This window comes from Myotis nattereri (assembly GCF_964212035.1).
Source record: "Myotis nattereri genome assembly, chromosome: 11".
NCBI lineage: Eukaryota > Metazoa > Chordata > Mammalia > Chiroptera > Vespertilionidae > Myotis > Myotis nattereri.
The window spans coordinates 25,853,140-25,925,228 of NC_138086.1; the positions used below are offsets into that span (position 1 = coordinate 25,853,140).

General features: G+C 41.2%; 1 protein-coding gene and 1 long non-coding RNA gene across 3 annotated transcripts; one reads left to right on the top strand and one right to left on the bottom strand.

Annotated features, from left to right (window-relative positions):
* Positions 1–984: 984 nt before the first annotated feature.
* On the bottom strand, positions 985–10,256 carry LOC308526884. The gene is made up of 3 exons (XR_013996582.1): positions 10,078–10,256; positions 8,972–9,251; positions 985–1,662 (listed from the first exon to the last, which is right to left on the bottom strand). It is a non-coding gene; the product is annotated as an uncharacterized lncRNA (long non-coding RNA).
* Positions 10,257–10,388: 132 nt separating this feature from the next.
* BPGM (bisphosphoglycerate mutase) lies at positions 10,389–39,634 on the top strand. 2 transcript variants are annotated; one of them, XM_081102137.1, is made up of 3 exons: positions 10,389–10,565; positions 21,963–22,624; positions 38,191–39,634. In XM_081102137.1, the coding sequence occupies exons 2-3, from the start codon at positions 22,024–22,026 to the stop codon at positions 38,367–38,369; spliced, it is 780 nt and encodes a 259-aa protein (XP_080958263.1). In that variant the 5' UTR covers positions 10,389–10,565; positions 21,963–22,023; the 3' UTR covers positions 38,370–39,634. The 2 variants fall into 2 exon arrangements, with proteins under 2 accessions (XP_080958263.1, XP_080958264.1); XM_081102138.1 differs by lacking the exon at positions 10,389–10,565 and having other exon boundaries at positions 22,009–22,356; positions 38,191–39,628.
* The last annotated feature ends 32,455 nt before the right edge of the window (positions 39,635–72,089 follow it).

Genomic DNA, 72,089 nt, shown 5'->3' on the forward strand with positions numbered 1-72,089 from the left:
TTTTTGTTTGTTTGCTTGGTATGGGAAGATTTTATACTATGGATTCCATTTGTTTGTTGATTGTAGAACTATCCAGATCTTCTATCCCTTCTTAAGTCAATTTTAGTAAGTTATGTAGTTTTTATTAACTTTTTCATGTCATCAATATTTTCAAACATACTGTCAGAGAAGACAACTTCCACTGCCCTCTCTCCAGAAGCGAAAGTGGCCTTCTGGGTTCTGGGCACTTTCTTCTCTTTTGCCACATCCTACAAAGGCTATTCAAGTTCCCACCTGGATGACAAGCTGTGGCTTAACCTCACAGGCAAGGAGAAAGCCTCTACTGAGAGAAAGGATTGCAGAAGTGAGCGCCCAACCTCTGGAGACTCTCCTCAAAGACTCGTGATGCATATTCCGATAAACATACACCGGTAGAGAATGAAGACCACCACCTCAGCTTCCACTTCATACGGGGAAAGAGGAAGAGAAAATGGACTAGAAGGAGGAGGAGATGCAATAGCAGCAGCAGTCTAAATGAAAGCACCAGCCAAAAGGAAGGTTCAAGAAAAGAAGAAGGTAACAAAAAGCCCAAATGACAATGGCATGGATTGAAGGAATAAGAGGAAAAAAGTCTAAGAAGAGTTGGAAAGGAGACGGTGACTCAATCTCTAAAGATTTCCAATAATAAATAGTCTCTGGAGAATTCCTGAAAGGATCAGTCAGAGATTGAAAACCCTTCAGAACCATGTTCTGTTACCTGACCAGGTTGCAGCTGTGGCTAAATATGCAAACACTGGGAAACTGATCTCACAAAGATAAATTTTAAAAAATACACAATTTAAATGGTCAGGTTATAAAATGGGTTCTGTGGCTGAAGGGAGGCCATGTGATTGTGAAAAGCAAACCAGATGCGTAGGGCTGAAGCAGAGAGCCCTGTATCCTTTAAACAAGAAGATAGACTAAAGAGAAGGAACACTGATTAAAGAGAAGGATGACAAGGATTTTCTGATTGTTCAATAGATAGTTTACTTTAACAACAACAAAAAACGGGACACACACACAATCTGAAAAAGCCTTCTAGTACTTCGGTGACTTTTATATAATTCTGCCAGTTATTCCAGAAAATGTTACTAATTGACATAACTTTAGCAGTCCCCTTGGATAATTTTAGATGGACTGAAGAAAATTTGTGTTTCAAAACTGAAATCATCAGTGAAAGGGGAGGTGACATAAAGTATCAATAAGATAAGAAATTTAAATCTCATGCCATGCGATGGTGCTATTAGTCCTACATATGCCCCCACTCCTACCCTTCAATGAACTTGTGGAAAATTATCACTCCTTTATTGAATGTGTTATAAATAGAAGTGACAAAAACATATGGGAGATCTTGCTAAACAAAAATGAAGTTTTTGCTGAACAAAGTTAAGCTAAAACTTAAAAACTGATTTATATAATTCAGAAATTAATATAATTTGATTCTAGTCTCGATTCCACCACAACTCATCTCAAAATAAACAAGAGGAAAAAGTCAACTAATCCAAAGACTTGTTTCCGTGAAAAGTTCTGAAGTAAATATGGCAGAATGTGAAGATGTGATAAAGCTGGGAATGGATACACAGTGTTTATACATCATTCTTCATTCTTCCCAGTATGTAGGGAATATTATCCAATTTTAAAATCCTAAAAAAAAAATGAAAAAATGATTAAGGATTAGTTAAGTGAAAAAGGATAAGAAATATAATGCAGATAGAAATAACAGCATGGGCAAAGGCACAGAGAAATACCATTGGAAGTATAGGTAAGATGCTTGATGAAGGTGCTTAGCAAGGATATAAGAGAAATGGGAAAGTGATCAGTCAAGTCCTAGTGAAAGGAAGTCAGAAGACACAGCGACCAGAGGTGTCTAGTGGACAGCAGGAACAATTAAACACTCATTACACATTCCAGGGACAAGAAAGCGAACCATCATAAGCTGAGCATGATAATGTAGCAGGCACTTTAAATACACTGTCCCATTTAATCTTCCCAACAGTACCACGATAGATATCATTATTTCTATTTTACATACGAGGACCCTGAAGATCAGAGAGGTTAACTAACTTGACCAAGATCACACAACTATTAACGAGGATTCTGTCCACATGTATGTTTCTAAAGCCAGTATTCTCTTTTTTAAAAATCAGGTCTTTTTTAAAGTTATAAATTCTATACCATAAAGTGCACCCATTTTAGCAAACAATTTAATGAGTGTGAGTTTAATATAATTGTGCACCCATTACCACAATCCAATGTTCAATTGACTGAAATTCTATTCATTCTGACCGTTGCTCAGACTTTCTATCTTCCATTATGTATCTAAACTTCTCACATCCCTGCCAACTTCTCACCTTCAGCCCCTCCCTCCGCATAATTAAGTACTCCCCTCCCACCAAAACACCTTGTGAGTCTTAATTAATTGCACCTGCACTTATACTTGTTGGACTGTAATTAATAATTCATGAGTTGGTCTCTCTCCTACTAGGCCATGCTCCTTGGCGATAAGGGCAATGTTTCATTTATCTTTATCTCTTGCTCTTGGCACAGTTCATGGTAGGTACTAAAAGTATTGTTAATTCACTTAATTCAAAATTCCCAACGCAAGTTCTTAAGCGTCAGGAGACATTCAATGAGTAATTTGCTACTTTTTGGTTTAATTTGCTGGTTGAGACCAGATCTCAGGCGTTTCTCAAGGTTTTAATTGTTTTCTCATTTTCCCTTTTCCTTTTTGGCTCTTCTCTACCTCCTATCCTCAACACACACACACTTTTTTGAGAAGTTAGAGATGCAACAAAGCATAAGGAAATATATAAGTTTAGGCAAAGAGGAGTACTTATAACATAATAAATTTTACTAAATTTACTCTTTTGGGGAGCTAAAAAATGTAACATTTTCCATAATATGTCGCTAAAGTTGGTCTGTTTTTAATATTTTGTCTAATACAGTTGTTTTTGGAGCTGAGGACACAGGTTCTTTCCTATTGGTCTTAAAAATAATTTCTAACAGAAGGGGAGTTTTGGCAAGCTATAGCTGCCTGGCCTTTATATCCTTGCTTATGTTCCAAGGGTGAAGAAATGTAGGTCATTTGGCACTGCGGTTCTGTGCTCCAGCTGTCATTGAGACCAGGGATTGCAGCAACCTGAGTTTCAGCAAGTCATCTCACCAGGAATCACCAAGCATCAGAGCCTTTGCCATTACCCACCTTATAAATCCTAAGTAGTCGACAGAATACGTATGGGCTAACCTTACTTGCTAATTTTTACAACTTGTGGTTGCCAACAGGTGTTTCACCTATTTCTCTTATCTGACACCTCACAGAGAGATGATGTCAGAGACTAGTTCATATCCCTTCTTCCTCCCTCAACTGGCATAAAAAGACCAACATTCAGTTGTTGGTAATGACTGATGGTTTTTGTCATTATTCTTTACTTGAAAACTCACTAATAAATGAGGCCAGTGAAGCTATTTTCTTAATTTATTTAATTGAGATTCTGTGAGGAGTCAACTGAGAAACATAAAAAGCTTTGCCTCACTGATGTTGGAGTCACAGATCTATAGGTAAAGTAGCTTCTCTCTGGACACAGCACAGCACTTACAAGTAGCTATAGAAATGACAGCTCTCAAAGCCAAGGTCTGGGATCTCAGGTAGCCTAGAAAATGTTTACCATACAAGGAAAAGATGTTTTATAGAACAAGCCTTCGTTTAGAAGCTTAAGATGATTTCATTTAGAAATAGAATGTCTTTTGTCTACTGTTGTGATTTTTTATACCATTTTAGATTTCTTTAAATTTTCCCCCCTTTGTGTATTTTTTTTACATCCCTTAGGCTTCATGTTATCTCAGCTCACTAGCATCTGTGGCCTGGCACTTGTTTTGGCTACGTAATCACATGTCTTTCCCTACATAGTGCAGCCTCTGAAACCTTATCTGCTAGGACCAGCCTTCCCTGCCCTTAGGAGGGCCTCCTAGTTATTTGCTGGACCTATTTTTCTTCAGAAGAGAAAAAGAGAAAATCAACAAGGTTGATTTTGTTCCACACCTAAAAAATATATATTTTTAAAGTTAAAATGTATTGAGCTCTTTCTATGTGTCAACTTGTTTAAATAATGTAACTTCATAAGGTAGGTATCATTACTGTGCTCATGATACAACAGAAGAAATGAGGCAAGGATGTTAAGCAAGTTGCCCACGATCATATGATCAGTACAGAACAGACTCAGAGGCGGACTGGCTCCAAAGCCCACACTCTTGCCCATTATTGTACTTCTTTTGAACCTCTGAATCACATTTCCCTGTTGGATAATTAGTCCCCAGTAGTACCCTTGCATTACAGACTCAGCCTGAGAGTTAGGAAACTTGAATTCTTGTTCTGTGTTTTAACTTGGGAGGAAAGAGCATTGTAGGTAGGGAAAATGCATGTACAAAGGTCTAATGGCCAAAGGGAGGACGAAGAAAGCCAATATTAGGAGCAAAGGGAAACCACTGCAGTGTTTTAAGCCGTGGGAAGTGGGGGGTTAGCTGTAATCTGATCACAAATATATTCTTTCTTTAAAAAATTACATTACATTTGGATTCTTTTAAATAAATTTATCTTAGAGAGAGGAAGAAAGGGAGGGAGGAAAACATTGATGTGAAAGAGACACATCGATTGGCTGCCTCCCATATGCACCCCGAACCAGCAACCTGCGTATGTGCCCTGACTGGGAATCGAATCCATCACAGGACAACACTCCAAGGAACTGAGCCACACCAGCCAGGATGACCACAAAGATATTCTACCAATATCACCCTGGCTGCTTAAAAGAGAGCAAAAGTAGATTTAGGAAGATTTGTTAGGAGTCTATTGAGAAAATCCAGGCAAGAGGTGATGGTGGCTTGGGCTAGGCACAGCGGTTCTTAGCCTGTGGGTCGCGACCCCTTTGGCGGTCGAATGACCCTTTCACAGGGGTCGCCTAAGACCATCCTGCATAGCAGATATTTACATTACGATTCATAAGAGTAGCACCATTACAGTTATGAAGTAGCAACGAAAATAATTTTATGGTTGGGTCACAACATGAAGAACTGTAATTAAAGGGCCAGAAGGTTGAGAACCACTGGGCTAGGGTATTGGTAGTGTGTGTGTGTGTGTGTACACACATACACAGGTGTACAAGAGTGGAGTGGGGTGAGGGGATGGGAAAATATTTTTTAAAACATGTACCATGGATTAAAACTGCTTTTGATTAGATTATGTAAAAATTTTAGCCTTTAACAAAACATTCCAGAAGCTACATTTCCAATAAGTGTTACTGCCTTCAAAGTCTCATGGTGAGAGGTTCATATACCCATTTCAGTGATGCTTCATGGCTCTAAACAATTTTGGAAAGCCTCTTCTAGAATTTCCTTCTAGATATAAGGAAATGAGCTAAACTAGAAAAATAGGCTTACTGATATATATATATATATATATATATATATATATATATATATATATATATCATCATCATCATCAGTTCAGCTCATAAACTTGTTTTGACTACGTAATCACACGTCTTTCCCTACATTGTGCAGCCTCTGAAACCTTATCTGCTAGGACTAGCCTTCCCTGCCCTTAGGAGGGCCTCCTAGTTATTTGCTGTACCTATTTTTCTTCAGAAGAAAACAAGAGAAAATCAACAAGGAGCTAAACTAGAAAAAATAGGCTTACTGCTATATATATATCACTATCATACTTCAGAAATCCCAGAAGCTAAGGGAACTATGTGTAGTGCTGTTAAATTGCTGCAGGGTTCATAAGAACTTCTTTTTATGACTTTGACCTTCCAATGTATACAGTGAGGTCAAATAAGAAAATACCTCATCAAAAAATGAGGATATATTCTTTTGACTAAGAGTAAGCCAACTCAGGCGACTCAAGGCAGAAGAAATTCTTGGATAGTCAAGATTTTTATTTTTTTAGGGAACAGATAATACATATATTCCAGAAGATTGACAGCAAATTTCCCTTGAGGGGAGCAGGGGAGAATGGTGTTATATCCATCAGTTTTAAGGAACAGTGGGAAGCATGGTGGACACAGTTCAAATTTCAGACCCAAGCTGCGCCTAGCTGTGCAGGCTTGGACCAATTCTCTCTTCGAGCCTTACTTTCCTCATCTGTAAAATGGAGCTACATATACCAGGAGTTTTGTGAGGTTTTACTAATGGAGCTCTGACTTCCAACCCGTCCCCCAATTTTCTCTCATTTAACCACCTTTTCTTCAGGTTAAAGAACAGGAAACCCTGAGAAAAGTAAGGATTAAAAGACAACCCTCCAGGTGTTTTCAGGCTTTAACTGGATTTACCTTTCTTAGCTCTGCAATACCAGGGCCCAGAAAAAAGAATTCCTAGTGCTTTATCACCTTCAGCAAAGCAAGGCTGCGGCTCCCCCGGTAGTAGTGCTGTGGTTCAACAGATATTCCCAGAGCACCCTGTCATTCAAGGAAACAAGTAGCCCGTTTAAATACCTGAGTCTTTTTAAGAAAATGAAACAAACTCAATGCTCAAGAGTAGGAGATTGGTTGAACTGTGAGATATAATATCCAAAGGCACACTCACGCAGTGGAATTATATATATTGAAGAATATTAAATGGCATGGGGAGATGTTCATGATACATTAAGTAAATACTGCTGTAAAACAATATATATACTATGGATTCCAGTCTTTTGTTTTTAAAATATATTTCATTGATTTTAGAGAGGAAGGGAGAGGGGGAGAGAGAGAGAAACATCAATGATGAGAATCATTGATTGGTTGCCTCCTTTACTCCCCACACTGTGGATCGAGCCCACAACCCAGACATGTGACCTGACCAAGAATTGAACCATGACCTCCTGATTCATAGGTTGATGCTCAACCACTGAACCATGCCGGCTGGGCTGAATTCCAGTCTTTTAAAAAATAATGTATTTACAGGGACAAAATAGAAAAAAAATAAAAATTGTTAATAAATTTTGAGTGGTAAGATTATGGGTGTTTTAAATTCTTTTCTAAACCTAATACAATAAATGTAATATTTGTTAATAAAAAGTTATAATACATATGATACAGCATTTGAAAACTCCACAGGGCAGAAATTGTGACTACTTTGTTTACTGCCACAGAAAAAAACAGCATTTAAAGAAATTAGTGTTTTTCCTAGGCAGAATGTGTAAAAGGGGAAAGTGCCTCTTTTGATTTTCTACAAGTTTCCTCCTTTTTCAGGCAGTTATTTTTCCCCCAGAATTAAGAGTGGAAAAAAGAAAATCAGCCTGCCTCTTTTTCTGCCCCAGGATGCTCACTGCTGAGATTTAGAGTAGGGAAATTTCACATAATACAGACGTCCCAATACCGGAGGCTCCTGGATCTGCCACTGGTTTGTACCCTCTTGGCCATTCACTTCCTGACAGGCGCCTCTGTGGGTAGCAGTGAGGTAACTGGGGAAATTCCTGTCTTATAACCTCTACAGATATCCTGCAAAGGGGAGGAAAGCCCAAGGCCCAGAGTTTCTTGAGTTTTTAAAATAAGGGTACTTGTAAGTAGCTAAAACACTCTACTGTAATTGTTAAGAATCAATACCATTTACTGAATGCTTTCCAAAAGCCAGACATACACTGCATTATCTCATTTAATTTTCACACTGGTCACTTAGGTATTATCCCTATTTCACAAAGACAAGCTGAGGTCAAGCAATGTACCTTCAGAGACTGCAAAATTATTTCAAAATTGCCTCCATTATTCTCCTCTGTGAGATGAGGATTCTCCGTTTTAACACCTGAAAGAAAGGGACAGGTGGCTTTCAAATCCCTGGTGGGGTCTCTATGGCTGATCCCTTGGAGCAATTCCAGTTTTTTTGGTTTCAATAGATGAGTCCTGCCCTAACCAGTTTGGCTCAGTGGATAGAGCGTCGGCCTGCGGACTCAAGGGTCCCAGGTTCGATTCTGGTCAAGGGCATGTACCTCGGTTGCGGGCACATACCCAGTGGGGAGTGTGCAGGAGGCAGCTGATTGATGTTTCTCTCCCATCGATGTTTCTGACTCTCTCTATCCCTCTCCCTTCCTCTCTGTAAAAAAAATCAATAAAATATATTTAAAAAAAAAATAGATGAGTCCTGTACTTAGTAGGGCAATGGAAGCCAAACATGGGCCTATTACACTAGATTATGAGTGGCAGGTTTTAATCCGACACCGAAGGAGTTAGGGTGTGGTAGGAGACTAGATACTACTGCAAACAACCAGATCAGGATGTGTCTTGACAACTCTCAAGACAAGGAGATAGTCCTGTACATGGGATATAGGACCAACGAATTCTGGAGTTTACTGGAGGGAGGAAGGGAGGGAAGGAGCCCATGGCTCTGCCAGGGGAGAACGAGGCAGAATAGCTCAGGTGAGTGGATGGTGTTCTGATGTTGGTGGACTAGCTCAACCCTACCTACAAAGGAATCCTGTGTAAATTTTGGCCAGGTATGTATGCTATCATAAAATAGTATTTTATTGAACAAGACAATCTGCTACCCAATCCTTAAAGTACAATACTTGTTAATATTGATTTTCTGATATACACACATAATAGAAAGAAAGACAAAGAGACAACATGGCTATAATAAATTATGGTGTTTTCATTTCTTGTTTGGATGAAACTGGAACTTTTCCAAGAGTTGTTTGAAGTAAAATAGGGACTTGAGACACTGAGTTATTTTCATAGCATCGACACTGCTTGCTATATCAAAATCAAATTCCTCAAGGTTGGTCTTAATGCAAGTTAATTTTAAAATCTGTAATCTTGATTTTAAAGAATTTATTGTCTTTTTTTGGGGGGGAGGGGAGAGAAGCTGCAGAAAAGGAAGCATTTTCCTAGAATTATGAGTTAGCAACCTTGCAAGGGTCCTTGTCCAAGTTCTGGCCCCAACCAGCTAAATAATTCTGAACAAATCTCTTAAACTTCAGAGTCCTCACCTGCACAACGAGATTCTAAAAGGCAGATGCGATGGCTGACATTGCTGATGTTCTAATAGAATCTAGGTGACAAGCTAGCACTCCATGGGTATCCACAACGACAGTAAAACTAAATCCCATGAGCAGGTGCCCTGAAGTGCAGCGTTGCGTATTCCCGCGTGTCAAATGCTCACAGACACCGGTGAACGGCCGTCTTTGTCCTCCAGAGTATGGATGGTGGGCATTCTGAGTTAGAGAGCTTTCTGGGAAAACTTCCCCTTCCCTTGGTCCCCCGTGCATCCTGGAGGAAAGGAAGAGCAAGCGGGGTAAGAATATACGATCTGGAAGTTGTATTCCTGGGAGTCGGGTCTGGAAGGTGCCTCCTGCCACTTGCAAGCTGAACCCTGATCTCTGAGGTCCGGGGCGGAAATGTTCTGCTCTAACAAGGGCCCGTGAGATAGGGAACCAACTACAGACACTTAGGTCTCCGTGAATCCAACACATAGCCTGTCGTGGAGTTCAACAACGTGGGAAGATTACTTTTTCGAATTTTTGTTTAATTATTCCGAGGACCTGCTTGGCAGGCACCAAGCTACGGGGCTTGTGATGAGGATGAATCAGGAAGTCCTCCAAAGAGGACGCTGACACCAGGCAGGGCAGCTTCTTAGAAATGGAGAAGGGGGGATTCCCATGCGGCCAGGCACGCGTACTATTCCTTATCGTTCCCACCTACTCAAAAGGTCTGACTGTGTGCTTCAAAGCCTGGTGTGGTGGTTCTAGCGGCGCTTCGGGTATTTTCTTTTTTATGGGTTTCTCTTGTTCAGTAACTGTGGCCTCCAAATTTATAATTCTCCTCTTTCCACTCCATCCTCCCTTCATCTGTGGTAGAAGCTTTCGTGCCTTGCATTTATCACTGTTCTCTCCCAACCAAAACAGTGCCAGGGAACAGCCTATGGGGCATCCCTACGAAAGCACTGAGAGAAAGCGCGGCTCAGATGCTGCCCAGACAGCCGGCACTTTTAAAGGCTTTTGTTTCCATCACGATTTAAGACTTAAAACCAACGAGGAAAGCGGGAGCTTTGCCCCGCAAGAACTACCCACTTTCATCCCGGGTTGAAGTCTCCCACCTTAAAAAAGGCATCGCCTCATCGCCTCCAGGATCCCGCCGACACTTCCGTACACGGGCAAGTACTTGATTTCTTTACGACGCGAAACTCCCTCTAGCACCTCAGCCCGTCAAGACCGCCCCAGGCCTGAGGCTTTTCTATCGCGGGTTCGACTTCTCTATTTTTCCAGACCCAAGCCCGCCCACCGGCGTCGAGGTCAGCTCTTTATTGGTCCAGACGTGTGCTCGTCTCCGCAGTGAGCCAATCAGAACTTCGCTTTCTACCCCAGGGATTTGGGAAACGGAAAAGACCTCGACCTGTTCCTGGGGAGTAAGGCGGGGCCGTACATGAGTGACATTTCAACCCCCCAATGGGCAGAGCGCTAGGACCTGCCCCTCTGGCGCCCGGGCTAGAAAAGAGCGTTGATGCCGGCCACAGGGATGAGTCCTAGGTGGCACTGCCGGCCCGGCGGCTCTGAGGAGCGGGTGCTGCTGGTGGCCTCTTTGCAGGTGAGTGGTTTTGTCTTAGCATGTTTGCTGTTGAGAACGTTCCCGTTTTTAAAGAAGGTGGCGTTTTACCCCGGAGTGCGGGAGGCCAGTTCCTTGACGCTGCCGGTTCTGCCTTTGAATCTGGCGCTCGCTCGTCTGCCCCTCAAGGGCCAGCCCTCACGCGTGCCCCGGGTTCCTCTCTGCTGTCCCTTTCTCTGAATGAGCCTGTCTGGGAGGCACAGGTCCGCCAGCTGGAGGGAGGACTCGCCTTGGGAGTGGTGTCTCGACGGCAGGAATAAACAGGAATTGAAGGGAGGGAGGATCACCTCCCCTGGGCGCCTGGCAGAGCCCCGTCAATGGTGGGCTGCAGGAAGGAGGCTCGGTGCCCTCGGGGCCATGCCACTGTATTTAGGGCGATGGCAGACCTGCCCCTGAAAGTCGAAGCAGACAGAAAAAAACCTGAATGCCGGAAAGGAGGAGGAGGTGAATGTCTGAAATGGTTTTCACGGAGCGCTCAAATCTGGAGCCAAATCACAGGTTCTTAAAAAAAAAAAAGTTAAGTGTGTTTCCTCTCCTTTCAAAGGCGTAGGGGGCTGCAATGCTGGAGAAGGGCAAGAGAAATGCATAAGGGAAGTGAAGTGCACGGTTAAGTTTTGAAGGGTAATGGGTGGTTAGAGAACTTATTATAACTCCCATTCGCCAACCGTCTAGCTCTCTTCCAAATTGTGGAGCGTTGAGAGCTTGTGCGTGGGACCAGAAAGTTAACTGACGGAATGCAGGATTCGGTGGTGGAGGGGTGGGAATCAAACAGTATCGTTCAGCAGAAGCTGCTAAGATTTTCCGTTTTGAAAGCAGAACACATGTTTCAATTTGCCTTTTATTTTAAAACGGACTCCCCTGAGTCCAGGGACCAGGTTTTATCCATCTCTGTCTTCTTGACAGAGCACCGTAGATGCTCTTCCGTTAGTGTGGACTTTGGAGAAGCATCATTCAAAACAAATGGTGTAGTGAGAGGAGCTCTGAGTTGCAGAGTCAAGACACCTGGGTTTTAGTCTTGAAGCTGTTGCTATTTGTGTGATCGTAAACAAATCCTTTCAACTCTCTGACTCTTCATTTTTGCATCTTTCAAGAGCAGATGCTGCCTTGGATTATTTCTGAGGTCCATGCCTGTGTTAAAGGTCTGTTTTAAAGTGAAAATGATTAGACATTTTCCACCACAAGTATATAAACATAATCTCGTTGCAGTAAATCCCGTACCAGTCTGTTAGCAAATAAAAGTTCCCAGCTGTGAGGGTAGTGTTTGTTCTTTTGTGTCTACATTTAAACCAAATGGATCCTAGGAGAAACTTTGGACATTTACAGACGGACCATTTTACAGAGGTATAAACGTACTAGTAGAAAATGTCATTTTTTTATTCCATCATCCAGCGGCAACTCACTGTTAATGTTTGGGTAGATCTTTTGGTGTCTCTTCCCCTTTTGCTTCCTACAGTTGGTTGAAATTCAGTGGCACGTTCCGTTTTAAGTAATGACTGATACATCTACATTCAGCCCTGCTTTCATCTTTGTGTGTCTGATGCCCACACATGTTTGAATTGATAGGTCTTTTGAATATTCTTGAAATGAAATCTGGTGTGAGGGAATGTTTATATGGGGAAATAGGACTAAAAGAATTACCTAACAAAAAAATCTTTCACTGAAACTTGGCCACAAATACGGAAAAAACATCCTTTATAAAAATGTAAATTAAATGTTAGCCACCTCATTAAAGCATTTGGACTGTAGTATTTGGTATACTTCTAAGACTGTATCTTACCATCAACTTTACCACCCCCTCCAACATACACGCACACACAATTTGATTTCATTCCTCCTTCCTCTACCTAATTGAACTTTCTTTACCCAGCCTCATTTTATTTCCAGCTTTTGCTTCTGCTCATGCCATCAGCAAGGTAGGATCATCTTCAAGGGCCTGAGGTCTGTGCCAGTCTTCATATGTTAGCTAGAGTCTGCTCCATTCAACCCAGAATACCTCTCACTTTTTGGTAGTGTGCTTCACCATCATCTCATTTAGTCTTCCTAATAGCCCCCTGAGAACAGTAATTTCATTATCCTCTTTTTGGATAAAGAACCTGAACAGGCTGAAGTTCAGGAAATTTAAATAACTTGGTCAAGGTCACACTGTCAGTAAGTAGCAAAGCTGGGACTGATATCCAGGTTTCTTGACTTAAACTTTTGGGGTTTGGTGGAATAGTTTATGTTGACAACAGCTACTACTCTGGGGAAATAAGTAACCAGAGATAGGAAGGAGGTGTCATGAGTGAGTGCTGTGTATATTGGTGATGCCTTGCAGGCTGAAACTAGCAACATGAAGACCAACATACATCTCATCACAAAAATAGATCTCTTAGCTGTGAATAGGGGTTCACCTGCTATGGTTTGTTTCCCTTGTAGCAAGTGATCAGTCACAGCTGTTTGTTAGTAGATGTAAAGCTGGAGAATGACAGGGTAATATTAGTGCCTAGAAAATACCTGTGAGTGATAGCATTTACTCCTGGTAAAGAGGTGCTCTTCTAATGCAACTACAAATGGAAAAGTTACTATAAAGCTATAGGAAAAGGAATAGATGGTGGAACACTCGGTACTTTTAAGTACAGTCATGTCTGGACTTTTAACATTGAGCTTGATTTTGGGGAAGGCATATTATGTTAAGACTCCAAAGAACTGAGCTCCAGATTTCATTTCCCTTAAGAACTGTTCCTTTTTCCTTTATCAGAAACATGGTTAACCTCTGTTTTTTTCTATATCCTCAAGTATATAGCCAGCCTATCTTCTCTAGAGTTAGGTTCCTAATGCAATGGGAGTTGACTTTCACATTGAAGATTTGGACCAGGGAAAACATCTGAGTGGTCTATGGTGGCATTTGAATAGTTAATATTTAAGGATAAGCTTTGGATCATAGCAACTCTTGCTCTGTATCCCTTATTTTCCATACTTCAATATTATATCATTGATCATATTTCTTACTCAGTTTTTGGAAACAAAAAAACAGAAAGCAAACTTAAGTTTTTGGGCTGGTCTTTATCTTGTAATTTTATCTACCTGTTTATGAATTGTCATACTGGGATATTAGACATTATTACTTTTCGAATACCTGAGGAAGGGAAGAAGCAATGTTCTAGGAACATTACTTTCGAAGACAGGACAAGCCTCATTTATGGTGAAGATGGGGGAGGTATGTGAAATTACCTGGTTTAATTATCAGGAGTAGGAGGTAGCAGCAGGGTTTTTATGCTGCATTTGTTGAAACTACCTAGAGATTCTGGAGATAGTGTAGAACAGTGATGGCGAACCTTTTGAGCTCGGCGTGTCAGCATTTTGAAAAACCCTAACTTAACTCTGGTACCGTGTCACATATAGAAATTTTTTGATATTTGCAACCATAGTAAAACAAAGATTTATATTTTTGATATTTATTTTATATATTTAAATGCCATTTAACAAAGAAAAATCAACCAAAAAAATGAGTTCGCGTGTCACCTCTGACACGCGTGTCATAGGTTCGCCATCACTGGTGTAGAAGTAACCTCAGTAAATACAATGCCTTGTGTGTGCACCAGTCACATATATAAATAAATTCGTGCACTGTGGGGGGGGGGGGGGGTTGTCCCTCAGCCCGGCCTGCCCCCTCTCACAGTCTGGGAGCCCTCAGGGGATGTCCTACTGATGGTTTAGGCCCGCTCCCCACGGGAGGCCACCGGGCTGATCAGGGGAAGGCACTGCCCCTATCACCCCACTGCTGCTGCCACTGCTGGCCGTGCTGGCTGCCTGAGCCCTGGGCCTTACAACCGCTGGGACTAATGGCTGCCGAGTCCATGGCAGCCTGAGGCTGCGGCTGCAGTGAGCCCACAGCTGCTGTGAGCCCTGGGCCTTGCAGCCGCCTGGGCTCAAGGCTGCCTGAGCTTGAGGCTGCCGTGAGCCCCGGGCCTTGCAGCCGCTATGGTTTTGTCCGGATGGACATTCAGATGGATGTCCAGAAGATGTCTGCTCTAATTATTATATTACCCTTTTATTAGTATAGATATACCCTCTTCATCCTTGCCTTATCTAAAGGATACTAATCTTGAAACATAATTTCAATTTTATAGTAGCATTTATGGAAAGAATATTTTTTACTCTATAACAAATATATATATGGGGAAGGGTATTTGAAAATATAAGTCACTTGCAGAGTGTGTTTCCTTTGAATCACCTATTTGTTTCTTTATTGCCAAGGCAATTGCATAGCACCTATTCTTGAGCAAGTATACATTCATTTGAAGTTTGAGTCATTGTGGCAATTTATGAAGATGTCTAATAGAAGTAAAGTATGTCAAAATGACAGATTGTTTTTTGAAGTTGGCTAACGTGAATAATTTTTCCTTCTAGTGTTTTCTTTAACCCATTATTAAATAATTAAATTAAGGAAAAGTAAACTACTCAGACTGATTTAAGTGTTCTCAGTATTGTATTCTGTGAAAAATAAATACAATTATGAATGGGATTCCATTACTCAAGGTACTTGATGTTCTGGCCAAGAATAAAATCAGGTAATATAATAATGTTGGGATTATTCTGTGACCAGATGCTTAAAGTTTCAAAACAGTGATGCAATTAGGAGATGAGAGAATGGTATCCTTCCAGGCCAGGTATTGGCAAATTAAGGCCTTCTGGCCCACTACCTGCTTTAGTACAGCCCACAAGCAATGAGTGGTTTTTACATTTTTTTAACGGTTGAAATAAATCAAAGAATAACAAGTTCATGTGCAAGAAAATTACATGAAATTCTAATTTCAGTGTTTATACATAAAGTTTTATTGGAACACAGCCTCATTTATTCATCTGTGTATTGTCTACGGCTGCTTTCAGCTACAATGGCAGATTGTAATACCATATAGCACAACAAACCTAAAAAAATTACTATTTGTTCTTTTACAGAAAGAGTTGCCAACACCTGAGCTAAGCTATAGTGTCTTTCACGTTCATCTTCTTCACATTTCAACAGTCATTTTCTTAGTGCAGGTCTTCATTGTATGTTACCAGAAATTATTGCAAAATCCTCAAAAGTATTCATATCTTTGGTTTTTCTTATCTCAATTTGTAAATGCTGCCTGATTCTCCTAAAATACACATTATTAAACCTTTAATGATGTCCCAGTATTTATACAAGAACCTACATTCTTTGGCACAAGTACCTGCAGGTACTATTCAGACTTATCTTTCTAGGCTAGTCTCCTCCTATTTCCTCATTGTACCCTATACTTAGGGTGATCATATAATTTTCCAAATGGGACATTCAAGTATGAGAATGTTTCTATGATAATTATGTTGGGAAATAGGCCTAAAGCAAGATTGCTCTAGGTAAACCAGGACATATAGTCATCCTACCTATTTCCAGTAATTTTGAATGAGTCACCATTTTCCATACGTATCTGTTCCCTATTACTGACTATCCCCTCAGACTAGAATGCCTTTTCCTTTTTCTATAAATCTAAATCTTGAACATCATTCCCAAACCAGTTTAAAGAGTGCCATGTCCATGAAGCCTTGCTCAGAAATAATCTTTTTTACCTCTCTTACGAATGGAGTGTTTCTCATGATGCGAATAACTTTCTGCTTTAGCAGTATGTACACACGCACACATGTCACCCTTCCCTAACCAGTTCCTTGAAGACATATCCTTGTTGGTTTCTATAGTCCTCACAGGCTCAAATGGGATTTGCAACACATGTTTGAAAATGAATTAACCAGATTTGGGAGACTGAGTATTTGTGGCTGTCAATTTATAAATCACCAATTTTAATGATATTAAGTAGTGAGGAAAGTAGGGTTTCCAAGGACTGAGGACAGAGTCTTGGGTGCCAGTGTGGCAGAGTGCTTCCAGGCATAAATGTAGGCTTGATCTGTGTCACCTTGGGCAAGTAAACGTCTCCTCAAAGTTTCTGCATCTGTAAAACGGGACTAATCACAGTACCTCTCCATAGAACAGTGGCTGAAGATTCAAATAGTCTACGTACATGGTGAGCACTCCTTGAATGTTAGCTGCTATGACATCATATGATATCTTCAGCATCATAATACTATTCTGGTGGGTAGGAAAATACAGAGACCTAAGACCAGGGCATAACAGTAGAAGAGCCTGGGAAGTCCAGCATTGAAATCCTAAAGAATTTTTTTCCTTGGTGGAAGTAGTCAGCTGCAGAGTGTGAGTTCCAAGAGAAGATGTTCTCCACTTACTAAGAAATAGCTAATCTGCAGTTTTTTGAGAGACCATGTCAGTAGAGTGGGCGAGGCACAAGTTAGGTGTCAAGAGACTAAAAAAATAATGGCTAGAAGAAAGGAAAAATAGCAAAGAAGAAGAGGCAGGAAGATGAGACACAGTCATATAAAAGTACATTTTTTTTTTTGAGCCATACCATACTTTAAAAAGAAAGGAGGCTTGGGGTATGAATTCACTGACCTGTATTGCCCTTTTTTGGTATAAAGTAAATCATCAACTAAAATTAGTGCTTAATTCAAGTGTCAAGGGATAAGTGAGGAACCCTAAGAACCAACTCCAAGGTGGTGAGCTTTACCAAAAATAAAACTTGATTTTGAAAAAGAAGCTTTTAAATTTGAGGGTGGAGAGTATATATTGAGGAGTATATATTCTTAGTATGATATCTATAAGTTGGGGCGACTATTGCCCAGTTTGACTTAGTGCAATGAGTTTTTTCTCAAGAACAGCCATAAGCTGAGCCCTCCTTTATTCCTTTCATAAAATGCTGCCTGGGTTTGGAAAGACAAGTCGTGACTGGATATGTTCCTGGGAAATGAAGCCAAATGAGCCCAGATCCTCAAACCAAGACTCTAACATCTTCAGTGGTGAGATAGGGAAAGCTCAGGGATCAGGGGGAGAAGACCTAAAATTTGCCAGTTAGTACTGTATGTTTTTGAACAAGTTAATTGGAGTCTCTCTCTGTGTGGAGATTATGGCCATTCATGAACATACTAAATTGTAAAGGCTACAAAAATATAATGGATGGTTTTTCTTGGCACTGGCTTTGCCACTAAATACACTGGGATTCTTGAGTTAAAGCTTTCTAACATCTCAGGCCTGCCAACTGACTGTTTTTACTTTGGCAGTTAACCACCAAAACTGTCAAGCCTCAGCCTCATTAGCACAACATAATCATTTTTGTCTAACTTTTGAGTCATTCAACACACCTCAGGACATATACCTAGGTTGCAGGTTTGATTCCTGGTCAGGACGTATATGGGAGACAACTGATCAATGTTTCTCTCACATCGATGTTTCTCTCTTTCTCTCAAATCAATAAAAAACATATTCTCGGGTGAGGATTTAAAAAAGAAGTTTATCAAGCTTATATGATGGAATGATAATATTTTGATCCTATAGGGTTAAATAAAATGTACTATTAAAATTAATTTTACCTATTTTTAACTTTTAATATGGTTTTAGAACATATATGGCTTGCATTATATTTTGACTGGACACAGCTGATCTAAAGGATGACTAGACGTTACTGAAAGCAGCGTGGGACTGAAGTGAAGTGAAAGTGGAGGGGAGGCCGTGATGGGCTGGGAGAGGGTCTGTATAGTATGTGTAGAGGTCCTGAGGCAAGAAAGAACATGGCATGCTCAAGGAAATAAAAGAAAACCAAAGCCTTGGGGGTCACAGCAAGGACTTTGAACTTTATCCTCAGATCAATAGGAAGTAATTGAGGGTTTTAAATGGGGTACTTAGTTTTCAGGAAGTTTGCAGTTAATAAATGAGAGCAAGAGAGCTACAGCTGAATATAGCAAGATTCTCATAATCATCCCCCCCCCCCCCCGAAAAAAGGGAAGAAAAATGGGGTGGAGGTATTTGGTTGGGAAATACCATTGAGAGGGAGCAGGACCCTGCCCACCCATCACTGCCCCTGTTTCCGCTCCAGGCTATGAGGCACAAACACCCCCAACTAAAGAGAGAAGCAGACAACGGAGATAGTTTGCATTCAGTTCACTTTCAGCTTGGTTACAGCTCCGAGCCGGAGGAAGCATTCCAGGAAGAGTACAAGGTTGAGTGGGAGTTTGATTACAGAGTTGGGACTCTGCAGGCTGGTGGCAAAGGGTTTGGTGAAGGAAGGACAGGAACAAGGAAGCCCAGTACATAGGGGATTAGAGGGTCTGTTTCTTGAAAGAGTGTGTGGGACAATAACAGGGAAAAGCTTGGATTGGAGCCTGGAGGCTTGGGGTCTGCCCATCTCCTGGGCTATGATGGCCTCCCCACTCATCTGCCAGGAGGACATTTCCCTTTAAGTCACAGGTCATACACTAGCAGACCCAATCCAGCATGCAGACATGTTTTGTTTAACTCACATTTAAAAACTATCCAAATGAGTCGCCAGTATTTGTATCAGGTATCACATGAAAATGCGCATTTCCAGGGTTTTTGACAATTGGAAGATCTAGGAACCCCAGTTCTTCAGCCTCACAGGGAAGTGGGCTGGAGCTAAGTAGTAGCTACTCCTTTTTTTTTTTTTTTCCTATAATGTAAACGTTTAGGAACTGAAATTATTATTTTTCTTTTTTTAAAAAGACACTTATGCTAAAAATAAAATGGAATCCGTAGGCTCTCTGTGGTCTGAGTCTTGCACTCTCTCCAGTCTTTGGTTTCAGCAGTCCCATTCTCTTTCAGTTCTTCAGAAAAGTTCTAAGGGTAGTAAGTACCCTTAGGTCAGGGAGACCAGGATATACGAAAGCTTCGTCCATTTACACAGAGTGGCGTCCATCAGAGAAGCATGTGTCTTCCCTGCAGCTCACCACTGTTCCCACCACCCCTGTAGCCCAGCATCACTGCTTTTACACATCTGTCTGTCTGTCTGGCCACTGGGACATGTGAGTTTGCAGGCCATGCCTTAAACTTTATTCAAACTGACGACGAGTGTTGATGAACGCTTGGTATACCATGAGGATTAAAATCTTAAAGATTGCTAACTTTAAACCTCAACAGCGCCTTTGTAAATATTTAGGAGTTAATTAAATGGGAAAAGTCAGTTGATAGCATCAAGGAGGAGAAAGGGAAGTGACTTTTAGTTTGCCTGAGATAGATGCACTAGCTTGGGACCTTACTCTATATTCACTTCCTGTACATGAGTGAGGGAAGGGTATGTATTTGTATAGTCTTTGTGGCTGTAGGACTGTTTCTCTGCCCCAGTGTATATATTTTAAGGGGGGGAGGCAGAGAAAGTGGTTTATTCCTTAAACAAAGTAAGCAAATGCAGCAGATTAAAATACTGCAAAGCTTGGTGGTAGGTGCCTGAGTGTTCTTGCTATATATATATATATATTTTATTCCTTTGGTAGAGTTCATAACCAAAAGATGAGGAAGTGCTTCTGCCTACAAAATTTGTCCATCATATCCCTCTTCATCTGAAGGGAAATAGCTCATTAGCGTAAGAAGGGTTTTCTTGCTTGACAAGACAAAGTAAGGGCTGAGGCAGAGGGACAGTTCATAGCTTCTTTTCTCCACCCCCACGCCCCCCCACCAAAAAACAAGACAATATATTTTATGAGAGATGGATTCAGTTTCTGATGGGCCTAAAGCTTCTACTACTTGGTGGATTAGGGCTCTTTTAAAAAACAATGCAAAAATACCTTTCTTTTGTAAATTACACACACACCCATGTGAATTCATTATTCGGTCTCCCCGGTGCCTTAGAAGGTGTTTGTTCCAGCCTGAACTTCATTAGCGTCATGATTATTCTGCTTCTGGACACCAGTAATCACCTAGCTAAATACTGCCCACATGCCTTCATCCCACTCTCTGTTCTTCTGACACCCTGCTGCCCCTCTGGGCTGAGGGTAGAGGCATCACTGTCCCTCTGGAAATTCTCAGTGAGGACCTTCAGCTGAGCGCGGAGCTCAGGCTCTTCCAGTGACCTCATGCTTTTCTCCCTGCTCCACATGTGCTAAAGCCTCAAACCTGGTGCTTGACAAGAAAGGGAAATCATAAACCCAACTGCTGGAGCCTTTCAACTTGCAAATCACCTCAACCTGCTGCCTTCCTCAGGTCCTCCGTTTGCCTTCCTCCGAAGCCTCATCTTAAAGCCCTTTCCCACCTTCAGAATCTTTAGGAATTAGTAAAGAAAGGAAGAAACTAGCTCCCGATTCCAATTAACTTTGTCCCTGACGGTTATATAACTGTGGCTGAATCACAGTTTTCGTGGGACGGAAAATCTGCAGCTAATGGAAGTTGCCAAGAGTGGCAGAAGACCAGGCCCCAATGTTCATGTAATCTTTGCTCCCCAGTGTGGCAAACGCTGGGGTGGAGGTGGAGAGTGCTGGGCATGTAAACCAAACAGCATTTGTCAGTGAAGATACGTCCGCTGCAAGGTGAGCGAAGGCAGGCCGACGCAGCCAGGCAGCAGAGTCCTGGGAGACAGAGTGGCCCAGCAGATCTCTGGGGCAGCAGCTTAACTTAGCAAGTTCAGAACATGTTTTGGTTGCCTGCTCCACTTCACTAGATTCTTCTCCCGCTGAGATGTGGCTGGTGTGTGTAGGACAGTTGAAGGGTTGGGAGGAGGAGGAGGAGGAGGCAGGGCCTCCTTATCATTGAGCTGCTTCTCACTCCTGCAGACCTGCTCCTGTAATCTGGTTCTACACGCAGCAATTGCTCAGCTGCGTGCATTTGATAACTTGTTTTGCATCCGGATTTATTCCTGCCAAAAGCACTATCTCGAGGCAGGTGAGAGATTATTTAGGTGAATACCATGTTTGGTGTTAACGTCACTTTAAATCACTTTTAATGTTGTTTGAATGTTGAAACTTAGATTTTCTTGTATGTGGTGTAGCCTGTGGCATTGAGAACTAGTTGCCAACAATCGTTGATTTAAATACCAGATAAATGTGGTGGTTTATTGAATTAACATGTTTAATGACGTCTTCAGTGAGGTGAGGCTGGTAAATATTCTTTTTCCACCAGAGGAAAAACAATGAGAAGGATGCTGTCAATCTAGAGTCTGTTACTAGTCATCTTTGTAGACATCTCCACCTCATTCTGGTAAAGCCTTTCTTCTGTAAATAAACTGCCTTTGATCTGGCGGAAACGCAGCATGCCATTAGAATGAAGTGTTCTCATTATTTTACATCATGCAATTAACATACTATCTAGCCATCAGAAAATTTAAGTCAACTAGGTTTCCTGTAATTAATTATCTGTAGAATATGCCTTTATGTGCCATAGTGAATGAGTTGCCGGATGTCTGATATCAACCTGTTTAAAGGAATTGCCCTAGTTTATTTTAGAAATCGGCTGTGATAAGGTTGTGCTTCCTTTCCCAGGTAGTCAGCTGAATGAAGAATATAACTTATGCGTTTTGTTTCTTCTCTTTCCAGATGTATTTCTGTCATTGAACATTGGCCCATTTGAAGGCACGAGGGAAGCTCAGCCATCAGTATGTCCAAGTACAAACTGATCATGTTAAGACATGGGGAGGGTGCTTGGAACAAAGAGAATCGTTTTTGTAGCTGGGTGGATCAGAAACTGAACGACGAAGGCCTGGAGGAAGCTCGGAACTGTGGGAAGCAACTGAAAGCGCTAAACTTTGAGTTTGATCTGGTGTTCACATCCGTTCTTAATCGGTCCATCCACACAGCCTGGCTGATCCTGGAAGAGCTAGGGCAGGAGTGGGTTCCTGTGGAAAGCTCCTGGCGTCTGAATGAGCGTCACTACGGAGCCTTGATCGGTCTCAATAGGGAGAAAATGGCTTTGAATCATGGCGAAGAGCAAGTGAGGATCTGGAGAAGAAGCTACAATGTGACCCCGCCACCCATTGAAGAGTCTCATCCTTACTACCAGGAAATCTACAGTGACCGGAGGTATAAAGTGTGCGATGTACCTGTGGATCAACTGCCACGGTCTGAAAGTTTAAAAGATGTTCTGGAGAGACTCCTTCCCTTTTGGAATGAAAGGATTGCTCCTGAAGTGTTACGTGGCAAAACCATTCTGATATCTGCTCATGGAAATACCAGTAGGGCACTCCTGAAACATCTGGAAGGTACCATCTTTATGCTACTACTTATTAGAGGTTGCTAATGTTATTGTTACACCTTACTCTGGAAAGGACATGCTGTTTTAGCTAACAATGCACAGTTTACATAATAGACTTTCCTTCCCTATTCTCTTTGGTCACTTTAGTCTTTTAAGAATCATTTTGTTCTAGAAGTAAAAAAATTCTCTTTTCTATTCATAGTATCTGGAGCAGTAGCTATCAAACTTGAGCAAGCATCAGAATCACCGGGAGGGAGAACTTGGTCTACCACAGGTTGCTGGCCTTGCCCTCGGCGTTTCTGAATCTGAAGGCCTGGTGTCCCAGCCTAAGAATTTGCATTTCTGAGAAATTTTCAGATGTTGATACTGCTGCTGGGGGTTCTCCATTTTGAGGATCCTGAACTAAAGCACTATGTAGCTTTGTTATAGAAAGATAAAAGGAGGCTAGGGTGGGGAGAGGTTTCTGTAGAAATGTTATTTGAAGTAAACTTATCTGAGTCTTTCAAGATCAGTAAAATTATCTAGACTTCAGTTTTGCTCATGTTCTTCCAACTTAAAACAATTGTTGCTGTGTTTTCAGACCTAGGTGTCTTGAACAGTGCTTTTGTTCTAGTCCTCTCTTTCCAGAGCAGGCTTAGTCCTTGATCGGGAGAAAGTTGTGGGGGAGAGGAGGATAAAAAGATAGCTTATTGGAGATAATCAATAGCCTCAATAATGCTCAATGTTACATTCTAAATGTGTTGTACAATGTACTGTATTGCTACCTGTCTCTTAAGTTAATACGAACTAAATGAACTCTTTTGAGGACTCAGGCTCACCATTTTGGGGCATCAGTGATTGCACTGTGAAGTTTTCAGGGCATTTCTCACCCCCCTTTCTCCCTTCACTAAGTAACATTATCCGGTTGTGCTTTTGGAGTGATCTGCTCTGTCTGGTGTTTTCTTGTCTATCAGCATGTCAGCAGTTGACTTTCTGATATTCTAGTGCATTTCTCTAACATCCCTTTTCCATTCTGCTTTACTTTTCTATATGGGGCTGTGAGAAATGAAAGGGTTAACCTCATATGTGAATTAAGTGAAAATAGGTTGTTGGTAACAAAATAAAGTGATCTTTATAAGATTTTACTGTAAACTTTTTAGCATGTGTTTTTTTTAGCCCTAATTTTTATAACATGGCCAACAGCCAAATCATTACTCGTATACCTGCATCCATTAGTTGTGCAGAAATCTAAGATCTCCAGACTTTATTGGCTGTTAAAAAACTTTATTGTCTAGACATGGCGCTCGCTCTGTTTGTATGTGTGTGTATATATCTTATTTACTCAACTATTTATATAAAGGGCTCTATTCTTCCTTCTTCAGAACAGATGTTTGGTTAAGTGATATTTAACTTCATCATTATTGGACTATAGTACTTTATTGTTTGAAGAAGAATTGAGGCTCCTCTTAGGATGACAACAGCAGACTGAAATTCAGAATTTCAAAGTTTCTTCCAGAAGATGTACTCTTTTTCACATGCCATGTTTCTTTTTTCAGAGATGGAACTTAGCTCTCTTTGTGGCCAGGCACCATTCCCTTGTCTTAGCTAGGAAATCCTCCCTTTAAAAACAAAACCCTGCCATTTAGTATCATCTACTCTCCTATCTTCAGGTTTAGATGTCTTTAAGATTATTCTGTAGCCCTACCATAGCTCATTCTAGTGTTCCTCTTATTAGTGCATTGATGATTTAACTATTTGTTACTGTTCTTTTTTGAAGGAAGTAGGATGGTTTAACAAATGGTGCCAAAGAAAAGGCAAGCTTACACACAGAAAAGTTTACTTTATATATTTAAGAGAGGTTTTGAAACCATTAATAATTTATTGAGAAACAATTAAATGGTATAGCTGTTTTGGAAAACAATCTGGCAGTTCTCTGACAGGTTAAATATAGAGTTACCATATGATCCAGCAATTCCACTCCTAGGTATATATCTGTTTTAGTTTCCTAGTGCTAATGTAACAAAATACCAAAAACTGGATTACTTAAAGCAACAGATGGTAATTTTTTCATAGCTTGAGGGACTAGAAGTCCTAAATAAAGATGTTGGCAGGGTCATGCTCTCTCTTAGTAGCTTTAGGAAAGAATCCTTTCATGCCTTTTGTACCTTCTGCTGATTGCTGGAAATCTACAAATCTGTTCCTTAGTTTGCAGATCTATCACTGCAAACCCCTGTCTTCACTTGGCTTTCTCTCTGTGTATATCTCTGATTCTTGTCCAAATTTCCCCCTTTTGTCCTTACATCAGTAATACTGGACTAGTGCCTACCCCATTGGCCTCATTTTAACTTGGTTACCTCTATAAAAAACCTATTTCCAAAAAAGGTCACTTACTGAGGTATTGGCAGTTAGGACTTCAACATATCTCTTTATTTGGGGGGGGAGGGGGCGTAAGGGGATAGAATAGATACTAAGATAATTGAAAACATATATCCATACCAAAAAATTTAAACAAACCTTAATAGCAGTATTATTCATGGTAGTGAAAATGTGGATGCAACCCAAATGCCCATTAACTGGTGGTTGGATAAATTAAATGTGGGATGTCTGTACAATGGAATATTATCTACATATATAAAAGCCTAAGTGACTGTCCGACCAGTAGCTATGATGTGCAATGACCACCAGGGAGAAGACGCTCAACACAGGAGTGGCCAAGCGACAGCAACTTTGCAGAGTGCCCCCCTGCACTCCGGGACCCCTCAGGGGATGTCGGACTGCCAGTTTTGGCCCAATCCCCGTAGGCCAGGCTGAGGGACCCCACCTGCCAGAGGGACCCCGCTCACTCCACAGATGGCCTTTGAGTTCCGGCACCGCCCCAGGTGCAGCCGGCCAGGGAGGGACCATGGGAGGTTGGCTCCAGTGCATGTCTGGCCCATCTTGCCCAGTCCCACCCTGCCAGCCACCTTCTAATTAATTTCCTTTCAATGTGCACGAATCTGTGCACCGGGCCTCTAATTCAGCAATAAAAAAGAATAAAATACTGATACATGTTACAACATGGATGAACCTCAAAATTGCTACAATAGAAGAAACAAATCACAGAGGATCATCCTGTATAATAAAAGGCTAATATGCAAATAGATTGAACGGTGGGACAACTGAACAATTGGTTGCTATGACATGAGCTGACCACCAGTGGGCATGTGCGGAACATGGCGGGCGTTGGCCACGGTGGGATGGTAGAGCAGGTGAGCGAGGGCACCAGACCAAGACAGGGTACCAGTTGCTGTCATTGGGGCGAGCCTCTGTTGGTAACTGAAAATTCTTTGCTCCTGTGTGCCATGGTCCCACCCGGCACTTGCACCTGCTGCTGGCACCGGAGCCGCCACTCACACCCACTGCCAGCACCAGCCTTGCTCACACCCGTAGCTAGCGCTAGAGCAGCCACTCACACTCACTGCCAGTGCTTGGCGCTGGTCCTGATCACTTGGCTCCATCAGTGGGTGCAGGTGGCGGCTGCTGGCCCTGTTCACCCCTGAGGGCTTCTCCACCTCCCCCTGCTCCTGAGGGGTGATCAAGGCAGCAGCTGCTGCTCGCACCCACTGCTGGCACCAGCCCCAATCACTCTGTGCCGTCAGTGGGTGCAAGCGGGGCTGGTGCCGCCAGTGTGTGGCGGTGGGAGTGTGGCTGCTGGCAGACAGGGGACCTGGGGCCAAGGTGGGAGGGGCTGGGCAAGGGCACGGAGGATGGGCCGATACCCGCCCCTGTGCCTGCTGCAGCCTCGTGGACCACAGTTCAAGGTGCACAAATTCGTGCACTGCACCCCTAGTATATTTTAGGATTCTATTTCTATGAAATGTCCAGAATAGGCCAATCTACGGAGACAAAAAGTAGATTGTATCTGGAACTGGGGTGAAGGTGAAGGAGTGCATGGAGTGAAGCATGACTGCTAATGGGTGCAGGGTTTCTGGTTGGGGTAGTGGAAATGTTCTTAAATGTATTATGGTGATGGTTACACAAGTCTGAATATATTAAAAGCCATTGAATTGTACACTTTAAATGGGTGAATTGAATGATATGTGAGTTATCATTGAACCTGCAAAAATAACTACATTAATGGGACTGAAAGATGAAAGGATTTGACATTGGCCTAGAAAAAAATAGTTTAGGGCAGAGAAGCATTGAGCAGACTGTCAAATTACAGTGGGAAGGCTGGGAAGTGTTGGAGGGGGAGCGGGTAAGAGATCAACCGAAGGACTTGTATGCATGCATATAAGCATAACCAATGGACACAAGACACTGGGGGGGGGGGGCATTTGCCGGGGGGTAAGGGAGGCCGGGCGAAGGTCAATGGGGGAAAAAAAGGAGACATATGTACTACTGTCTGTAATACTTTAAACCAGTGGTTCTCAACCTGTGGGTCGTGACCCCTTTGGTGGTCAAATGACCCTTTCACAGGGGTCACTTAAGACCATCCTGCATATCAGATATTTACATTATGATTCATAACAGTAGCAACATTACAGTTATGAAGTAGCAACGAAAATAATTTTATGGTTGGGTCACAACATGAGGAACTGTATTTAAAGGGCCAGAAGGTTGAGAACCACTGCAAAATAAATTTTTTTAAAAAAAGTGATAACAAAGTAGAAATGTGTGGATGTAAAGTATCCTATATAATAAGAGATGGATATGCTAATTCGCCCAGATATGCTAATTAGCCACGACCAGTATGCAAATTCATCATCACTCTAACACATAAGATGGCCAGCAGGGGAAGGCAGTTGTGGGAGATCAAGCCAGCAGGGGAGGACAGTTGGGGGCAACCAGGCCTGCAGGGGAGGGCAGTTGGGGGGGATCAGGCCTGCAGGGGAGGGCAGTTGGGGGGGACCAGGCCTCAGGGGAGGGCAGTTGGGGGGGACCAGGCCTCAGGGGAGGGCAGTTGGGGGGCGATCAGGACTGCAGGGAGGGCAGTTGGGGGGGACCAGGCTTGCAGGGAAGGGCAGTTGGGGGGGACCAGTGCTGCATGGGAGGGCAGTTGGGGGGGACCAGGTCTGCAGGGAGGGCAGTTGGAGGGGACCAGGCCTACAGGGGAGGGCAGTTAGGGGCAAATGGACCTGCAGGAGAGGGCAGTTGGGGGTGACCAGGCCTGCAGGGGAGGGCAGTTGGGGGGACCAGGTCGGCAGGGGAGCAGTTAGGGGCAATCAGGCTGGCAGGGGAGCAGTTAGGCATTGATCAGGCTGGCAGGGGAGTGGTTAGGGGGTGATCAGGCTGGCAGGCAGAAGCAGTTAGGGGCAATCAGGCAGGCAGGCAGGTGAGTGTTTGGGAGCCAGCAGTCCAGATTGGAAAGGGTGCAGGCTTGGCTGAGGGACGCATGCACGCACGCACGCGTGCACACACACACCATGCATGAATTTCATGCACCGGGCCTCTAGTAGAATCAATAAAAATTTAGAACACAGCTTTGACCATTGGGACAGAAATGAATTTACAGGAATCCCTGAGAAATTAGCAGGCTTTAGTACTCAGGCTTCATTTAACCTTTCTTCTGAAGATCTTTTTTTTTTTTTAGTTGGAGGTATGGAACTGTATCACATTTCAGAGATTAATTTATTTGAATCAATCTTAAATTATAATTCCTACCTCTATTACTATAGACTTTATAGAAAATGTTTTATTTGGGAAATAATTGAGTTAAAACATTGGCATTCGTGCTGGAAGAGGTCAATTGTATGAAGAGACTTGAGTAGGAAGTATGTGAAAGTAGAAAAAGGTATAGGGCTGGCAGCTATCTGCAGGGAAGAAGGTGTATATGAGGGAGACAGGGAATAGAAATGGTAGGGTTGGTGCCCAGGGAGAATGGCAGACATTCAGGGAAAAAAATTCTCAGAAAAGTCAGAATATGCTATTAGGCACAAGCCTGTGGCTCGGGAAACAAATGGAGTCTATGTGAAGATTGAGATTTGTCCATTGGGAGACAGACATAAAGTGGTTTGTAATGTTGGCTCACCCATTCTGGGTATAACAACTTTGCTCCTTTTTGGCCTATAGTGCCCCCTGGTGGTACTGTTGGTAATATTCGTGGAGTTCTTTGATCTTGCTGTGATTCCCTATATAGGTGATTTACTCCCATGCCAAACATGGAAGAAATTATTTCATGTGCATGAAAAAGACTGGAGTATATTTTTAGGATAACTTCATAAATTAATTCTCTTATTTTCTACATGCAGTTTTCCACTAATAGAATTTCTCTTGTAGAGAATATTGAAGAATAAGATCCAAGCATTCTGCCTTGGCCAGATGGGTCAACTGGGGATATGATAGAACTATTTTGGACACCAAAACGGGTGAATTTTGCTGTATGTAAATTTACCTCAATTTTATAAGATCCGCCTTTATCTAGTGAAGTGACCATTGCTCTAATTGGGATCTTGTCTTTTGTTTCACAAAATAATAAACTAGATGAGTTGTCCGTTAGTAGAATTAAATGAAAGTTGCTATGTACATCTACCTGTCCCTTTGAAAACTAACCTGGAGGGCATCATTATGCTTTCTCAACAAACACTTCAGGAGCTCTTGGTGCAGACTTTATTTAGCATCAATTCTAGCCCATGGTCAGTATATAGAATTCCCTCTTAACGTCCTTCTTCCTTCTTCATAAGAAGTTTTGTACAAGCTCCTGGACCAGCCGTGGGCAAACTACGGTCCACGGGCCGGATCCGGCCCGTTTGAGATGAATAAAACTTGAAAAAAAAGACCGTACCCTTTTATGTAATGATGTTTACTTTGAATTTATATTAGTTCACACAAACACTCCATCCATGCTTTTGTTCCAGCCCTCCGGTCCAGTTTAAGAACCCATTGTGGCCCTCGAGTCAAAAAGTTTGCCCACCCCTGTCCTGGACCATGAATTTTTGTACTTGAGGTCTTGAGCTCCGTTAGGAAAGGTTTTCCTGCCCCCAAACTATTTCTTGTCATTTGCCACCAAATTCTAAGTTCTATTCTTCATTGGGCCTTCCATCTATTTTTTTTCGTTTTCACAACCAGCTAGTCTAGGAGTGGGTCACCAAGGACCTCCTGGAGTCAAAGCAGAAGAACAGCACAGGGGGAAGCGCGCGTTCCTGATTCAGAGCTAGGCAGCACTCCTGTACAGGAACTGCAAACACAGGAACCACATGCCAGTGCCTAGGCCTGGGCAGGGTGGCCTCTACCCTGTGAAAGTGCTTACTTATGTAATATCTCTGCTCTTAAATTATATGTAATTTGGGGATTTGCTTTACTTTTAACTTGAGAGTAGTTCTTAGTACTTAGAAGAAAGAAGAGTTAGAGCAGACATGAAATATTATATAGTAAGAAAATTCCTCCTTAAGGGACTGCTTTACTGATTTTTAGCAGCATAATTACCTATCCCGACAGGTTCAGATTAAAGCAGGGCCCCCTTTCACTGGTTCAGACACTCTCCTCCCAAAGTACCACCCTGAAAACTCCTCTACCAGGCTTAGTATCTAAAAGCATGCTCTTCTGTAGCATTCCAGACAGGCGTGTGTTTCATTCTCTGTGGTTGGCATAGTCACTTCCTGTTTGTTTCCTGCTGGCCCACAGTGAAGGCAAGGCCAGGTCCTGAACTGAGGCAGTGGATGCAGTCTGCATCTTGCCAGCGGAAGTGGATTGTTTAGTCTGGGTTCAAGCACAGGGCTAGGCAGTCTCAAGTTTGGAATAAGAGTGGCATGCAAGAGACTCATGAAAGACATACTTGATCCCTGAAGAATTGCGTGCAGCTGTACACATAACAAGGCACAGAAGTGGTCAGATGAAATTAGAGAATCAGGGAGGAAAGGTCAGCTGGAACTCACTGTGGGACAGGGACAGGCGAGTAAGTCACCTTTGACATTTTAATGTGATATTTTCAGAAGCAGCAAATTCAGGCATCTCTTTTATGAAACAAATACTAGCTTCGTGGAATAGTTAAACTTTCTCTAATAAGTATAATTTATTTATAGAAATCTTAAGAGTTGTAGGCTATTTAACTATAAAATTAAATGTAGAATGGATTCTTCTCTCTGCCTTATTCTAAATTAGAAGCTGTTATCCTATCATCATGTTACAATCTATACTAGTAATAATAAAAGCATAATATGCTAATTAGACTGGACATCCTTCTGACGAAGCTGGGGCTTCCAGGGAAGCCCAGGTCCCAGGTGCCAGAGGGAAGCCGGTGCCAGCAGCCAGGGGAAGAAAGGCCTACTCTTGCACAAATTTCGTGCATCGGGCCTCTAGTATTCAAATAACCCATTCCTAGTTGTTCCCCAGCCATTCTTAAGTTGTATATATATATATAGCATTCAAATCTTAAAGAGTTTTCATTAAACATAGGTAGATCATCTATAAAATTCAGAATTTCTTCTTCTTTTTTTTAGAATTTCTTATGTTAGCTCTTATTTTGGCAATATAAGAATACAGAACACTTATCATGAATACCCCATAGTGGGGTTTGAATTATGACTTGCTTGATTGGGAAAGGGAAGTGAGGCATGGGTGGGACCTCATACTTGAATGATTTGGCAAAACTGTTTTCCTCTTTTTCTAATCCCCCAAAATATGCATGTTAGAAGTAGGGTTTCCTCTTGTCCTATGACAAATTTGAATCCCTCAACATCTTTTCTCCTATTTCCTGATACTCAAAGATTTTGAACAAATACTTTGGAGAAAACCAAAGAAAATACATAGAAGACAAATTTAATATGAATTGTTTACTTTATTAGCACTAAATCCAAGCAGTCTTCTGTTCAACTTTTTCAATTCTCTTTTTTTCCTGGTAAGGTAATGAAGAGAAGACAATCTCTAATCAAGGCTTCAACAATAAAAGAGTAGATTTAATTTGAAAGCCCAAGGAGTTCAGATTCATTCATTTCAGCTATGTGCTAATGGTCTGTTAAATCAGGTATTGTTCTTGGTGTAAGGGTACGGCACCTATAATTAGACACACAAAGTCCTTACTTTGAGGAACTATGTCTTCACTTGGATCTCTTTCTAAAACTTAGCCAATATTGTACTCCTGAAAGGCCTCAGAATGCTTTCATGTGTAGGCTTTATGTAATAGAGTTTTTAGTTAATGTTTTATTCCTTATAGCCTATATTTATATATTAAAGGTAGACATATAATACATACAGTTATATGTATAATTTCTGGATCCTAGCAGCCAACACATAATAGTGGTCCTTACTGTTGAACATTTGCTAAATTGTTTTAGTGGGTAAGGTACTATTCCAAGATCATGGGTGATATAGGGTTGGATAAAAAATGGTTCCTCTCCAGGGAGCTTATAATCCTGGTGGGAGAAGTGAGCATATGCACGGCCACTCCAACAAAGTGTGAGTGGTGTAGTATATATACAGTGATCTTAACTGTCTGTGGTTCCTGTTTCTGCTGCGGTGATTTGGGGAGGTGGCTTATAGGTATAGACGTGACTTTCTGAAGTCAATCCTATATGCAGAAAATGAAGTTTGAATTTACCCTTATATTGGTCTTGAGTTGTTTCCCCTTTGATTTACCTACCACCAGACTTTTATTCTTACTTGAAATATCCCAATCATTTAACTTGATTGCAGTTAACTCCTAAAAGCTCCTACATGAAGATTTGAGAATTAAAGGCAAGGAGACATATTGTAATACTTTTAACAATAAAGAATTTTTTTTAAATTTCTTTATTGGTTAAGGTATTACAAATGGCTCAGTGGATAGAGTGTTGGCCTGCGTACTGAAGGGTCCCAGGTTCGATTCCAGTCAAGGGCATATATACCTTGGCTGCGGGCACATCCCCAGTGGGGGGTGTACAGGAGGCGGCTGGTCGATGTTTCTCGCTCATCGATGTTTCTAACTCTCTATCGCTCTCCCTTCCTCTCTGTAAAAAATATCAATAAAATATATTTTTTTAAAAATGTCTCAATAAAGAATTTTTTTAAAAAAGAATAAAAGGCAGTTGCCCTGGCCTGTGTTGCTCAGTTGGTTGAACCATTGTCTCATATACCAGCAGGTGGCAAGTTTGATTCCCAGTTCAATTTAAAATCAATTTAAAAAGAATTAAAGACAATGGTTGGGGGTTTAGAAGGGGGTGGCTACAGAGGGGTGATAGAAAATCATTGATGCAGGATAAGAACTCTGATGTTTCTTTTCAGAACATGCTTGGATGCTGTATAAAAAAAATCTATACCAGTTATCAGAAGATGTGATATGATGTTCCAGTTAATGAGTTTGTAGCACGGTATTACATAATATAGTATTGATTCAGTTTGGTTTAATCCAGTGCAGATGCATTATTCTAGCCCAGCCGTGGGCAAACTACGGCCCGTTTGAAATGAATAAAACTAAAAAAAAAAAGACCATACCCTTTTATGTAATGATGTTTACTTTGAATTTATATTAGTTCACACAAACACTCCATCCATGCTTTTGTTCTGGCCCTCCGGTCCAGTTTAAGAACCCATTGTGGCCCTCGAGTCAAAAAGTTTGCCCACCCCTGGTCTAGCCTTAGGAGTTCTGCATGCTTAACTTTCTTAGGACAAAGAATGTGACTTATGCCAAAATTGAGCAATGAGTAATGGCTTCACTGTGGTTTTTCCTAATTTGCTATTCAAAATTTGTCTCATTGACTGCTTATTAAACTAGTCTAAGTATTTTAAGTATTTGCAAGTAATTCGTCTGCTGTGTGAATGGCTTGAGTAGTGATTAAAGTGGAATGTCAGCTTTTTTTTTATTGGAAACATTCCTATTTTTGTTGAGCTCTCCTTCCTTTGTAGATGAAAAATTATAGTTCTCATGGCCTTTGTGTAGTTGTTTCTTTGATTTGATCCCGCACACCTAAGGTGTAGGCATGCGCTTGAGAGTGGTGCTATTAAAGAGAGGACCTGCTAGATCTGGTTAGATCTGAGGCCACTGTTAAACAAGGACCCTTTTCTAAGGTCACAGACTGTAACCCCCAAACCTCATCATGATGGCAGTGTGTGAGCTATTTCAAGAGGACCGGACAAATGTGTTCACATCCTTTCCTAGTATTGAAAATATGAGAACACTGTAGCAAGGGAACATCCCCAGAAGGAGTCCTTCCACAATGCCAGGTTTATTAGGAGAATAAACCCCATTACACCCTCGTACCTCAGTCTTGACATAGTACTTGATATAACTGTCATGGCTGGCTGTGACTCCATCGTGGATTGACAGGGGTGTCCAAAAAGTCCTCTCTGCTCTGCTCTCTGCATCGTTAGCACCCAGCCTTTCACAAGGGCAGCACATGCACACAAACATTCTCCTCTCTCCTCATGCTGTGGTGGAAATATCCATAGATGAGTCAGATGACCAGAATCGAAGTCCTGGGATTTGGGAATTAAAAAAACAACAATACACCACCAGGTTCAGTTGTACTGCCATAACAGTTTTGCGACTTGAGCAGTTTTATGTAACTTCTCTGGATTTGTTTAGTATTTTTAACGGCCTTATTGAGATATAATTCACATATTATACAATTCACTCGTGTAAAGTATATAGTTCATTGGCTTTCCGTATATTCACAGAGTTGTCCATCCATCACCACAGTTGATTTTAGAACATTTTCATTGCCCTCCAGAGAAACCCTGCACCTACTTGTCACTTACCAGTCCCCTCATTCCCTCTAGTCCTAGGCATCCACTCATCTATTTATAAATTTGCCTAATCTGTACATTTCACATAAATAGAATCATACAGTATGTAGTCTTTTGTGACTTCTTTCACTTAGCATAACATTTCAAGGTTCCTCAGTATTTAGCACTTATTAGCACGTTGTTCCTTTTTATTGCCAAATAATATTCCACTGTATGGATATATTGCACTTGTTTTATCCATGCATCAGTTGATGGACACTTAAGCTGTTTCCACTTTTTGGCTACCATGAATAATGCTGCTGTGAAGCTTCCTGTACAAGTTTTTGTGTGGACCTGTTTTGTGTGGACCTAAGAGTGAAATTGCTAGGTCACATGGTAACGCTATGCTTAACTGTTTGAGGAATTGCCCAAACTGTTTCCAAAGTGTCCATTTTATACGCTTAATTTTACAGTGTACTAGGATTCCAGTTTTCTATATCCTCACCAGCACTTACTTGTAATCTGACATTTTTTAAATTATAGCGGATATGAAGTGGTATCTCATTGTGGTGTTGATTTGCATTTTCTTGATGGCTAATCATGTTGAACATGTTTTCATGTGCCTACTAGCCATTTGTATATCTTTTTTAGAGATATGTCTGTTTAGATCTTTTGCCCATTTTTTAATTTGACCATTTTTCATTTTATTATTGAAGTGTAATAGTTCTGTATATATTCTAGATATAAGTCTCATCAGATAAATGAGTTGCAAAGATTTTCTTCCATTCTGAATTATCTTTTCACTTTTTTGATGGTGTGCTTGAAACACAAACACAATTTTTATATGCCCAGCTTATCTAGTTTTTTTTTTATTATGTTTTTAGTGTCATATGACACTTGCCTAATTCAAGGTCATGAAGTTTTGTCAATTTCTGCAAAAAAAAAAAAAAGTCAGCTGAAATTTTGATAGGGATTTTGTTGAATCCGTATGTTAATTTGGGGAAAACAATGTTTTATAGTGTTCAGAGTAAAAGTTTTGTACTTCTTTGGTTAAATTTATTCCTATGTATGTGATTTGTTTTGTTTCTATTGTAAATGGAATTGTTTTAATTTCATTTTTTATTTGCTCATCACTACTATGTAGAAATATAATTTTTATATAGTCATCTTATTTCTTGCAACATGCTGAACTCACTTATTGATTCAGTTATTTTTTAGTGGGATTGTGTCATCTGAAAATAGAGATAGTTTATCTCTTTCTTTTCAATCTGGATGCCTTTTATTTCCTTTTCTTGTGTAGTTGCCCTGGCTAAAACCTCCAGTACAATGTTGAATAAAAGTGGGAGCTTAGTCATCCTATATAATAATCCTATATAATAAAAGGGTAATATGCAAATTCACGGAGCAGCACAATGACTGGTCGCTATGATGCACACTGATCACCAGGGGACAGACGCTCAACACAGGAGATGCCCCCTGGTAGTCAGTGTGTTCATTCCCACAGGAGGAGCACCACTCAGCCACAAGCCAGGCTGATGGCTTGCGAGCGCAGTGGCCCAACTCCACGGCAATGCTAAGGCTGTCCAACTGCGGGCCTAAGCCATCAGTCGGACATCCTCTGAGGGCTCCCAGACTGCGAAAGGACGCAGGCCAGGCTGAGGGACACCCCACCACCACCACCACCAGTGCACAAATGTCGTGCACCAGGCCTCTAGTTTTAAAATAAAGTCCTAGATCCAAAAATGACTTGTAAAGGTTAATGGTCAGTAATGTTGTCAAGGCCCACAATCTATAAGCAGTGAATCCGAGATGCTGATAGATGTGTATGCTCATAATTTCTATTTCTCCTGGAAAATATTAGTCAAACATGATCATTTTTACTAAACTGTTGTCTCCTAACAAATTTTTTTGCAGTGAAAATTTAGATTAATTGAAGAAATCTTTAAAATCCATCTTTCTCTCCAATTCAATGAGAAATATGCTTACATTCTCTGGGCACAGATAAAACATGGTCCTTGCATGATAGATGAATGTAAACACTAGTCAGTGTCCCAATGTTTCTCATGCCTCTCTCTAAAGTGCCTTTGCTTTTCTTAACCATTCAGAATAAAATAGAGGAACTTTGGTGCTAGAAGAAGCTATCCTCCCTCCTTTTATAAATGAAGAAATAGTTCACTAGAGGTCAAATCCTGGGCATGGTCACAAGTACTATGCATATATACTGGTATAGTAGGCCCTCAGTTACTGGCTGTTGAGTGAGTTAGGCCTAGGGGCCTTCAGAGGATTGGGGTGAGAACTTCTGGGTTCTAAAGCCTCAGTGGTCACCTGGCTCTAAACCTCGTGCTGGTGAATTCTGCTCTGCTGTCTCCAGGGGATGCCTGTAGCAGCTGTTGTGCATCCAGCTGACATATCTGACCTGACGGAACTAGAGGGCTCTCAGAATCCTCCCACTCCGCAGCTGGCTGTCTGGTCTGAACTGATTTGTTCCTTGCAGCTTTAGTTTGGGATAGTAATCTTTTGTAGGGTTATATACAGTGTGGGGACAGGGACTTGGCAGGGCAAAGAAGTGTTTTTAGTAGTCTACCCTTTAAATCTTCCACCCAGAAGAGAATTCCTAATAGGGATGAAGAAACACTGTGCTACACTTTTTCATGTTCCTAATTCCATTTCTACTACCCCACATCCTTGGTAATGGCAAAGGAAGAGTGTGTATTACTTTTTTTAACTTGACAGAGGGAATGTGGAGGCCCAGAAATTCACTTGCCTAAAGTTAAAGAGTTTAGTATATTGAGGGGGACTGGCAGAAGAGGAGATGGGCAGTATACTAGTGTACTGTCCATGGTTTCATAGCTGTTTGAGTATGTACAGTTTGTGTATAGAGTTCTTAGGTAGCTCTCCTGGGCCTAGAATGAAATTCTAATAAAGAACAACCCTAGTGGTTGAGATCCAGTGCAGTGGTTCCGTGACTTTTTGCTGGTGCTATTGCTACGACCATTGGTTAATTAAAATGACAAAGTACATTGAGAACTAACTGATAATAACTTTTTTCTGCCCTCCCAAAGTAAAGACACCCTTCATATTCTTCTTCATACTCTTCAAAGTAAAGACATCATCACCTCCCAAGTAAAGACAACCCTTCATACTCTTCCTCGGAACTTGCTCCACCTCAGTACTTTCTATTAATATAGAACAGAAACATTTGGTTAAAATGTAGAAGTCTATGTAACAAAAGTATGTTTTTAAAATAGATAATTTGAATAGTTTCAGTTATCTTTTAATTTGCTTAACTCTGTCTCTTTTCTCCTTCCTTCTCTTTGCCCATTTTGAACTCAGAAAAACTTGAAGGCATTACTTGGTACAGTAGTTACAGACGCCTGGGTTTGAATCAGGCTCTGCTACTTATGTCTGAGTGATCGTCAGTTGTTTGCTTAACCTGTCTGTGCCAAAACTTGTTACATGGAAAAATAATAACTTGTAACCTCATAGGATTGCAGCAATGATTAAATGAGTTAATACATGTAAAGTGTTTAGAAGAGTACTTGACATGTAGAATGTACCTCGTACATGTTAGCTGTTTTTGTTAAAAGTAGTCATAATAATAAAAATACTATCACTACCACTGCTACTACTGTAGTCTTAATCCAACTCCAACTCTTCTGGTAATTTAGTTTATGTAAAAACCAATTGAAGGTAATTTGTCCATCACACATACCTTCCTCTCCTATCAGTTGGGATGATAAGGGATAGTTGGAGAATGAGGCCGATTTACAAGGCATGACTTATAATCCTGTCCTGACTCCTCCTCATTGGGCTTCCCAAGTAGCTAGAAAGTGTTCCTCTTAACTGGATTTAGCCCAAGCGTTCCACTTCACTCAGTGTTGGAAAACCAACCACTTTCTAATCTATTGAACTAGATTTAAACAGAACCACCTCCAGGGTTGCCTTTAATGCCTTGTTCCTTCCTCTCTTAATCTGCAGGTATCTCAGATGAAGACATTATCAACATTACTCTTCCCACTGGCGTCCCCATTCTCCTGGAACTGGATGAGAACCTGCATGCTGTTGGGCCTCACCAGTTCCTGGGTGACCAAGAGGCTATCCAAGCAGCCATTAAGAAAGTAGATGATCAAGGAAAAGTGAAAAAAGCTGCAAAATAAAGTTTTTTCCAAGTGTTGGCTAGGAATAGCTACAAAAAGGAGTGGCATGCCGTGTGTTATAGGTGCTGATCTCTCCCTCTCCTCTCTCTCCCTTTTCCTGATTTTTCCAGAGCTAGGCTGTGGGGTAAAGTTTGTATCAGTAACTAGGTAACTTACGTTGGCCCAGATAAAGACTTTAGGGTGCCTGAGTGCTTATGTCATAAATCTTACAGGTTACCTCTCCTGCTGGCCCTGTTTTGAGTTAAATTACTCAGCAGTGGGGCTTAATGTCATAAGTTTCTTAGATGGTAGAGTGATAATGGAGGTAGAGTGTAAGGTATTCATCATTCAACAAATCATTATGAAGTCACCACTGACAGGTACTAATTACTGCAGTAAGTAGTTCACTTTTATATTTACTAAGACTTTCTGGGATGATAGGAGACTATATTAGATAACTATACTTAAGTATTTATTATTAGTCTTTTCCTCTAGGAAAAGGGATGTTTTAATAGGTAAGATGAGAGGCCCATTAAATGGGAAAGCCACAGATGGGTTCCTCCACAACAGCCAGCAATAAACAGCAAGGCCCTTTGCCCTGTCTCTAGTCCAGAGACTCCTTTGACATGAGGTGGAATTCCTCTTTGGCAGTTAGAATTAGCAGCACATAGACAACTATAGCTGTTTGTGTTCTCTTATTTTGTTTCTTGAACTTTAATCCTTGGGTACTTAAAATTGGTTTTAAAATAAAGTTCTGTGACCAAAAATGATATCTCCAAGTATCTCTATGTGATTCATAAATATTAGATAAAGGCCTCTGAACTGAAGTCTTCTGCTCATATCTTCCGTAACACTCAGAGTTGCACCTTTTTTTCAACACATAGACACTCTGATTCTCTATAAATTGAAGGTTGGTGTCAAGATGTATAACACAGTGATGTAATTTTATTCACATGAGCAAGGAAAATGATATCTTGGAGTTTGTCACATACATTTATTGTTCATCTGCTGAGGGCTAAGAGTAGCCAGGGTAGGCCATGAACAGAATTGATTGCTTTTCAATCTTAATGATACTGTTTTCCATAGTATGTTTTTAAATACTATAGTTATGTAAGTCATTTCTTTAAGGAACATATATTTCAATGACAAATTCATGTAAAAATTTGTAGCTGTAATAGATGTTATAGATATTTACCATTTTTTATGACTTTCCATTGGTGGATTAGCTCATTGTATCCATGTTATAATAAAACTGGCATTAGAAGAAGACTAATTCTAAAACCCTTGCCACTGCTTGATCTCTCTTTAATCCTTAAGTCAAGATTCACAGAGCATTGGCTGATGAGGTGGCTGAAAAAAAGAGATGAACCTGGTTTGTTCACTGCTGGCCACATCTGTGATGCATAAGAATGTAGAATGTGGATGTTTTACATTTCTGACCAACCACTGGCTTCTCTACTGTAATCCTTCTTTTTAGTCCAATTGCTTAACCAAATGACACTCGTTAGAATTTAGAGATCGGAGTCAACCACCAACTACCAGATATTCCTACAATTACAAAATCTGTGTTGAGGCTGCATCTCAGACCATTTTGAACAGCTTCATCTCTGGAATTGGTCTCTGAATTTTCCAGCCTAAGGGGTGACCATGTCTTAATGCAGCTCAAGATCCTAGAGTTGGATTCTTGCCTTGTCCTGAATCTAGATGTCGACTTCAAGGGGCCCCACCCGCAACATGATATGTTTCTGCATACAGAGCTACACTCACACCCAGTCACTTTGGAATCTTGCAGACTTTCTCAGGTAGGGATCATTTTTGGATGCTTTCTGATACAATTTGGTTTTATTGTTTTTAAGATCTTGGCTGAAATAAATGAAGAAACATTCATGAAAACATGTAAAATTATTTTTAACAACTCCAGCACTTCAACCTTAGATAACCAGAAAGCCTGTTTTCTTTACATGCTTACAAGGTATAGTTTTTGATGTAGGAATTTTTTTATAATTAAACTAGAGGCCCAGTAAGCAAAATTAATGCACTTGGCTGGGGGCGGTGGGGGAGGGGGAGCCCTTAGCCTGGTCTGCACCCTCTTGCAGTCTGGCAGCACTTCGGGGGGGTGGGCCTAAGCCAGCAGTTAGACATCCTTAGTGCTACTGTGGAGGCAAGAGAGGCTCCCGCCACCGCTGCTGTGCTCACCAGCAGTGAGCCCAGCTTCTGGCTAAATGGTGCTCCTCCTGTGGGAACACACTGACCACCAGGGGGCAGCTCCTGCATTGAGCATCTGCCCCCTGGTGGTCAGTGTGCGTCATAGCGACTGGTTGTTCCACCATTTGGTCGATTTTCATATTAGCCTTTTATTATATAGGATTTTTTTTATTATCTTTATTGTTTAAAGTGTTACAGATGTCCTTTCCCCCTCCTCCATTGACCCCCCTCTGATGTAGGAATTTTAATGGTTGCCTAACCATCCTAATTTGGCATCCTTCTGTTCTATGTCAAGCTGGGACCAACAATATGGGGCTTTTTAATTTTATTTTAAATAAATGGCAGACAGCTTGCCTAGAAATTTGGTCCTTGGAGAGGGCAGCGCATTCTATCCATACTGTTTTCCACAGGTTGGGCTTGCCCTGTTACCAGGTATACGTGTCTCCTCTGCCCAGGCTGGAATGATTGTCCCAGTGTGGTAAGATGAGGGCAGTAAGTAGCAAGATGCTACTCCTAGAGTTCTAACTTATAAGTATCTCAGCTGAGTACTGTATCCCACCCAGTACACTGGTAGTTTTTCTACAAGAGAAGTGCTGCTTCAGACAGTGGAGGTTCTTGCATCATTTAACTTGAGCATGGAATTAGCAAAACATCCTGGTCATTATGTCACATATTTTTCCTTGATAAGACGTCCAAGGAAGATTTCTTCATGTGAACTGGTTATTGCCAAACTCAACCAGATTCTTTTTATTTTATTTTACTTATTCTTTATTGATTAAAGTATTACATATGTCTCCTTTTTCCCTCATTGACCTCTCCCCGGCCACTCCCACCCCCCAGCACATGCCCTCATCCCGCTAGTGTCTGTGTCCATTGGTTATGCTTATATGCATGCATACAAGACCGTTGGTTGATCTCTTATCCCACCCTCTCTCCTGCCTTCCCTCTGAGGTTTGACGGTCTGTTTGATGCTTCTCTGTCTATGGATCTATTTTTGTTCATAAGTTTATGCTGTTCATTATATTCCACAAATGAATGAGATCATGTGATATTTATCTTTCTCTGATAGGCTTGTTTTGCTTAACATAATGCTCTCCAGGACCATCCATGCTGTTGTGAATGGTAAGAGTTCCTTCTTTTTTATAGCAGCGTAGTATTCCTTTGGGTAGATGTACCACAGTTTTTTAATCCACTCATCTGCTGATGGGCACTTAGGCTGTTTCCAAATCTTGGCTATTGTAAATTGTGCTGCTATGAACATAGGGGTGCATATATCCTTTCTGATTGGTGTTCCTGGTTTCTTGGGATATATTCCTAGAAGTGGAATCAACTGGGTCAAATGGGAGTTCCATTTTTAGTTTTCTGAGGAAACTCCATACTGTCTTCCACAGTGGCTGTACCAGTCTGCATTTCCACCAGCAGTGCACGAGGGTTCCTTTTTTTCCACATCCTTCCCAGCACTTGTCGTTTGTTGAGGATAGCCATTCTGATAGGTGTGAGATAGCACCTCATTGTCATTTTGATTTGTATCTCTCAGATGATTAGTGACTTTGAGCATGTTTTAATGTATCTTTTGGCCTTCTGTGTGTCCTCTTTTAAAGTGTTTATTTAGGTCCTTTGCCCATTTTTTGATTGGATTGTTTACCTTCCTTTTGTTAAGTTGTATGAGTTCCCTGTAAATTTTGTAGACTAAACCCTATTGGAGATAACATTGGCAAATATGTTCTCCCATGCAGTGGGCTTTCATGTTGTTTGTTGGTGGTTTCTTTTGCTGTGCAAAAGCTTTTTATTTTGATGTAGTCCCATTTATTTATTTTCTCCTTAGTTTCCATTGTCTTAGGAGCTGTATCGGTAAAGGTATTGCTACAACATATGTCTGATATTTTGCTGCCTGTGGATTCCTCTAAGATTTTTATGGTTTCCCATCTTATGTTTAAGTCCGTATCCATTTTGAGTTTATTTTTGTGTATGGTGTAGGTTGGTGGTCTAGTTTCATTTTTTTTTGCATGTATCTGTCTAATTTTCCCAACACCATTTATTGAAGAGACTGTCTTGACTCCATTGTATGCGCTTGCCTCCTTTGTCAAATATTAATTGAGCATAATGGCTTGGGTCGATTTCTGGGTTCTCCGTTCTGTTCCATTGGTCTATATTATATGCCTGTTCTTGTGCTAGTACCTGGCAGTTTTCAGGACAGTGGCTTTGTAATATAGCTTGATATCTGTCAACTAGATTAGATTCTTTTGCAGATTATTTCTCACCTTGGATTATGACAAATTTATGAAAATGCAATTTCTACTCATGCACATCAATGTTTGTCTTCTAGACATTTTTAATTCATTCTTATGCTTTAAAAGTGATGTCTGTTTTCAAAGTTCGATTTCCCTCTTACTAGAAAAGCTTTCTTATGTTCTTCCCTCAGAAATACACAAAAATTGCTGCAGATCTTGATCATGTTTCCTGTTTTTGTGTTTTGCATAATTGGATTTTGCAAGTTTTTGGCTCCCTTGTATAACACCATTTGTTGTATTAAATCGGGCCTTGCCTCAGCAAATCTGGCTGTGGCAGATACCTCATTATGCTGTGGCTTGAGGGTTTTCACATTGGACTATGAGGGGAATTTAAACCACTGATCCCAAGGGGAATGGGAAACATACAAAATATAAGAATATTTTAATTATCCAATCTCTCTGTAATGACAGAGTTATTTAGCAAAATGATAGGCAGGATTAAAGTCACTCTTTTTCTATTCCACAGTTGGTAAAATCTTTTATTTTGTTGCAGGGTAATCTAGCTATTACAGTTTAGTCTTTAAGACACTAGAACCTTAAGTTGCCAAAAATAATGTAAATTCCTTTGATAATATTTTAAAGATAGGCTGTTTCCTCACTCTTTCTCCCACCCTATTGGATTATTTTGAAACAACTGCCAAACATCACACAGGATAAATTTGGAAAAGGAAAATGGCTTACATAATCTTTGACAAGTGGAAATGGAAGCCTTCAGTCATCTGTTCTGAACTCTGTCCTTTTTGGTTCTCTAGAGTAACCAAAGGCAGCCCTTGCTTAGTTGTCCAGTTTGAGTCTTAACTTGTGTATAGTTAATTATCTCTGCTTGCTGTTAGTCTATTATGTGTGACTTCGGCAGAACACTGTGGGGTGATTTGGTGACTGATGCTAAATTCAACTTTAAAGATGAAAATGTTTCTGAGACTGATTTAAATAAGTAACCCTGGAATATTTTTGTAGGTTTAAAAATGAGCATATTTGTTGATGTTTTTGTAAACCAGGTTACTCACTATGGAAGAAGGGAGATACAAAATGAAAGAAGTTAAAGAACCCTGTTTTATTGGTTTTGAACTGGAGATATTTGTGTGAATGTGTGTGTAGGTGTATGTATTTTCCTCTTTCATCACAATATTACCCCTCCCTTCCCCTCTCCCAGATCTGGCTTCATCCTCTAGTCCTAGAAGCACTAAACTAGTAATAATGAGCATACCTAGTTCCCTTGGTCTTGCTTTCTAAATACTTTTCCACAGAACCAAAAATGTTGGTTGATTCCATGTTTGAGGTAAATAAAGTGTAAGGTGAGTTTGGAACATCTTGAGTCAGAAAAGAAGAGAATGCCCAAAGACTGATGGGACACAAAAATTGATTTCAAGTGCCAAATTTGGGAGAATTTGAGACTAAAGAAAAAAAATTGTGATAATGGATTATAGAACATTTGTCTTAGTCTGCTCAGGCAGCTATAAAAAAATACCACAGACTAGGTGGCATTCAACATTTATTTCTCACAGTTCTGGAGGCTGACAAGTTCAAGATCAAGGTGCTGGCAGACTCGGTGCCTATGAGGACCCTCTTCTGGTTTTCAGGTAGACTTATTGCTGTATTCCCACATGGTGGAGAAAGAGGGGACTCTGGTCTTTCTCTTATAAGAGCACTATTCTCATCATAGGGGATCCAACCTCATTGACTTCATCTACACCTAATTACCTCCCAAAGGCCGCACCTCCGAATTACATCGCATTGGGGATTTATGCTTCAACATTTGAAACTTAATTAGGTATTTATTGTACTATTCGTCCAGATTTTCTGTAAGTTTGAAAGTTTTAAAAATAAAATCAAGAAAAATAATGACAGGAAGAAAAAAATTGACTAAAACAAACGTTAAGTACAATCACTAAAACTTGTCTTGTATGCAACGTCTGGATAAAGGTGACTGGTTTTTGTACTTTTTATTCTTTTTGAAATCTTAGGCCTTGTCAGGTTAGGAAAAATATTTATTTTTGTTAATTCTCACCCAAGGATATTCTTCCATTGATATTTTAGAGAGAATGGAAGGGAGGGAGGGAGTGTGGGAGAGAGAAGGAAAGAGAGAAACATTAATGTGAGAGAGAGACATCAATTGGTTGTCTCCCACAAGTACCCCAGGGACAAGGCCGGGGATCGAACATGCAACCCAGGTACGTGCCCTTGACCAGGAATTGAACCCACAACCCTTTGGTGTGTGGCTGACACTCTAATCCAGGAGTCCTCAAACTACGGCCCGCGGGCCACATGCAAATACAAATATTGTATTTGTTCCCGTTTCGTTTTTTTACTTCAAAATAAGATATGTGCAGTGTGCATAGGAATTTGTTCATAGTTTTTTTTTAAACTATAGTCCGGCCCTCCAATGGTCTGAGGGACAGTGAACTGGCCCCCTGTTTAAAGTTTGAGGACCCCTGCTCTAATCACTTAGCCACACCGGCCAGGGCTGAAAAAACTTTTAAATCTGTATTGTCAAGAGATAAGTTGTATACTCTTTTTATTTCTACTATGTTTGGGGCTACAGACAACAGTAAGCGTGTCTGTGGATACAACAAATCAGGAGCAAGATTGTGATTGCCATTGCCTTATGGTTGAGCGAATTGTGTAGTAGGGTCATATCCCTTCTTCTTCTTCTTTTTTTTTTTTTTACATGTCCGAAAGCACCAGAGTTTGGAAGGGACATGGGTGGACCCTCCAAACACGGGGAAATGCTTTCGCAGTTCCTCTCCCTGCACTATCAATGACCAGGGCACAGGCAGCCCACGATCGTATCCCTTCTTAATGCCATGATTTGGCTCCTAAACTCTACTTAATTTCTGGGTCTCTGTTTCCTTGAATTTCAGGTCCCTGAAGCAACCACCTTGGAAGCTTCCCTGTGTCACTCTGCTCTGTGTCATAGCACAACTTGAATCCATGGTTCCTACTGCTCCTCCACGCATCCTTGTACCAAGGATGCTGAGGGTTAATTGCTTCTCATTGCCCAAAACAAGTCAAATGAATTCTGTTGGCGTTAAAGATTTGCCTTTTATGTTGTGCTTGGCCACTAAGTCTCTTCTCACTTTAAAAACAAGGTTCCTGAAAAAGATGCTGTTTTCATGAAGTAAGCTCTATCCTTTCAAGACACCTTCATTGCTCACCCTGTTCTTTACTTCTCTGCAAAGCCACGTGTTTTATTTTTTTTTAAATTTAGCATAGAATGGGACAGAAGCATGTCTCCAAAGAGCCAGCATTTAGTTTCCCGTCTGCAGAAAATAGATGCCACCTGACAGCAACTGCAGCGACTATTGGCCAAGATGTGTGATGGTTACTTCCTCACGATGAAGCAACTCCAGTTGAAGGAGTTATTATGGTGCAGAGAATTTACAAGAATTTCTCATGAACTTGCTCTAGCCACACAGCTATTCAAAAGGGAATATCCGCCAACCACACTGCCTGGAATCTACTGGAGAGGAAACTTTATTTAATGTAATGTTGACTTAGGTGGAATCAGACAGAGCTGGAATTTGTATTAGTCAAATTTATTGCAATAAATCTACCCTCATTTCATTTCTTTGGAGTAGTTGAACCTGGACCTTAGAGCCAAGAGGGCAAAGGCCATCTCATAGCTATGCGCCCATGATTGAGGCCACTTAATCCATTCTGACATGTGTTCTGTAGAATATTCATTAGGAGTTGTCCAGGCAGCCATAGGCCAACAGTTAGCCAGACAGTATTTTTATTGCTGAAGCACCCCAGGGTTCTGAATTGAAGTGTAGGGAATGTTATTTGTAGTTGGAATTCCAAGTACTCTCCCAGGAGTGTTGGTATTTTATAATCTTTATTTCTGTACCCAAACACTGGAGGTCACTATTTATTCATAAATGCCCCTGGATTTGACTGCAAACTTACGTCTATGTACAAAAGGTCATATCTAAAAGGGCCTGGAATTGATCGTGGGATTTTTTCCTTTAATTATGTAACTACAGAGATCAGCTTATATAAACATAAAATGTAAATATAAATTATCATGATCCCCATGGGATTGTAACCTAGGAATAAAGCAGATAGTATTAAATCTAAAATATAAACTAATCCCAAGTCCTTGTTGGTTTCTAGAGACTTGTCTGGCAGTGTTGGTCCTACTTACACACTCAGACGCCCAGCCACCATCCTGGCGGTTAGCCTTGACTTCTGATGAGTCCTGTTGATTCTCTCTCCTCAGACCTTTTAAATTCATCTCTTTATCTTCACCACTCAGACCCTCATCTTTTCCCTGTTTAAAGATTTCAACCATCTTCCAGTTGATCTTCCTGCCTCCACTTTTGCTCTCTAAGATTTGTCAGGGGGACCACACAGAACTTCATGCAGACTTTCAGAGACACGAGCACCCTGTCAAGGCTCTGCCTTAGCACTCGTCCTCCCCTCCAGCACCCGCCCTACCTTGCCCTCTTTTCATTGTCTCCCAAATATCCGCTCACCTCCTGGGACTCAGGCTCCCCCAGAGCCCTGTGACTTACCGATGCTGGATCTCGCTTGTTCCCTTGCCTCCTCTTCAGTGGCAGGAGAATTGAATTCATGAAGCTGGCAATGCCATGCAGTTACTCTACAGAATTTCACAAATTTACCTCTCTGTAGTGCTAAACTGTCCATTTTTACAGACTTATTCTTTAAAATATTTCTTGTCCAGATATTTGATCTTAATCTGTACTGTGCTCTGTGGCTATCCTCCCACTATGAAGCAGAGAAGGAAATCTGTTGCTGGTGGACAGGAAGGCCAATTAGGCCGAGCCGCCTGTCAGCTAGAACATTTCTCCATTAGCAACGGCTATTCTGGTGTGGAAATAGGTACTTAGTGAGTTGTATTCTTGCTTTTTATTCAAATCATAGAGCTAAATGTAGCAGTACAAATATTTTGAAATTTGAAAATGAGTAGAGAAGATTCCTTAATCCTACCATCCTGTGGACTATTTCATTTATTTCTATGTGCATTTTTCACATAGATATATTCTAAATTTGCATTCCATTTTGTATTCTTCATAAGTATTTCTCCATGTTTCATAGGCTTCAAACAATCTTGGATAAGTACTGTTCCATCATTTGTATAGAACATAATGTTTCAAAGAAAAAAATAGATACTTTCAATGTTCTGCTATAATAATTCTGTTCTTATAACTTCCCTCAAGGCCTATCTTGAACATCTGTGAGGCTCAGTATAAGATTTCAATGGAGAGACACATACTATTTGTCCAAATATTGTAATATATCAATCAGGCTAACAAACTTATATATCTTATACTTGTTGACCAATATACTTTCCTTACAAAAAATATTTTAAAGTCTGTAAAGCCATTTTATATGATGAAAAGCCACCAAAGATCAGGAAGATTATGGAAATCTTTGAAAATTTTTCATATATACTAAACCTTGAATAATGTAATTTGTGTCTGTGTGTACATGAATGCACATGCATGTATAAACACGTGTGTGCTGAAGCAGAAAAGGGTGGTTAAGAATCATAACAGCTACAGTCAGGTAGACAGCTACAGTCAGGTAGACAGCTACAGTCAGGTAGCTTGAGCACAGTAATGAGCAGTGAAGCATTATGAAATAGGGTTGGAGGAGCACACAGAAGCCACATTGGGTCATGGAGAGAGGTATGGAAGATATGAAAGGCCTCTTAAGCAGTAGAGTGGTCCAGTAGCCCAAGCCCTCATTGCCACTGAAGATCTTCAGCCATTTGAGCATACAATCTCCCTGAGGTAATATTTACATTCCACTATTGTGAAACATAACCCCTATGAGAATTGCAAATCCTGTCATATTTAAAGAGAGATTAGCACCCAAATATATGAATTATGAGAACTAAAGAGAGAAATGGACAGCAACACAGTAAGAGTAGGAGACTTTAGCCCTGGCCCATGTGGCTCGGTTGAGCACTGTCCTTTTAACCAAAAGGTCTCTGGCTCGATTCCCGGTTGGGGAACATACCCGAGTTGCAGGCTTAATGTCCTCTCTCACATCGATGCTTCTCTCTCTAAAATCAATAAAAACATATTTTTTAAAAAAGAGTAGGAAACTTTAATGACTCCCCTTCAATTATGGATAGAACAACCAGAAGGTCAATAAGAAAACAGGACTTGAACAACACAATTGGACCAACTGGACCTAACAGAGTGAATACACATTCTTCTCAACTGCACATGGGACATTCCAAGACATGTTAAACTACAAACCAAACCTTAATGATCTTAAGGTTAAAATCATATAAAATATCTTCTTTGACCATGTGGAATAAAACTATAAATAAAAGGAAACACGGAAATCCACTAAAATGTGGAAGTAAATAATTCACTCTTAAACAATGATCCAAAGATGAAATCACAAGGGAATGCATAAAATATTTGGAGATAAAATGAAAACACAATGTACCAAAACATATAGGATATAGTGAAAGCAGTACTAAGAAGAACGTTTATAGTATCAAATGCTTATGTTTAAAATATCTCAGATCAACCTAACAACATCTCAAGAAACTAGGAAAGAGCAAACTAAACAAAAAGGTTGGCAGAAAAGGAAATAATAAAGATTAAGCTAGAGATAAATGAATTAGAAAATGTAAAATAAATCAAAACAAAATCAAGAGTTTTTTCTTAAGAGATAAAAAAATTGGCAATCCCTTTAGCTAGATTAAGGAAAAGAGAAGGGATGAGACTCATATCTAGAAATGAAAGAGGGAACATTACTACTGATACCACAGAAATAAAAGAATTGTAAGACTACTATTAATAATTATATGCCAACAAATTGGATAACCTAGAAAAAATGGATACATTCCTAAAAACATACAACTTACCAACACTGAATCATAAGAATTAAACAAATCCAAACAGGCCTATAACTAGTAAGGAGAATAACACAGTAATCAAAAGCCTCCCAATAACAGTATAGGACCAGATGGCTTCGCTGGAGAATTCTACCAAGCATTTAAGGCAGAATTAATACCAATCCTTCTTAAATTCTTCCAAAAATTGAAGATGAGGGAATACTTCCAAACTCCTTTTATTAGGCCAGCATTATTCTGATACCAAAAAAGAAATAAAAGTCATCCAAATTAGAAAGGAAGAAGTAAAATTATTTTTGGTCACAGATTGCATGATCTTATATGTAGAAAATCCTAAAGATTCTACAAAAACTCTTAAAATTAAGAGATGATTTCAGGATACAAAATTAACACAGAAAAATCAAAAGTGTTTCTATACACTGACAATAACAATGAAAGGAAATTCGTCTCGTTTACTGTAACATAAAAAAGAATAAAATACTGCAGTCGTTGCAAATAGAAAAAAAATCCTAAAAGTGAATTTCAAGTGACCCTGAATAGCCAAAACAATCTTGAAAAAGCATAGCAAAGTTGAGGGCCTCACAGGTCTTGATTTCAAAATATACTACAAAGCAACAGTGATCATGACCATGTGTGACTGGCATAAAAACAGATACATAGGCAAATGGAACAGAATAGAGAGCCCAGAAATAAACCCTTGCATATATGGCCAAATGATTGACAAGGGTGCCAAGACTACACAATGGGAAAAGGGAAGTCTCTTCAACAAATGGTGCTGGGAAAACTGGATATCCACATATAAAAGAAGTTGGACCCTTACTTTACAGCATATATAAAAATTAACTCAAAGTGGATTAGAAATCTAGCGATAAGACGTAAAAGTACATAAAACTCCTAGAAGAAAACATAGGGGGAAAGCTTCAGGGCATTGGATTTGGCAATGGTTTCTTATTTATGACACACAAGGCACAGGTGACAAAAGCAAAAATAAACAAATGGAACTGTATCAAACTCTGTGCAATAAAGGAAACAGCAAAATGAAAAGGCAGCCAACTTATGGAGTGGGAGAAAGTATTTGCAAATAATAAAAATGATAAGTTATATCTGAAATATATAAGGAACTTTTATAACTCAACAGCAACAACAACAAACAACCCAATTAAAAATGGGCAAAGGTCTTGAATAGACAATTCTCCAAAGAAGATACACAAATGGCTAACAAGCATATAAAAAGATACTCAACATCGCTAATTATTATACACATGTAAGTCAAAAGTATAACATTACTATATGATCCAGCCATCCAACTAGGTATATATTCAAAAGAATTCAAACCAGAGTCTTTTTTTATTTTTATTTTTTTTAATATATTTTATTGATTTTTCACAGAGAGGAAAGGAGAGGGATAGTTAGAAACATCAATGAGAGAGGAATATCGATCAGCTGCCTCCTGCACACCTCCTATTGGGGATGTGCCCGCAACCAAGGTACATGCCCTTGGCCGGAATCGAACCTGGGACCTTTCAGTCCACAGGCCGACGCTCTATCCATTGAGCCAAACCGGTTAGGGCCAAACCAGAGTCTTAAAGAAATGCTTACTCACCCATCTATTGTAGCATTATTCACAATAGTCACAGGTGGAAGCACCTGAAATGTTCACGGACGGATGGAAAGAGAAACTGTGGCATATCCATACAATGGAATATTATTCAGCCTTAACAAAGAAGGAAATCCTGGCACCTACTACAACATGGGTTAACCTCAAGGACATTTCACTAAGTGAAATAACCCAGTCACAAAAGGACAAATATTGCATGATTCCACTTATATGAAGTCTCTAAATTAGTCATAATCATAAAAGCAGAAATTAGGAAGATGGTTGTCAAGGGCTGGGGGAAGGGAGAATTAGTGTTTAATGGGTATAGAGTTTCAGTTTTGCAAGCTGGAAAGGTCCCAGAGATCTATTGCATGACAATGTGAATATACTTAACACTATTTAACTGTACACTTAAAAATGGTTAAGGTGATAAAGTTAATGTACGTTTTCCACCACAATAATAAAAAAAAAGAGAGAGAGATATTTAGAGGAAGACTTCTATACACTGAGTGGCCAGATTATTACAACCATCCCATCAGTACTTCGTTGGGCCACCTTTTGCCTTCAATACTGCGGCGATTCTTCTTGGCGTTGACTCCACGAGATGTTGAAAGGTGATGCAAGGAATCTGACACCATGCCTGATGAATAGCACTGTCCAGTTCTGTGAGATTTGATGGTTGTGGAACCAGCTGCCTGATGGCTCTTTTAACTTCATCCCAAAATGCTCAATTGGATTGGGATCTGGTGATTGTGGGGGCCACCTAAGCAAGGTAAAGTCTCCCTCATGTTCTTGAAACCACTCCTGCCCAATACGAGCACCGTGGCATGGCGCACTGTCTTGTTGGAAGAAGCCATCTCCATTGGGATACGCCATCAACATGATAGGATGAACTTGATCAGCAACGATACTTAGGTATGTTGTGCTATTCAGACGTTTATAATGATCTGGCCCTCTAGCAACTTCAGCGTGAAATTATAGCTAATTTGCCTACAAACGTAAGGTGGTCATAATAATCTGGCCACTCAGTGTATTTCTAAATGCTCCACTTCTGGAAATAACGTGACTAGCATCACAAAAAAGGAAAATGACGATGGCTATTTTTATGACTGCTGAAGTCAGGCAAAAGTACTATACTTAACATCTTGATTTAAAAATGTATCATCAGGTTTAATAAATTACTCCCAAGGGTCATTCTCCAATGGCAGATGAAGCCAGGTCTTACATTTTTGTTAAATCCTCACAGTATGACTATGAGATGGACCCTTTTATTATTCTCATCTTACACAGGAGGCTCTGAAAAGCTGAGTAGCAGCCCCAGGGTCACAGAGGAAGTATAGAGCTGCAGCATGATTCAAATCCAGGCCTATCTAACTTCACAGCCCATACTCCTGGCCACTATTCTCTACTGTTTTTAGTTTGAAAATATTTTTTAAATGACATATCCATTGAAAATTGGCCAAATAATAAGGTTGTACAGTGAAGCTACTACAGTGAGCAACTTTCATTTCATTCTCTTACAAATGAATATGGTGCCACATAAGTTCAACAGGACGCTGAGTGGAGCTAGAGAGCTTAGATTTTTCACACAAAATTTAAGTGCTTGTTTTCCTAAGTGGAAAGAAATGGAGTTTGCTTTCCTTCTTTTCTCAAACCTTCTGCTTTGATAGTTGGATAGTCCAGTGTCTGTGTATTAAAACCTAACTGGGTTATATAAATACGTACATAGAGGTAGGTGAACTAAACATTTATTTGCCAAAAAAAAAAAACAAGCCCCAAAAATATAAAATAAAAAACCCACTAAAACAAAACCCAAAAAAGTATGCCTTCTTCAGCATGGGTATTTAAAGCTACAGAGCTACAGCCTTAGAAAACTCTCAGTGTCAGGATTCTGAGGTTGGAAACTAGTCTAAACAAAAACAAAAAAAATAATTTATTAAAGGCTATTGGGTGCCTCACAGACTCTTTGGGAAGGCCAGATAGTTAAGTTTCAAAGAACCACTCAGCTGAGAATAACACCCAGAATAGAGTGTGGGATGGCTCCAGCAAAGACTGTACTGCCCTGCCATTGGGCACAGACACTGCAGCTCCCATCTTGATGTTGGCCACTGAATGCTAGAACACCTGACACTACTACCCTGATTGGCTATGATCTGATAGATTGCAGAAATAGCTGCACATTTTCCTCTTCCCCTGGATCCATCCTTCTGTGCTTCCTTACGAGGAAACTCTGAATGCCCTACCACCTGATTCTGGGCTCAGCCAGTAGCATGTCAGGAATTGTGGCCCAAGCAGGGACTTGAAAAGCATGTGTACATTGGAGCTTGTCTTCTCTTGGAACCCTGAGACTGCCACATGAAGAAGTCCAAGCTGGCCTCCTGGATGATCAGATAAATATGACCCAGTCGTCCCTGTTATCCAGACCTAAGGCTTGACAACCATCAGATAAGTGATTGAGGCCATCCTGGATCACCCATTCACTTACCCAACTTGCCATATCATGGATGCATGAGTGAACCTAGCAATGATCAACTAAGCTAGCCCAGACCACATAGTTTGGCCAACACACAAAGTCATAAGCAAAATAATTGATTCTTATTATAAGACACTATATTTTAGGGTATCAGCAGCATCAGCTACCTGCTATTAGTTCACTGAATTCGTTCACATAACTTATCTCACTTTACTCACAACAACCCTGTAAGACAGGAGGAGCAGGTATATTATTCTCATGTTCTGAAAGGGAGGAAATGGAGCCACACAGAAGAATAATGAATTGCCAGATGTCAAACTGCTAATAAATTAAAAAGTTGGGTCTAGAATAGAGGTTACCTTGACCCTCCAGTCAAATGTACACATCAACTATATTGTTTTGTTTAGAGCAAAGCTGAGCCGTGATTCCTACATTGTGGAGTCTTGAGAAAGTTAAATAGGATAATATATCTAAATGTCTAGCATAGTGCTTGGCAACAGAAGAAAATTTAAATTAGCATTCAATTCCTAGAAGAAACAGTTTCCTAACCCCACTTCTTTCTTCTCCCTTGGTGATGGGGGTGCCTAACTTTGGGTGTTTTGGATTATCTTAGACCACCTGAAAGATCTTTACTAAGTGCCTACCACCAAGAATGGTTTGTGAACCTCACTCCAGAGCAGGGCTTGGCCAGCTTTCCCTATGAAGAGGTCTAGCTAGTAAATATTGTCATCCTTGTGGGCCATACAAACTGTTAAAATTACTAAGTTGTTGTAGTGCAGGAGCGGCCATGGGCTATATGAAAAGAACTGGGCGTGGCTGTGTTCCAACAAAACTTTATTTACAAATATAGGCAATGGGCTTGATTTGTTCCATAGGCAAGAATATGCCAATCCTCACTCCAGAGCTATGTCCTCGGTGGCCTTACTAGAATGTGAATGTCCACAGACATTAATACCATTTTTAAAAGATGAGAGATTTGTATATCTAAGACACTCTAGTTTGAGGGACCAACCACACTTAGGCCCCATTATTGAGTCATTGCATGAGTAGGAAGTAACTTATAGACCAGCCTTTTGAGTGCATGGACTGCCTTGTTGAAGAGGATTGTCTCCTCCTACTAGCACTGTGCCTAGCATATAACAGGAACCTCAAAGGCTTCCAGATGCTCACTAAGACACATTCTCTCCTTTCATAATAAACCATGGTAGATAGGTACATAGAATGCCCATCAGAAACTATGTTTTCCAGCCTCCCTGGCAGCTAGAGTGGGCATGTGTCTAAGTTCTCACTAACTGAATGTGAGCAAAAGTGGAGTTCAACTTCCCACCTCACATCCTTAAAAGGAATTGCTGTCCTGGATTTACTTTCTCATCTTTCTTCCTTATAGTTGGCACAAAAACATACCAGAGACCTAGCTTTGATCATGTAAATGAGGACAGTGCTTGAGACCAAGGCTTCTCAAGCCTAAGTATGAAGTTGGACCCTTACCTACCCACCATATGAAAAAATTAACTCAATACGGATCAAAGATCTCATGTGAGAACTTCTTAGTCAAAAGCTTCATGACATTGGATTTGACAGTGATTTCTTAATATGATACCAAAGGCATAGGCAACAACAGAAAAATATAGACAAATTAGACTATAAAAATTAATTTTTTGTATATCAAAAGACAATATCAACAGAGTAAAAAGATAGCACACATAGTGGGAAATATTATTTGTAAATCATATATCTGATAAGGGATTAATATCTAAATATATAGAGAACTCCTAAATCTCAACAACAAAACAGCTCATATCAAAAATGGACATCACTTCTCGGCCTTTTGGCTAAGATCAAGTGTAGTATCTGTTCTTATCAGTTTAAAAATGGACAAAGGACTTGAATAAACATTGCTCCAAAGAAGATATACAAATGACCAATAAGCACTGAAAATATACTCAATATCATTGATCATTAGGAAAATGCAAATCAAAGCTACAATAATTCACCACCTCACACCCTTTATGGTGGTTACTATTAGAAACAAACAATAGCTACAAAAAACAGCAACAGAAAACAAGTGTTGGTGAGGATGTAGAGAAATTGGAGCTCTTGTGAACTTCTGGTAGGAATGTAAAATGACACAGCAGCTGTGGAAAGAGTATGATGATTTAAAAAAAATTTAAAAGTAGGATTACCATATGATTCAGCAATTCTATTTCTGGGTAATAGCTAAAATAATTGAAAGTAGGGTCTTGAAACAATATTAGTACAGCCATGTTCATAACAGCATTATTCAAAACTAGGGGCCCAGTGCATGAATACATGCACCTTGAAAGGAACTGTGGGCCAGGAGGCTGTAGTGGGCACAGGGGCGGGTCTCGGCCCATCCTCCGCTCTCCCGCCCAGCCCCTCCTGCTGCAGCCCCCAGTCCCCTGTCTGCCAGCAGTCCCGCTCCCACCACAGCGCCGGCCCCGCTCACACCCAATGACGGCCTGGAGTGATTGGGGCTGGCACTGTCAGAGGATGTGAGCGGTGGCTACTGCCCTGATCGCCCCTCAGGAGCAGGGGGAGGTGGAGAAGCCCTGAGGGCAATCAGGGCCAGCAGCTGCCACTCATACCTGCTAACCAGCAGTGGGTGCAAGCAGTGGCTCCAGTGCCGGCAGCGGATACAAACACCAGGTGGGACTGCAGTGCACGGGAGCAAAGAATTTTCAGTAACCTCCAGAGGCTCACCCCGATGACAGTGGCTGGTGCCCTTGGTCTGGCACCCCCGCTCACCTGCTCCACCCTGGTGGTCAGCGCATGTCATAGTGACTGGTTGGTTGGTTGTTCCGCTGTTCGGTCTATTTGCATATTAGCCTTTTATTATCTAGGATAGCTAAAACACAGAAGCACTTCAAGTGTTCACTGACAGATGAATGGATAAGCAAAATGTGTTGTATACATGCAATATTACTCATCTTTAAAAAGGAAGGAAATTCTGACAGATGCTACAACATGGATAAACTTTGAAGATATGCTAAGTGAAATAAGCTAGTCACAAAAAGACAGATACTGTGTGAGGCCACTTATATGAGATATTTAGAGTAGTCAAAATCATAGACAGAAAGTAGAATGGTGGTGGTTTCTAGAGGCTGGGAGAAGAGGGGAATCGGAGTTAATGTTTAATGGGTACAGAATTTCAGTTTGGCAAAATGAAAAGAGTTCTGGGGATGGATGGTGGTGATGGAGCATAACATTGTAAATGTATGTAATACCTCTGAACTGTACACTTTAAAATGGTTATGATGGTAAATTTATGTTATGTGTATTTTACCATAAGAAAAATTGAAAGAAAAAAAATAATCACCTGAAGAGTTTGGTAAAACACTGATTCTTGGGCCCACCACCAGAGTTACTGACCTAAGAATTTAAATTTCTAACAAGCTCCCAGGTGTCCCTACTGCCGACCATCCCTGGACCGTACTTTGAATGGTGCTGCCCAACGGGAAAGCAGATTAACAATAGGAAAGGAATTTGGGCCACCAAACGATCTTATGTAACAGGGAAGGGAGATTAAGCCTGTGTCAGTGTAGTGTATGCCTTTTGTCAGAGCAGCTTCGCTCTCATCCTAATTCAGCTGGTACTCAAGAATTGTTTGTTGGATAACTGAATACATTAACCATTGTGTGTTTTGGGGCCAAAAGTACAGATTGGCCTGGACTGCCTGGTTCTCCTGGGTCTACTTCCCTCTCTTCCTACTTGCCAGTCCAAGATGGATGATCCTAGCTACTGAAAGGACTGAAATCAATAGCTGGGGGTGTGGGCAAGGGCAGTGCAATCACTTTTTGCCAACCATCCCCATATAGAATTCAAGGACGGATTATCCCGCAGGGAATGATGGGTGCACAGGCTTGCTGAGAGAGCTTGATTCCGAGTGCATGAGATGGAGAGACGAATGGGCATTACTAGACCAGGGAGGCGCTGCTGTAGCGGGAAAGAATGCTGGTCATGACCACTTCCTCCTCTTTATTCTGCATTGGAGTTAAATGCTGGCCTTGCCCAAATATCATGCTGAGACCTGGACCTCAGTAACTCTAAAACACACACCCTTTTCAGAAATTTGTAATTTCATCATTTCTTGACCAAATGACTCCAACCACAGAAAGGCACGAATTTTCCATTGGGATTTATTCTGCCGCTCCCTTTTGGTGGGTAAACTCTTTCTTGCTTGCGTTTGAAACCCCATTCATTATATGAAGTATAGGTTTTTCATAACTGATTTTAAAGTAAGCTTGTTATTAAATATGCGTATCTTGTCTTTCTCACTCCACTTTATAGATTTGAGACCTGAGATACAGAGCAGTCTATGGCTTAGAAAAGCTAATTCATTTTTTCATTCGGCCTGTAGACCATCATCTGGGCTTTGAAGTCTAAAGATCTAGAATTACCCACCCTCTCCCCCACTCTCAGCATGGCCAGACCCTGATGCAGAAAAGCAATCCAAGACTTCCAGTTTCTGGTTGCAATTGAAGGCTAGTAAATTGGGAGAACAGGATGGAACTGTTTCTTGTCCAGGCAAACAATTTGTAATCATTAAGAAGTCTGAAGCTAATGAAAAGCAATTAATCCAATGGCAAGTGTTGCCATAAATTTTATTCCCAAAGTGAACACATGATACAGGCATGATTCTTGATTTCCGATAAAAAGAAAATGTGGAGCTATTATTAAATACAAAGGAAAACAACGTGAAAAAAAAATGTCAGAAGATAGAAGGAATGAAAGTAGGAGCCCGGGGCAGAGGGCGGGAAGAGCTCAGTGAAGGGGGGTGGGGTGGGGAAGAAGAGGGGAAGGGGGCGCTCTGCTGTGGAGCTGTGCCAAGTTGAATCAGTTTCCAGGATGGCCACACTAAGGGGCAAGGGACAGAGCTGGCTCCTCCCTCAGGAATCCTGAGCCAGGGCCTCAGCAGGCTCCCCACCTCACTACTCCCTTCCACAGGGAGTCACATGGCGCCCTCTCCTTATGAAGCAAGAAATAAAGAATGACTCCTCATTTCCTGGAACACTTGAGACCACAGGGGAGTTGGCAAAGGGAGGGGAAAGTTAAAATTTTCTGTGGACTAGGAGAAGGAGGGGGTGCAGAGGGCCCCACAGCTACCTATGTATCTCTCCCTACCAGGCAGAATTCTGGCAAATGCAGGCAAGGGCTTTTGAGATAGCGTGCAGTTGAAAAGTCAACCAGGGATGCTTCAAGTTCTGCTTACAGACCCAAATTATTATGTGGAGATTTCTGCCTGTGAGAGATCAAAATATAATTTGCTCTTTGGCCATCTTCAGGATACCTTGAATGAATACCTAATATGATCACACCATCTTCCCAACCACTAAGAAAAAGTGTCTCCCCCCTTCTTCCATCACAGATGCCTGAAATTCCTTTAATAAGGGATATAAATTTTTGTGAAATCATTAGAGATAAAATTTTAAAAGCAAATACCACTAAGGAACAGAGTATACTGAAGACACTCACTGGCAATGAAAAAGGGGGCAGTAAATTGAACCACAGATAAAAATTATTGGCGGCAGATTCCCCCTTGTTTTGACAGAGGGAAGGGGTGCTAAAGCTGAGGAGGGATCTCTCTTGAAAAAGAAACAAGGGCAGCGATTGGGTGATTGTACTAAGGGTTGTTCTGAGGGTTGGAGGGGAGAGAACAGGACACTTGCAAGCTGGGTATGGAGGTACCTTTGTCTCATTGGAGTATTGGTGATAGATAATACTGTCTGCATTTTATGGAGATTTGGGCGCTTTCTTTCCTAATTCTTTTATAAAACATCATCTGAGCATTCTGTAGAGTTATTATTGAGGCATGTATGTATATGAGACAGGTAGTAGCACAGCACGGGGAGATGCGAAGGATCTGGCACTGGGAGACCAAGATTTGCTCTGGCACCAACGAGCTGAATGGCCTGTGGCCAGTCACTTCATCTCTGAGGCTGAATTGCCTCGGACAGTGCTCTCGCTCGTGGTTTTCTTCTTTCTAAATGGGAACATTTTCTTTGAAAGCAGAGTTTCCCCATTGGAACTGGAGGAGGGGGGTCCCAGGACCCTGCCCATTTAGCTCCCCACTCTCCCCCCCCCACCCCCCCCAGCCCGTGTGGTGCTCATCAGAACCTTGGAATGGTTGGAACTGCGCTGGCTCAGATGATGGCTCAAGTCTCCTTAAGTTCATCAAAAAGTAGCTTTGCTGGAGCAGCGTCACGGTCTTTGAGAAGCTGGCCATCTTGGGTTAGAAGAAGGCGCACACCAGCTTTATTCTGCTCAGGTTGTGCATGGGAGTGAGGAGGCTGCTGCTAGTGGGCCTGCAGGTTCCTCCAAAAGGTGGGTAATCTCTTAGCTGCATAGGCTTCCAGAAGATATGGAGCTTCTAGGGAGTTTTATTAATGATTCTTTCATTAAGGACAGCTTCTACTCCTCACATCTTCCATTCACAATCACACAATCTCCTGACTTCCAATCAGCTCCTTGCTAGTCAACTTGTCCTTTTCCGTCCCTGCCATCCCATCGGTGCTTGATCATAAATTTTGCCTTTGGTGTTTCTACCACATGTCATGGGTGACTTACATGGTCAGAATAGCATACCTTCCATTACACCTGAGGGGAGGTGTTATCCATTCATACCCCACTCCCATTAGGTATAGACGAAACAAACAGGACGTCTGTGCTCTTGTCCTGAACCTGCTACTAACTCACCATGTAGCCTTGGAGAGATACAGATACAGATACAGATACAGATACAGATACAGATACAGACACAGACCCAGATACAGACACAGACACAGATACAGATACAGATACAGGTATAGATGTAGATGTAGATGTAGGTATAGACAGATTTATAGATATAGATATAGATATATAGATATACATAAGCATAGACATAAATATAAATATAGATATAGATATAGACATAGATGTAGACATATACATAGATGTAGACAAAGACATAGACATGGACATGGACATAGATATAGATACACACATCAAGGAATCTTTTTCAGGGTCTCAATGTCCCATTTGTTGACAATAAGCATTGATTGCTTACCTTTGGGAAAGCAAATTATTTGGGAAAGCACTGGAGAGAATAAGGAGTGGCATTAAAAAAGAGAAGTAATGGTACCGATTCTCTTAGTCTCCATAAAAATCAGAGGCACGCCCAGAGCCACATCACTTCCAGAAGAGAAGCCCAGCACATCCTGAAACACTGAAGCAGGATGAGAGACATGTGTATTTGAAGCAAAACTATTCTGGCAAAGAGATGTGAAGGGAATCAGCCCAGGGAGAAGACACAGGGAGATCAGCTTCCCGAGTGTGTGGGAAGGCAGACCCTAGGCGCGATGAGGACCTGTGCCAGGAGTGACATCTCTCCCCTATGAGATCAGCACGGGGCAATGGGAAGAACTTGGTCTGGGGATAGGAGACCTAGGGACTGCCACCAGTTTTGCCCTCAACTTGGCAACAAGAGGCTCTAAGATGAGGGTGGGGCCTGACCGTCTATGTGGCCCTCCCTGACCCATGTCATCTGTGACTCTCCTTCATCCTTTGTGACCCAGAGGGGCCACAGTCACTAGGCATGTTTCCCCGTGTTCTTTGCAAGCAGTTTAACTTGTCCCCAGATCCTCCTAGACGTTTTCCATCTTGATGGTTGAAGGTCATTAGAGCAGTCCCCGATGGTGAAAGCCCTACCTGGGAAAACTGCGTAATAGTCACTAGCGCTTGTGTGGAACTTCTGTGCAAGCCATGCTTACCTGCCTTATGTATATTAGTGTATGAAGTAGACACTATTGTCATTCTTATCTTATAGAAAAGGCAACCGAGGCACAGATAGGTTAAGCAAGTTGCTCGAGGTCATGCAGCAACAAGTGGTAGAGCTGAGCTTCAAACCTAGGCAGCTTAGTTCTGGACCCCATGTGTTAAATCACCAAATTTCATTACCTCTCTATGATAAAGCCAGTAATAATAGCAATGGCACAGTCACATATATGGGAAGCACTTGGCCTATCGGAACAAGGAGAGTTTTGAGCTCGTACAAGGAGGTGTCAGGTTATCTCAGAGTGTGCTCAGGGGCCTTGGAGGATGTCACAGCTACTGTATACATGCGCTGCTGCCACAGGATCGATTTCTCTCTAAAAATGAACAGCAACAAAGAAACACGATCATTTGCAACTTTAAAAAGAAGCTAGCAGCTATGGGAATCTGGAAATAATATCCCCTTAACTCAAAGGGCTGATGCATGGGTTTAAAAGGGGCTGACTTTAAAGCTGGTATGTGAGTTTACTGGGGCCATTGGCAGGGATGCTAACAATTTATGGAATGCATTTTTGGAAAGGATTAGGGGGAAAAACATGTTGTGTCTTACAAACCCAGAGTTAGGAACACAGCTCTAAGGGGTGAGCGTTAAATATCAAGCTTTCAGTATGCATAGTTTTTAAGGGAATCGGTTTGCCTTCTTTCTTCTCCTTTTCTTTTTCAGATCTTACCCAAAGGATCAAATTCAGGCCATACCGGATGTGCCCAAATCATTTCCATCTGACTCCCAGGTCAGCCCAGGAGGCCTGGCCTTGAGGAGCGGCTCCCAGTGAGTACTAGTTGTGAAGGGATCAAGATGGAACCATGTTGGTTGTCTCTGTTCAGCCCGGTTCAGGGCCCTGCTAGCATCATCTCACTGGGTTTCTTCTGCCAGCTGAGTTTTAGAAATGGGCTGCTGCTGACATTCTGGCCATCGATTAAAATAAGGAAAAAGAAGCTCTTCATTTGTATCCCATTTTCCTCCCATCTCTTCCTCCTCACTGCATAAATGGTGGTTCCCACAGAGTAAAGTTTACAACAAATGGGTAAATTGAGGCAGAGAGAGGTTGACTGAGGTGCTCTGCGACATTGTTGAGCAACAAGGAAAGGGGAATACATAGATCTCTCTGTTGAGAACAAAAGCCCTGGTAGCTATGTTAAAGCAAAAGGAAAACAATGGGCTTTTTAAAGGATCCCTCTGTTGCTATTTCTGGGAATGCTGCTTGGAGCCCACCTGCCCGGCCCCAGATTTTCACAGCTCCCCAAAACACAGAGAGCCTTTTAGTTCTGCGTTTCCCTCCATGCTGACTACCCGTGATCAGATGAAACACACCTGGCAGAAAGGAGCCCAGCTGCTCCTGAAGGCAGCAGTGGTTGCATCAGGGGGGGAAGTGTAACAGGGAGGCAGCTTTTAAACTGAAACGAGACAGGGAGATGTGACCGGCAGCAGAGGCCCTGGGCCGGGCATGCACAGAACCCCTGCCTTTGCTGGGAGAGACTCTACTGGGAGAGGCTTGTTTCCACTGAGCCAGACCAGCTAGGGCAGGGAGAGGCTTGTTTCATTGCAGACAGTGGTCTGCCCTGGGAAGGGCCCTTCAACATCCTGCCTTCAGCTCTCTAGGCTGTTTTCCTTTTTAAATACTTTATTTTTTCTTAAGCAGTATTAAGTTCACAGCAAAATTGAAAGAAATGTACAGAAATTTTCCATTCATATACCCCCTGCTCCAGCAATGCATAGCCTTCCCCATTATAACATCACTCAGCAGAATGGTACACCGGTTACCCAGGACGAACCTACACTGACATATCATAATCAACCAAAGTCCATAGTTTACCTTAGTGCTGTGCATTCTATGGATTTGGACAAATGTATAATGACGTATATGTATCAGTATAATGTCACACGGGGTATTTTCATTGCCCTAAAAATTCTCTGTTCTCTGCCTGTTCATCTCTCCCGCTGCTCCCCAACCCTCGGCAACCACTGATCTTTTTATAGTGTCCCTAGTTTTGCTTTTTTTCAGAATGTCATAGAATTGGAACATACAGTATGTAGGCTTCTCAGATTGTTTTTTTTTTCTCACCTAATACTATTCATGTAAGTTTGCTCCATGTTGTTTCATGACTTGATAGCTCATTTCCTTTTAGTGCTGCATAATATTAACATCGTCTGGGTATACAACAGTTTATTTACCTATTTACCTACTGAAGAACATCTTGGTTGCTTCCGAGTTTTGGCAATAAAGCTACTATAAACATGTGTGTGCAGGCCTCTGTGTGGACATAAGCCTTCAGCTCCTTTGGGTAAATATCAAGGAGCACAATTGGCAGATCATATGGTAAGAATATGTTTAGTTTTAACCACCAAATTGTCTTCCAAAGTAGCTCTGCCATTTTGCATTCCCTCCAGCAATGCATGAGAGTTCCTGTGGCTTTGCATGCTCACCAGCATTTGCTAACTAACTGGTAATGTCTTGTTTTAAATTGCATATCCCTGAGAACATGTGATGTGGAGCATATTTTCATATGCTACTTGTCATCTGCATATCTTTTTTGGTGAGGTGTCTGTTAGGATCTTTGGACCACTTTTAAATTAGGTTGGGGGGTTTTCTTCTTTTAAATAAATCTTTATTGTTCAGATTATTACAGTTGTTCCTCTTTTTTCCCCCCATAGCTCCCCTTCACCCGGTTCCCACCCACCCCATGCCCTTACGCCCCCCCTTGTCCTCACCATAGGTGTAAGATTTTTATCCAAGCTCTTCCTGTACCCCCCACACCCCTTTCCCCCCCCCAAGAACTGTCAGTCCACTCCCTTTCTATGCCCCTGATTCTATTATACTCACCAGTTTATTCTGTTCTTCAGATTTTTTATTCACTTGATTTTTAGGTTCACTTGTTGATAGATATGTATTTGTTGTCACTTTGTTGTTTATAATCTTTACCTTTTTCTTCCTCTTCTTAGAGAATACCCTTCAGCATTTCATATAATATTGGTTTGGTGGTGATGAACTCCTTTAGCTTTTTCTTGTCTGTGAAGCTCTTTGTCGGACCTTCAATTCTGAATGATAGCTTTGCTGGGTAGAGTAATCTTGATTGTAGGTTCTTGCTATTCATCACTTTGTATATTTCTTGCCACTCCCTTCTGGCCTGCATAGTTTCTGTTGAGAAATCAGCTGACAGTTGTAGGGGTACTCCCTTGTAGGTAACTAACTGTTTTTCTCTTACTGCTTTTAAGATTCTCTCTTTGTCTTTTGCTCTTGGCATTTTAATTATGATGTGTCTTGGTGTGGTCCTCTTTGGATTCCTTTTGTTTGGGGTTCTCTGAGCTTCCTGGACTTATAAGTCTATTTCTTTCACCAGGTAGGGGAAGTTTTCTGTCAATAGTTCTTCAAATATGTTTTCAATATCTTCCTCTCTCTCTTCTTCTGGCATCCCCATAATTCAGATGTTGGTACACTTGAAGTTGTCCCAGAGGCTCCTTACACTATCTTCATATTTTTGGATTCTTTTTTCATTTTGCTTTTCCGGTTGGGTGTTTTTTGCTTCTTTGTATTTCAAATCTTTGACTTGATTCTTGGGATCCTCTAGTCTGCTGTTGGATCTCTGTATATTATTCTTTATTTTAGTCAGTGTATGCTTAATTTCTGATTGGTCCTTTTTCATATCCTTGAAGGTCTCACTAAGTTTCTCGGAGGTTTCTAGAAGATTCTTGATTAACCTTATAACCGTGGTTTTGAACTCTAGATCCAGTAGTTTGCTTTTATCCATTTCTTTCATTTGTGACTTGTTTTTTTGTCTCCACATTTTGGCTGCTTCCCTGTGTTTGTTTCTATGTACTGAGTAGCTGCTAAGTCTCCTTGAGTTGATAGAGTGGCCTTGTGTGGTTGGTGTCCTATAGGGCCCAGTGGCTCAGCCTCCCCAGTCACCTGAGGTGGATGCTCTTGGTGCACCCCTTTGTGGGATGTTTGCACAGTCTTATTGTAGTTAAGCCTTGATTGCTGTTGGTATCACTGGGAGGAAATGACCTCCAGGCCAATTGGCTGTGGTGATCAGCTGTGTCCACACTGGAAGATCTGTTGTGCAGGAGACACCCTTATGGGGCAGGACTTGCTTCAGCAGGGCTTTGATGCTCACTGAGTCTGCCCTTGAGTGTGTCTCTATGGATGTAAAGAGTTGTAATCCATTATCATCTCCAAGGAGGTGCAAGGTCAGCCACTGTCTGGGGCCGCCCAGCAGGAGCTACAGAGACATCTGCAGATTACTCCTCTTTGTATGGGTTTGGAAGTGCCCAGACGAGGCCCAGCTGTGAAGCAAGGCCGCTGCTGCTGCCAGGTAGTGGGCCTTCTTTTGGAATCTCTGGGGCTCTCTGACCCAGCTGCAGTTTGTTTTAGGCAAAAGGACAGGCCATTCATATGCAAAAGCCGATGCCCACAGCTTGGGTGGGGTTTTAAACTGGGAGGGGCGGGGTCTCTGAGAATCACCAGGGCGGAGCAAACAGCAATGGTTTCTGAGAAGTCCTTGGTTCTCCATGTCCCACACGCCGTGCAGGAACAATGATTGCTGTGAGTACCTCTAAGAGTAAGCCGCCCTCACGTTCCTGTCCTAATGCCAGACAGTCCAGTTTCTCCCCGTATGTGTCTGGGTCCCCCAGAGTCTCGCCCGTAACTGGAATTCAGAGCAAGCGGGAGCTTGTATCTCCCTCCTGGTTTAAAGAGCAGCCCATCCAGGTGCCAGCACTTTCTGAGCCTCCACACCTCTTACCGGTCTCAATGCGCTTTCTTCACCTCTCTAGTTGTAGAATTTCCACTCAGCCAGCTTTCCCGTGGTTCTGGGTGGTAGTTGTTCTGCCGCTTAGTTGTAATTTTAATGTGGTTGTGAGAGGCAGCAAGTATAGGGGATTACCTATGCCGCCATCTTTGTTTCTCCTGTGGGGGGTTTTCTTATTGATTTTTAAGAGTACTTTGTATATTTTAGATAACAAAGATTTTATCAGATGTTTCTTTTACAAATATTTTCTTTTAATCTGCGACTTGTCTTCGAATTCTCTTGACATTATCTTTCACAGAGCAGGAGATTTAAATTTTAATGAAGTTTGGCTTATCAATGACCTCTTTCAGGGATTGTGCCTTTGATGTGTCTAAAAAGGCATATATACCCAAGGTCATTAGTTTTTCTCCTATCATCTAGGAGTTTTATAGTTTTGTGTTTTATATCTAGGTCTATGATCCATTTTGAGTTAAATTTTGTGAAGACTCTAAAACATGTGTATAGATTCATATTTTGACATGTGGATGTTCAGTTGTCCCAGCAGCATTTTTTAAAATGTAAATTCTTTATTGTTTAAAGTATTACATGAGTCTCCTTCCCACCCCCCACCCCCCCCCCCCCCCATTGACCTCCAACAGCATTTATTGAAGAGACTGTCTTCGCTTCTTTGTTCTGCTTTTGGTCCTTTGTCAAAGATCAGGTGACCATATCTTTGGGGGTCTATTTTTGGGCTTTCTGTTCTGTTCCATAGATCTATTCATCTATTTTTTTGTTCATACAACCCTGTATTAATTACTATAGCTTTATAAGTCAAGCATCAGTCCTCCAACTTTGTTCTTCCCTTTCAGTATCGTAGGCTATTCTGGGTTGTTTGCCTCTCCACATAAACTTTAAATCAGTTTGTTGATACCCATAAAATAACTGCTGGGATTTTGATTGGGACTGCATTGGGTCTATAGATTGAGTTTGGAAGAACAAACATCTTGATAATATTAATTATTTCTATCTATGAACATGGAATACCTCTCCATTTATTCAGGATGTTTGAAAAGGAGTGATGACAGGGGACATTTCTGTTTCATACCTGATCTTAGTGGGAAAGGCTTGAGCTTCTCACTATTAAGTATAATGTAAGCGGTACGATTTTTGTAGATAGTCTTTAGCAAGTTGAAAAAGTTCCCATCTATCCCCAGTTTACTGAAGTTTTTATTTTGAATGGGTGTTGGATTTTGCCAAATTCTTTTTTTGCATCTATTGATATGATCATGTGACTTTTCTTTTTTACTTTGTTGCTATGAGGGTTTTTTTAATATGAAAATTTAATATCATGAAAATGTACTTTAAAAAATGAAATGTTTCTATCATCCACATTATATACTTTTGCTATTTAAATTGAGAGACTTTGTAAAAAGTGATTTGTTTTTCATGTCACATGGAGCAATCTGTTCAGTACTGGTAACATTTCACTTTCTAGAAATCAAATAAATCACCTCATGTGCAAAACATACCGTGCCTGACACCAAGAAAAGTGCCAAGTAGCATATCCCTGCAGTAGTGTTTAAACTTTCTACTTTGAAATCATTTTAGAAGCTTCAAGGGAGTTGCAAAATTAGTGCAGAGGGTTGTTGGGTACCTCTCACCCTACTTTTTCCAATGATAACATCATACATAACCACAATATATGATCAAAACTGGGACATGCCCCTCTAGTTTTACATATTAAAAAATGGAAGCTTGGGAAGGCTGGGTGACTTGCTCAAAGGCACAGAGTGAGTGAGGCAAGTTGGTGTCCCCCACAGGCACACCCTTCACCCCACTGAGGCAGGCAATGGCAGTTGGGAATATCAAGGCTTTGTCTGAGTCCAGCTTCTGCTGCTGATGAGCTGGGTGATTTTGGACAAGTTTCTTAACCTCTCTAAGCATCAGTTTTCTCATCTGTAAAATGGAGGTAATAGTAGTACCTACCTTGAGGGGTTGTTCAAGGGACTGGGAGAAAGTCTACACAAAATGCTTGACAAAATGCCTGGCATAAAACAAGAACATACTTTCCTTGGGGGCTTCTTTGTTCCTGGTACTGTTCTAGGTACTTTCTATGTGAAATTATTGATCCTTATAACTCTAGAACCCATCATCATCATTATCTCACAAGTGAGGAGACTGAGGCACAAACAGTTCACCGACCGCGTGAGGGACAGAACTGGGATTCAGGGGTTAGGGTTGTGGCCTCCAACCTCCCGCAGTCAAGACTAAGGAGCAGAACTGCTGCCATTGCTGTCCCAGCACGTGGCCTCCCCCCTGGACTCTCTGGCTTGTGCAGGTGGCTTCTCTGAGCCATCTCCCTAGTGCTGCCTGGGTGTGAGCTCGAGTCCAGGCGAAGAAACAGTCCCAAGGCGCTTAGCATTTGGCCACCATAAGCCCAGTGGTTAATGAGCTACTGGGCTGCCTTCACCAAGCTCTTGGGCCTTGGCAGAGCTCAGCAATCGTCCAAACTGAGGATCCCTGCCTTTTCATTACCAGGAACTCCTTTCATTACCTCCTTCCTTTTCTCTACCTCTTGGGCCCCCTTTGTCTCAAAAGATTTTGCAGTTAAATCTTATATTTGTTAATTAGTTGAGCTATGGTTCCATTTTTTAAAAATTAATCAGAGGTATGTGCAATTACCAAATAGAGTCATTGAGCAGCAAAGGATAACCAATGTCATTGCACAGGGTTAATAGAATTCTAGCTCAAAGCAAACAAAATTTGACAGTTTGATGAGCCTGTGCAGGCTTAGCAGGCAGGGGTAGGACTTCAATGCAACTTTTAAAAATACTGAAAATAGTTTGAGGACTCCTAAGGGTTTAGGAATCCCAGGGACTTAACCCAGTCCCATAAGATTCTAAAGATTCCAGAAAATCCCCTATAAAATATAAATACACTTTATTATATGTGCTTTATGTTGGCCTAAATCCCCTTTTCAATATCTTAATCCCATTCTACTTTAAAGTTTGATATTTACATGAGAATCTCTAAAATTTAAGGATATCCAATTACATTAAAATATTTCTACGCACATATGGTACCCAGGTGCATAATAAATGTAGAAATCATTATTTTTAAAATAGTGGCATGTAGTTCCCTTCCTAGTCATTCAATCTCTGTCTACCAACCACATATTTTCAGCCATTTTCCTGTTCCTCTCGAACCTATGGCCCCATGTTCCTTTTCTTGTTCATAAGTCTGTAGTTCAATAAACTCTTAACAAATACATACTGCAATAGTCAGGATTCTCCAGAGAAAGAGAGCCAGGATAGAGACAAATATAGAGGGATTTATTTTAAAGAACACGACTGTGGAGGCAGGCATGTCTAAAATTTGCAGGTAGTTCTGGGAAACTGGAAATTCTAAGAGCTGATGTTGTAAGCCTTCAAGTGAGGAACCCGAGGCGCAACGAGTTCACAGACCTTCCTCTTCCAAGGATGGAAATCAGCAAAGAAATGAGCCAACTTCATTTAAACGTTCTGTTGGTTGTTTTTGGTGGAACGCACAAACAATTCACCACCAGACAACAATGCATCGTCTGAAAGGAATAAGGAATTAAAGAGATTTTGTGCTCAACCTGTCAGGGAAGGAGTCACTGTGACAGCCTGACACAAAAGTGTGGTTCAATTGTTTGGGGCTTTATGTAAGTGATGGGATCTGGGGTGTGAAGAGAGATAAATTACAAAGAATTGCTGCTTCCTGGAGACCAAGAAAGCCCTGAGTCAGACACAACTAAACTGAACGCTGATCTACTTGCTTCTATCAGTAAACACTGGTTACTTTAGTGAGAGAGAAAAATGTTCTATCTAAAAGAGGAACATAATTAGTTTGTTGAAATTAATGCTTCTTGTTATATACTAAATGTTTGTATCTCCCACCCTCATCCCCACACACACAGATTTATATGTTACATCCTATTGCCAGTGTGATGGTATTTGGATGTGAGGCCTTTGGGAAGTGATTAGGTCATGAGAGTGGAGCCCTCATGAATGGGATTAGTGCCTCAAAGAACGTGTTACACCGTCCACCAAATGAGGACACAGAAAAACAACAGCCATCTGTAAACCAAAAGGTGAGCTCCCACCAGACACCAAATCTGCTGACGTATTGATTTTGGACTTGTGAGTACTGCAAGAAATATACTTCTGTGCTTATAAGCCACCGAGGCTATGATATTTTTTTAATAGAAGCCCGAATGGACTAAGGCAACAAAGAACTGCTGCCCATGAGATACATGAAACAGAAAACTTGCATATTTACAATGGTGTTTGTTGAAGCAGAATTTTACCTGGACATCATCTAAATGACAACACAGAAGAAGTAGGAACTGTTCTTTCCTTTGGAACAAATGATTTATTGAGTTGTATATAGTCTTGGCCTTTGACACCCATCTTCATAATTCTGCCTTCCTACATCTCATTGCACAATCGATGTTAGCATTTCAAATTGCCTTGGGGTAGTACAATAGCTTGACAAAAGTAGAGGCACAACCTCTCTTTTTTTGTTTTCCTTTTTAATAATTATACAAAATTCACCAAGTATAGAGTTAGTGGTTGGGTTTGGGCAACTAAATTAAGCCAAGCTCACTGGCCCATACATGGATCAAAGTATTTAGCCCAGTTTTGAACCATTGAACGAGACACCAGAGGTCCAAAGGTCCTGAGCCTCTAGGTGGCACAGCCCCCAGAATATTTTGGCGGTCACAAGCCTGACTGTTATGTCATCCACTGGGAAGATGAAACGTGTGACCAGAAATATCTCCTATGTGGTGGTTTATGTCCATTTCCTCTGACATAGCCATCACCAGACATCGCTGTAGAGACCATTTGGCAGCTTTCTGAAACCAAGATGGAAACCTAGAAAGTTAGGAGATACCCACGTTGGAGAAGAGCTGGAATTGATTAACTATTGGTGATGAAGTCACTTATTTTTTGTCAAGGGTAGAGACAGGGAGATATTTTTAAGAGACTGAACACTTTTTGTTTTATCAAGGAAACCCTGAGGCAGCCCAGAGAACCCAAGCAAGAATCAAGATGACCAATACTTTCCCACCAGCCAGATATCTGACCAGGCTGGGAGGAGCAGTCTCACAAGAATCAGGGAGATAGGCTGCCTTTTTGTCCAGTCACTGTGAGATGACAGGGTCACAGGGTCACTCAGATCTGTTTGTTAATCCTTGTGTCCCCTAACTGCAGGGTGGCTTGTTAGATAGGAGGATAGTGAGGGGAGCTCTACAGCGGGGCAGCCTTATCAAGACTCCGGGGTTCCCATCTAGCTCTAGCCCTGTGCACAGTCACTCTGCAGTATTTACTAATACCTGTCATTAGAAAGATACTGCTCTAGACCCTGAGGGGAGTTACAAGGGCTGTAAAGGTCCTCACCATTCATGAGAATGGAGGTATGACTCTATACAAAACCAGTCAATAGAAATGCGGATGACCATCAACTTACCATCAACCTCAGCCACACAGAGATCTACACAAATACCCCAACAGCTCATTAGTGGGACACATGGCCAATTTTAGGACTAGAAGCAGACTCAGCAATCATTTGGAACAAACCTCTGCCCAATTTACAGATGAAGAAATGGGGCCCAGAGAAGGGAAGTTCTGTGCCCAATACAGTTAGGAGGAGGCAGAATCAGAAGTAGAACCCCAGGCTGTGGAGCCGTCCAGGGTCCCCAGTCCTGCCCTTGCTGCCTGTCTCCTCTGGTGAGTTATGGGAAAGAATGAAGTGATAG

Excerpts from the sequence above, each read along its gene's own strand:
- BPGM (XM_081102137.1), top strand. The coding sequence starts at position 22,024 with ATGTCCAAGTACAAACTGATCATGTTAAGACATGGGGAGGGTGCTTGG. Across the intron at positions 22,625-38,190 it reads ACTCCTGAAACATCTGGAAG|GTATCTCAGATGAAGACATT; the intron begins GTACCATCTTTA and ends CTTAATCTGCAG.